This window comes from Carcharodon carcharias, chromosome 23 (genome assembly GCF_017639515.1).
Source record: "Carcharodon carcharias isolate sCarCar2 chromosome 23, sCarCar2.pri, whole genome shotgun sequence".
NCBI classification, from domain to species: domain Eukaryota; kingdom Metazoa; phylum Chordata; class Chondrichthyes; order Lamniformes; family Lamnidae; genus Carcharodon; species Carcharodon carcharias.
The window spans coordinates 35,780,936-35,853,024 of NC_054489.1; positions in this window are offsets into that span (position 1 = coordinate 35,780,936).

The window sequence follows — 72,089 nt, forward strand, 5'->3', positions numbered from 1 at the left end:
TATCTAGCATGCTCAAAACTATATCCTGCACGCACAAAACTATCCAGCACGCTCAAGAGTATCCAGCATACTCAAAACAATCCAGCCCCCTCAAAACTTTAAAGCTTGCTCGAAACTATCCAGCAGCCTCAAAACGGTCCAGCTTGCGCAAAGTTACCCAGCATGCTCGAAACTATATCCAGCACATTCAAAACTATCCAGCAGGCTCAAAACTATATGCAGCTCCTGAAAGCTATCCAGTATGCTCAAAACTATCCAGCAAGCTCAAAACTATCCAAACGCTCAAAACTATCCAGCACGCTCAAAACTATCCAGCACGCTCAAAACTATCCAGCATGCTCAAAGCTATATCCAGCACACTCAAAACTATCCAGCACGCTCAAAACTATCCAGCATGCTCAAAACTATCCAGCATGCTCAAAACTATCCAGCACGCTCAAAACTATATGCAGTTCGCTCAAAACTATCCAGCACGCTCAAAACTATCCAGCATGATCAAAACTATCCAGCACGCTCCAAACTATATGCAGCTCACTCAAAACAATCCAGCACGCTTAACACTATCTAGCACACTCAAAACTATCCAGCATACTCAAAACTATTTGCAGCTCGCTCAAAACAATCCAGCACGCTTAACACTATCTAGCACACTCAAAACTATCCAGCATGCTCAAAACTATCCAGCATGCTCAATACTATCCAGCATGCTCAAGTCTATCCAGCATGCTCAAAGCTATATCCAGCACACTCAAAAATATCCAGCATGCTCAAAGCTATGTGCAGCTCGCTCAAAACTATCAGCACACTCAAAACTATCCAACACGCTCAAAACTATATGCAGCTCGTTCAAAACTATCCAGCACGCTCAAAATTATCCAGCTCGCTCAAAACTATCCAGCATGCTCGAAACTATATCCAGCATGCTCAAAAATATCCAGCACATTCAAAACTATCCAGCACACACAAAGCTATATCCAGCAAGGTCAAAAATTTCAGTTTGCTCATAACTATAGCCAGCATGGTTAAAACTATCCAGAATGCTCAAAGTTATATCCAGCATGCTCAAAATTTTATCCAGCACATTCCAAACTATCCAGCATGCTCAAAATTACATGCAGCTCGTTCAAAAGTATCCAGCACGCTCAAAACTATCCAGCATGCTAAAAACTATCCAGCACGCTCAAAACTATCCAGCATGCTCAAAACTATTTCCAGCATGCTCGGAAATATCCAGCAGGCTAAAACCGATCCAGCTCGCTCAAAACTATATCTCGCGCACTCAAAAGTATCTAGCATGCACAAAACTATCCAGCATGCTCGAAACTAACCCACATGCACAAAACTGTCCAGCATGCTTAAAACTATCCAGCACACTTAAAACTATATACAGCACGCTCAAAACTATCCAACATGCTCAAAATTTTATCCCGCATGCTCAAAACTATCCAGCATGCTAAAAACTATCCAGCACGCTCAAAACTACGTGCAGCTCACTCAAAACTATCCAGCACGCTCAAAACTATCCAGCATGCTCAAAACTATCCAGCACGCTCAAAACTATATGCAGCTCGCTCAAAACTATCCAGCATGCACAAAACTATCCAGCACGCTTAAAACTATCCAGCATGCTCAAATCTAACCAGCATGCTCAAAGCTATATGCAGCTCGCTCAAAACTATCCAGCATGCACAAAACTATCCAGCACACTCAAAACTATCCAGCACGCTCAAAACTATATGCAGCACGCTCAAAACTATCCAGCACGCTCAAAACTAACCAGCATGCTAAAAACTATCCAGCATGCTCAAAGCTATATCCAGCACACTCAAAACTATCTAGCACACGCAAAACTATATCCAGCATGCTCAAAACTGTCCAGCATGCTCAAAACTATCCAACATGCTCGAAACTATATCCAGCCCCCTCAAAACTTGCCAACTTGCTCAAAACTATCCAGCAGGCTCAAAGCTTTCCAGCACACTCAAAACTATTCAGCATGCTCAAACTATACAGCTCGCTCAAAACTATCCAGCCTGCTCGAAACTATATCTAGGTCGCTCAAAACTGTCCAGCATGCTCAAAACTATCCAGCATGCTCAAAATTATATCCTGCACGCACAAAACTATCCAGCACGCTCAAGAGTATCCAGCATACTCAAAACAATCCAGCCCCCTCAAAACTGTCCAGCTTGCTCGAAACTATCCAGCAGGATCAAAACGGTCCAGCTTGCTCAAAGCTACCCAGCATGCTCGAAAATATATCCAGCACATTCAAAACTATCCAGCAGGCTCAAAACTATATGCAGCTCCTCAAACCTATCCAGCATGCTCAAAACTATCCAGCAAGCTCAAATCTATCCAAACTCTCAAAACTGTCCAGCATGCTCAAAACTATATCCAGCGCACTCAAAACTATCCAGCACGCTCAAAACTATCCAGCATGCTCAAAACTATCCAGCATGCTCAAAACTATATGCAGCTTGCACAAAACTTTCCAGCACGCTCAAAACTATCCAGCACACTCAAAACTATCCAGCACGCTCAAAACTATCCAGCACGCTCAAAGTTATATCCAGCACACTCTAAACTATCCAGCACATGCAAAACTATATCCAGCATGCTCAAAACTGTCCAGCATGCTCAAAACTATCCAACATGCTCGAAACTATATCCAGCCCCCTCAAAACTTGCCAGCTTGCTCAAAACTATCCAGCAGGCTCAAAGCTTTCCAGCACACTCAAAACTATTCAGCATGCTCAAACTATACAGCTTGCTGAAAACTATCCAGCCTGCTCGAAACTATATCTAGGACGCTCAAAACTGTCCAGCATGCTCAAAACTATCCAGCATGCTCAAAATTATATCCTGCACGCACAAAACTATCCAGCACGCTCAAGAGTATCCAGCATACTCAAAACAATCCAGCCCCCTCAAAACTTTACAGCTTGCTCGAAACTATCCAGCAGCCTCAAAACGGTCCAGCTTGCGCAAAGTTACCCAGCATGCTCGAAACTATATCCAGCACATTCAAAACTATCCAGCAGGCTCAAAACTATATGCAGCTCCTGAAAGCTATCCAGTATGCTCAAAACTATCCAGCAAGCTCAAAACTATCCAAACGCTCAAAACTATCCAGCACGCTCAAAACTATCCAGCACGCTCAAAACTATCCAGCATGCTCAAAGCTATATCCAGCACACTCAAAACTATCCAGCACGCTCAAAACTATATGCAGTTCGCTCAAAACTATCCAGCACGCTCAAAACTATCCAGCATGATCAAAACTATCCAGCACGCTCCAAACTATATGCAGCTCACTCAAAACAATCCAGCACGCTTAACACTATCTAGCACACTCAAAACTATCCAGCATACTCAAAACTATATGCAGCTCGCTCAAAACAATCCAGCACGCTTAACACTATATAGCACACTCAAAACTATCCAGCATGCTCAAAACTATCCAGCATGCTCAATACTATCCAGCATGCTCAAGTCTATCCAGCATGCTCAAAGCTATATCCAGCACACTCAAAAATATCCAGCACGCTCAAAGCTATGTGCAGCTCGCTCAAAACTATCAGCACACTCAAAACTATCCAGCACGCTCAAAACTATATGCAGCTCGTTCAAAACTATCCAGCACGCTCAAAATTATCCAGCTCGCTCAAAACTATCCAGCATGCTCGAAACTATATCCAGCATGCTCAAAAATATCCAGCACATTCAAAACTATCCAGCACACACAAAGCTATATCCAGCAAGGTCAAAAATTTCAGTTTGCTCAAAACTATAGCCAGCATGGTTAAAACTATCCAGAATGCTCAAAGTTATATCCAGCATGCTCGAAACTTTATCCAGCACATTCCAAACTATCCAGCATGCTCAAAATTACATGCAGCTCGTTCAAAAGTATCCAGCACGCTCAAAACTATCCAGCATGCTAAAAACTATCCAGCACGCTCAAAACTATCCAGCATGCTCAAAACTATTTCCAGCATGCTCGGAAATATCCAGCAGGCTAAAACCGATCCAGCTCGCTCAAAACTATATCTCGCGCACTCAAAAGTATCTAGCATGCACAAAACTATCCAGCATGCTCGAAACTAACCCACCATGCACAAAACTGTCCAGCATGCTTAAAACTATCCAGCACACTTAAAACTAAATACAGCACGCTCAAAACTATCCAACATGCTCAAAATTTTATCCCGCATGCTCAAAACTATCCAGCATGCTAAAAACTATCCAGCACGCTCAAAACTATGTGCAGCTCACTCAAAACTATCCAGCACGCTCAAAACTATCCAGCATGCTCAAAACTATCCAGCACGCTCAAAACTATATGCAGCTCGCTCAAAACTATCCAGCATGCACAAAACTATCCAGCACGCTTAAAACTATCCAGCATGCTCAAATCTAACCAGCATGCTCAAAGCTATATCCAACACACTCAAAACTATCCAGCACGCTCAAAACTATCCAGCACGCTCAAAACTAACCAGCACGCTCAAAACTATCCAGCATGCTCAAAGCTATATCCAGCACACTCAAAACTATCTAGCACACGCAAAACTATATCCAGCATGCTCAAAACTGTCCAGCATGCTCAAAACTATCCAACATGCTCGAAACTATATCCAGCCCCCTCAAAACTTGCCAACTTGCTCAAAACTCTCCAGCAGGCTCAAAGCTTTCCAGCACACTCAAAACTATTCAGCATGCTCAAACTATACAGCTCGCTCAAAACTATCCAGCCTGCTCGAAACTATATCTAGGACGCTCAAAACTGTCCAGCACGCTCAAAACTATCCAACATGCTCGAAACTATATCCAGCCCCCTCAAAACTTGCCAACTTGCTCAAAACTATCCAGCAGGCTCAAAGCTTTCCAGCACACTCAAAACTATTCAGCATGCTCAAACTATACAGCTCGCTCAAAACTATCCAGCCTGCTCGAAACTATATCTAGGACGCTCAAAACTGTCCAGCATGCTCAAAACTATCCAACATGCTCGAAACTATATCCAGCCCCCTCAAAACTTGCCAACTTGCTCAAAACTATCCAGCAGGCTCAAAGCTTTCCAGCACACTCAAAACTATTCAGCATGCTCAAACTATACAGCTCGCTCAAAACTATCCAGCCTGCTCGAAACTATATCTAGGACGCTCAAAACTGTCCAGCACGCTCAAAACTATCCAGCATGCTCAAAACTATATCCTGCACGCACAAAACTATCCAGCACGCTCAAGAGTATCCACCATACTCAAAACAATCCAGCCCCCTCAAAACTTTCCAGCTTGCTCGAAACTATCCAGCAGGCTCAAAACGGTCCAGCTTGCTCAAAGTTACCCAGCATCCTCGAAACTATATCCAGCACATTCAAAACTATCCAGCAGGCTCAAAACTATATGCAGCTCCTCATCCTATCCAGCATGCTCAAAACTATCCAGCAAGCCCAAAACTATCCAAACTCTCAAAACTATCCAGCACGATCAAAACTATCCAGCACGCTCAAAACTATCCAGCATGCTCAAAGCTATATCCAGCATACTCAAAACTATCCAGCACGCTCAAAACTATGTGCAGCTCGCTCAAAACTACCCAGCACACTCAAAACTATCCTGCACGCTCAAAACTATTTGCAGCTTGCTCAAAACTATTCAGCATGCTCAAAACTATGCAGCTCACTCAAAACTACGCAGCATGCTCGAAATTATATCCAGCACGCTCAAAACTGTCCAGCATGCTCAAAAATATCCAACATGCTCGAAACTATATCCAGCTTACTCAAAACAATCCAGCCCCCTCAAAAGTTTCCAGCTTGCTCAAAACTATCCAGAAGGCTCAAACCGATCCAGCTCGCTCAAAACTATATCTCGCACACTCAAAATTATCTAGCATGCTCAAAACTATCGCGCATGCACAAAACTGTCCAGGATGCTTAAAACTATCCAGCACACTCAAAACTATATACAGCACGCTCAAAAATATCCAACATGCTCGAAACTATATCCTGCTTGCTCAAAAATATCCAGCATGCTCAAAACTATCCAGCACGCTCAAAACTATCCAGCATGCTCAAAACTATCCAGCACACTCAAAACTATATGCAGTTCACTCAAAACTATCCAGCACGCTCAAAACTATCCAGCATGATCAAAACTATCCAGCACGCTCCAAACTATATGCAGCTCACTCAAAACAATCCAGCACGCTTAACACTATCTAGCACACTCAAAACTATCCAGCATACTCAAAACTATATGCAGCTCGCTCAAAACAATCCAGCACGCTTAACACTATCTAGCACACTCAAAACTATCCAGCATGCTCAAAACTATCCATCTGCTCAATACTATCCAGCATGCTCAAGTCTATCCAGCATGCTCAAAGCTATATCCAGCACACTCAAAAATATCCAGCACGCTCAAAGCTATGTGCAGCTCACTCAAAACTATCCAGCACACTCAAAACTATCCAGCACGCTCAAAACTATATGCAGCTCGTTCAAAACTATCCAGCACGCTCAAAATTATCCAGCTCGCTCAAAACTATCCAGCATGCTCGAAACTATATCCAGCACGCTCAAAAATATCCAGCACATTCAAAACTATCCAGCACACTCAAAGCTATATCCAGCAAGGTCAAAAATTTCCAGTTTGCTCAAAACTATAGCCAGCATGGTTAAAACTATCCAGAATGCTCAAAGTTATATCCAGCATGCTCAAAACTTTATCCAGCACCTTCAAAACTATCCAGCATGCTCAAAACTACATGCAGCTCGTTCAAAATTATCCAGCACGCTCAAAATTATCCAGCACGCTCAAATCTAACCAGCATGCTCAAAGCTATATCCAGCACACTCAAAACTATCCAGCACGCTCAAAACTATATGCAGCACGCTCAAAACTATCCAGCACACTCAAAACTATCCAGCACGCTCAAAACTATCCAGCAAGCTCAAAGTTATATCCAGCACACTCAAAACTATCCAGCACACACAAAACTATATCCAGCATGCTCAAAACTGTCCAGCATGCTCAAAACTATCCAACATGCTCAAAACTATATCCAGCCCCCTCAAAACTTGCCAGCTTGCTCAAAACTATCCAGCAGGCTCAAAGCTTTCCAGCACACTCAAAACTATTCAGCATGCTCAAACTATACAGCTCGCTCAAAACTATCCAGCCTGCTCGAAACTATATCTAGGACGCTCAAAACTGTCCAGCATGCTCAAAACTATCCAGCATGCTCAAAATTATATCCTGCACGCACAAAACTATCCAGCACGCTCAAGAGTATCCAGCATACTCAAAACAATCCAGCCCCCTCAAAACTTTACAGCTTGCTCGAAACTATCCAGCAGCCTCAAAACGGTCCAGCTTGCGCAAAGTTACCCAGCATGCTCGAAACTATATCCAGCACATTCAAAACTATCCAGCAGGCTCAAAACTATATGCAGCTCCTGAAAGCTATCCATTATGCTCAAAACTATCCAGCAAGCTCAAAACTATACAAACGCTCAAAACTATCCAGCACGCTCAAAACTATCCAGCACGCTCAAAACTATCCAGCATGCTCAAAGCTATATCCAGCACACTCAAAACTATCCAGCACGCTCAAAACTATCCAGCATGCTCAAAACTATCCAGCATGCTCAAAACTATCCAGCACGCTCAAAACTATATGCAGTTCGCTCAAAACTATCCAGCACGCTCAAAACTATCCAGCATGATCAAAACTATCCTGCACGCTCCAAACTATATGCAGCTCACTCAAAACAATCCAGCACGCTTAACACTATCTAGCACACTCAAAACTATCCAGCATACTCAAAACTATATGCAGCTCGCTCAAAACAATCCAGCACGCTTAACACTATCTAGCACACTCAAAACTATCCAGCATGCTCAAAACTATCCAGCATGCTCAATACTATCCAGCATGCTCAAGTCTATCCAGCATGCTCAAAGCTATATCCAGCACACTCAAAAATATCCAGCACGCTCAAAGCTATGTGCAGCTCGCTCAAAACTATCAGCACACTCAAAACTATCCAGCACGCTCAAAACTATATGCAGCTCGTTCAAAACTATCCAGCACGCTCAAAATTATCCAGCTCGCTCAAAACTATCCAGCATGCTCGAAACTATATCCAGCATGCTCAAAAATATCCAGCACATTCAAAACTATCCAGCACACACAAAGCTATATCCAGCAAGGTCAAAAATTTCAGTTTGCTCAAAACTATAGCCAGCATGGTTAAAACTATCCAGAATGCTCAAAGTTATATCCAGCATGCTCGAAACTTTATCCAGCACATTCCAAACTATCCAGCATGCTCAAAATTACATGCAGCTCGTTCAAAAGTATCCAGCACGCTCAAAACTATCCAGCATGCTAAAAACTATCCAGCACGCTCAAAACTATCCAGCATGCTCAAAACTATTTCCAGCATGCTCGGAAATATCCAGCAGGCTAAAACCGATCCAGCTCGCTCAAAACTATATCTCGCGCACTCAAAAGTATCTAGCATGCACAAAACTATCCAGCATGCTCGAAACTAACCCACATGCACAAAACTGTCCAGCATGCTTAAAACTATCCAGCACACTTAAAACTATATACAGCACGTTCAAAACTATCCAACATGCTCAAAATTTTATCCCGCATGCTCAAAACTATCCAGCATGCTAAAAACTATCCAGCACGCTCAAAACTATGTGCAGCTCACTCAAAACTATCCAGCACGCTCAAAACTATCCAGCATGCTCAAAACTATCCAGCACACTCAAAACTATATGCAGTTCATTCAAAACTATCCAGCAAGCTCAAAACTATCCAGCATGATAAAAACTATCCAGCACGCTCCAAACTATATGCAGCTCACTCAAAACAATCCAGCACGCTTAACACTATCTAGCACACTCAAAACTATCCAGCACACACAAAACTATATCCAGCATGCTCAAAACTGTCCAGCATGCTCAAAACTATCCAACATGCTCGAAACTATATCCAGCCCCCTCAAAACTTGCCAGCTTGCTCAAAACTATCCAGCAGGCTCAAAGCTTTCCAGCACACTCAAAACTATTCAGCATGCTCAAACTATACAGCTCGCTCAAAACTATCCAGCCTGCTCGAAACTATATCTAGGACGCTCAAAACTGTCCAGCATGCTCAAAACTATCCAGCATGCTCAAAATTATATCCTGCACGCACAAAACTATCCAGCACGCTCAAGAGTATCCAGCATACTCAAAACAATCCAGCCCCCTCAAAACTTTACAGCTTGCTCGAAACTATCCAGCAGCCTCAAAACGGTCCAGCTTGCGCAAAGTTACCCAGCATGCTCGAAATTATATCCAGCACATTCAAAACTATCCAGCAGGCTCAAAACTATATGCAGCTCCTGAAAGCTATCCAGTATGCTCAAAACTATCCAGCAAGCTCAAAACTATCCAAACGCTCAAAACTATCCAGCACGCTCAAAACTATCCAGCACGCTCAAAACTATCCAGCATGCTCAAAGCTATATCCAGCACACTCAAAACTATCCAGCACGCTCAAAACTATCCAGCATGCTCAAAACTATCCAGCATGCTCAAAACTATCCAGCACGCTCAAAACTTTATGCAGTTCGCTCAAAACTATCCAGCATGCTCAAAACTATCCAGCACGATCAAAACTATCCAGCACGCTCCAAACTATATGCAGCTCACTCAAAACAATCCAGCACGCTTAACACTATCTAGCACACTCAAAACTATCCAGCATACTCAAAACTATATGCAGCTCGCTCAAAACAATCCAGCACGCTTAACACTATCTAGCACACTCAAAACTATCCAGCATGCTCAAAACTATCCAGCATGCTCAATACTATCCAGCATGCTCAAGTCTATCCAGCATGCTCAAAGCTATATCCAGCACACTCAAAAATATCCAGCACGCTCAAAGCTATGTGCAGCTCGCTCAAAACTATCAGCACACTCAAAACTATCCAGCACGCTCAAAACTATATGCAGCTCGTTCAAAACTATCCAGCACGCTCAAAATTATCCAGCTCGCTCAAAACTATCCAGCATGCTCGAAACTATATCCAGCATGCTCAAAAATATCCAGCACATTCAAAACTATCCAGCACACACAAAGCTATATCCAGCAAGGTCAAAAATTTCAGTTTGCTCAAAACTATAGCCAGCATGGTTAAAACTATCCAGAATGCTCAAAGTTATATCCAGCATGCTCGAAACTTTATCCAGCACATTCCAAACTATCCAGCATGCTCAAAATTACATGCAGCTCGTTCAAAAGTATCCAGCACGCTCAAAACTATCCAGCATGCTAAAAACTATCCAGCACGCTCAAAACTATCCAGCATGCTCAAAACTATTTCCAGCATGCTCGGAAATATCCAGCAGGCTAAAACCGATCCAGCTCGCTCAAAACTATATCTCGCGCACTCAAAAGTATCTAGCATGCACAAAACTATCCAGCATGCTCGAAACTAACCCACATGCACAAAACTGTCCAGCATGCTTAAAACTATCCAGCACACTTAAAACTATATACAGCACGCTCAAAACTATCCAACATGCTCAAAATTTTATCCCGCATGCTCAAAATTATCCAGCATGCTAAAAACTATCCAGCACGCTCAAAACTATGTGCAGCTCACTCAAAACTATCCAGCACGCTCAAAACTATCCAGCATGCTCAAAACTATCCAGCACACTCAAAACTATATGCAGTTCATTCAAAACTATCCAGCACGCTCAAAACTATCCAGCATGATAAAAACTATCCAGCACGCTCCAAACTATATGCAGCTCACTCAAAACAATCCAGCACGCTTAACACTATCTAGCACACTCAAAACTATCCAGCATACTCAAAACTATATGCAGCTCGCTCAAAACAATCCAGCACGCTTAACACTATCTAGCACACTCAAAACTATCCAGCATGCTCAAAACTATCCATCTGCTCAATACTATCCAGCATGCTCAAGTCTATCCAGCATGCTCAAAGCTATATCCAGCACACTCAAAAATATCCAGCACGCTCAAAGCTATGTGCAGCTCACTCAAAACTATCCAGCACACTCAAAACTATCCAGCACGCTCAAAACTATATGCAGCTCGTTCAAAACTATCCAGCACGCTCAAAATTTTCCAGCTCGCTCAAAACTATCCAGCATGCTCGAAACTATATCCAGCACGCTCAAAAATATCCAGCACATTCAAAACTATCCAGCACACTCAAAGCTATATCCAGCAAGGTCAAAAATTTCCAGTTTGCCAAAAACTATAGCCAGCATGGTTAAAACTATCCAGAATGCTCAAAGTTATATCCAGCATGCTCAAAACTTTATCCAGCACATTCAAAACTATCCAGCATGCTCAAAACTACATGCAGCTCGTTCAAAATTATCCAGCACGCTCAAAATTATCCAGCACGCTCAAATCTAACCAGCATGCTCAAAGCTATATCCAGCACGCTCAAAACTATATGCAGCACGCTCAAAACTATCCAGCACACTCAAAACTATCCAGCACACTCAAAACTATCCAGCAAGCTCAAAGTTATATCCAGCACACTCAAAACTATCCAGCACACACAAAACTATATCCAGCATGCCTAAAACTGTCCAGCATGCTCAAAACTATCCAACATGCTCGAAACTATATCCAGCCCCCTCAAAACTTGCCAGCTTGCTCAAAACTATCCAGCAGGCTCAAAGCTTTCCAGCACACTCAAAACTATTCAGCATGCTCAAACTATACAGCTCGCTCAAAACTATCCAGCCTGCTCGAAACTATATCTAGGACGCTCAAAACTGTCCAGCATGCTCAAAACTATCCAGCATGCTCAAAATTATATCCTGCACGCACAAAACTATCCAGCACGCTCAAGAGTATCCAGCATACTCAAAACAATACAGCCCCCTCAAAACTTTACAGCTTGCTCGAAACTATCCAGCAGCCTCAAAACGGTCCAGCTTGCGCAAAGTTACCCAGCATGCTTGAAACTATATCCAGCACATTCAAAACTATCCAGCAGGCTCAAAACTATATGCAGCTCCTGAAAGCTATCCATTATGCTCAAAACTATCCAGCAAGCTCAAAACTATCCAAACGCTCAAAACTATCCAGCACGCTCAAAACTATCCAGCACGCTCAAAACTATCCAGCATGATCAAAACTATCCAGCACGCTCCAAACTATATGCAGCTCACTCAAAACAATCCAGCACGCTTAACACTATGTAGCACACTCAAAACTATCCAGCATACTCAAAACTATATGCAGCTCGCTCAAAACAATCCAGCACGCTTAACACTATCTAGCACACTCAAAACTATCCAGCATGCTCAAAACTATCCAGCATGCTCAATACTATCCAGCATGCTCAAGTCTATCCAGCATGCTCAAAGCTATATCCAGCACACTCAAAAATATCCAGCACGCTCAAAGCTATGTGCAGCTCACTCAAAACTATCCAGCACACTCAAAATTATCCAGCACGCTCAAAAGTATATGCAGCTCGTTCAAAACTATCCAGCACGCTCAAAATTATCCAGCTCGCTCAAAACTATCCAGCATGCTCGAAACTATATCCAGCACGCTCAAAAATATCCAGCACATTCAAAACTATCCAGCACACTCAAAGCTATATCCAGCAAGGTCAAAAATTTCCAGTTTGCTCAAAACTATAGCCAGCATGGTTAAAACTATCCAGAATGCTCAAAGTTATATCCAGCATGCTCAAAACTTTATCCAGCACCTTCAAAACTATCCAGCATGCTCAAAACTACATGCAGCTCGTTCAAAATTATCCAGCACGCTCAAAATTATCCAGCACGCTCAAATCTAACCAGCATGCTCAAAGCTATATCCAGCACACTCAAAACTATCCAGCACGCTCAAAACTATATGCAGCACGCTCAAAACTATCCAGCACACTCAAAGCTATCCAGCACGCTCAAAACTATCCAGCAAGCTCAAAGTTATATCCAGCACACTCAAAACTATCCAGCACACACAAAACTATATCCAGCATGCTCAAAACTGTCCAGCATGCTCAAAACTATCCAACATGCTCAAAACTATATCCAGCCCCCTCAAAACTTGCCAACTTTCTCAAAACTATCCAGCAGGCTCAAAGCTTTCCAGCACACTCAAAACTATTCAGCATGCTCAAACTATACAGCTCGCTCAAAACTATCCAGCCTGCTCGAAACTATATCTAGGTCGCTCAAAACTGTCCAGCATGCTCAAAACTATCCAGCATGCTCAAAACTATATCCTGCACGCACAAAACTATCCAGCACGCTCAAGAGTATCCAGCATACTCAAAACAATCCAGCCCCCTCAAAACTTTCCAGCTTGCTCGAAACTATCCAGCAGGCTCAAAACGGTCCAGCTTGCTCAAAGCTACCCAGCATGCTCGAAACTATATCCAGCACATTCAAAACTATCCAGCAGGCTCAAAACTATATGCAGCTCCTCAAACCTATCCAGCATGCTCAAAACTATCCAGCAAGCTCAAAACTATCCAAACTCTCAAAACTGTCCAGCATGCTCAAAATTATATCCAGCGCACTCTAAACTATCAAGCACGCTCAAAACTATCCAGCATGCTCAAAACTATCCAGCATGCTCAAAACTATATGCAGCTTGCACAAAACTATCCAGCACGCTCAAAACTATCCAGCACACTCAAAACTATCCAGCACGCTCAAAACTATCCAGCACGCTCAAAGTTATATCCAGCACACTCTAAACTATCCAGCACACTCAAAACTATATCCAGCATGCTCAAAACTGTCCAGCATGCTCAAAACTATCCAACATGCTCGAAACTATATCCAGCCCCCTCAAAACTTGCCAGCTTGCTCAAAACTATCCAGCAGGCTCAAAGCTTTCCAGCACACTCAAAACTATTCAGCATGCTCAAACTATACAGCTCGCTCAAAACTATCCAGCCTGCTCGAAACTATATCTAGGTCGCTCAAAACTGTCCAGCATGCTCAAAACTATCTAGCATGCTCAAAACTATATCCTGCACGCACAAAACTATCCAGCACGCTCAAGAGTATCCAGCATACTCAAAACAATCCAGCCCCCTCAAAACTTTAAAGCTTGCTCGAAACTATCCAGCAGCCTCAAAACGGTCCAGCTTGCGCAAAGTTACCCAGCATGCTCGAAACTATATCCAGCACATTCAAAACTATCCAGCAGGCTCAAAACTATATGCAGCTCCTGAAAGCTATCCAGTATGCTCAAAACTATCCAGCAAGCTCAAAACTATCCAAACGCTCAAAACTATCCAGCACGCTCAAAACTATCCAGCACGCTCAAAACTATCCAGCATGCTCAAAGCTATATCCAGCACACTCAAAACTATCCAGCACGCTCAAAACTATCCAGCATGCTCAAAACTATCCAGCATGCTCAAAACTATCCAGCACGCTCAAAACTATATGCAGTTCGCTCAAAACTATCCAGCACGCTCAAAACTATCCAGCATGATCAAAACTATCCAGCACGCTCCAAACTATATGCAGCTCACTCAAAACAATCCAGCACGCTTAACACTATCTAGCACACTCAAAACTATCCAGCATACTCAAAACTATATGCAGCTCGCTCAAAACAATCCAGCACGCTTAACACTATCTAGCACACTCAAAACTATCCAGCATACTCAAAACTATATGCAGCTCGCTCAAAACAATCCAGCACGCTTAACACTATCTAGCACACTCAAAACTATCCAGCATGCTCAAAACTATCCAGCATGCTCAATACTATCCAGCATGCTCAAGTCTATCCAGCATGCTCAAAGCTATATCCAGCACACTCAAAAATATCCAGCACGCTCAAAGCTATGTGCAGCTCGCTCAAAACTATCCAGCACACTCAAAACTATCCAGCACGCTCAAAACTATATGCAGCTCGTTCAAAACTATCCAGCACGCTCAAAATTATCCAGCTCGCTCAAAACTATCCAGCATGCTCGAAACTATATCCAGCAGGCTCAAAAATATCCAGCACATTCAAAACTATCCAGCACACACAAAGCTATATCCAGCAAGGTCAAAAATTTCAGTTTGCTCAAAACTATAGCCAGCATGGTTAAAACTATCCAGAATGCTCAAAGTTATATCCAGCATGCTCGAAACTTTATCCAGCACATTCCAAACTATCCAGCATGCTCAAAATTACATGCAGCTCGTTCAAAAGTATCCAGCACGCTCAAAACTATCCAGCATGCTAAAAACTATCCAGCACGCTCAAAACTATCCAGCATGCTCAAAACTATTTCCAGCATGCTCGGAAATATCCAGCAGGCTAAAACCGATCCAGCTCGCTCAAAACTATATCTCGCGCACTCAAAAGTATCTAGCATGCACAAAACTATCCAGCATGCTCGAAACTAACCCACCATGCACAAAACTGTCCAGCATGCTTAAAACTATCCAGCACACTTAAAACTAAATACAGCACGCTCAAAACTATCCAACATGCTCAAAATTTTATCCCGCATGCTCAAAACTATCCAGCATGCTAAAAACTATCCAGCACGCTCAAAACTATGTGCAGCTCACTCAAAACTATCCAGCACGCTCAAAACTATCCAGCATGCTCAAAACTATCCAGCACGCTCAAAACTATATGCAGCTCGCTCAAAACTATCCAGCATGCACAAAACTATCCAGCACGCTTAAAACTATCCAGCATGCTCAAATCTAACCAGCATGCTCAAAGCTATATCCAACACACTCAAAACTATCCAGCACGCTCAAAACTATCCAGCACGCTCAAAACTAACCAGCACGCTCAAAACTATCCAGCATGCTCAAAGCTATATCCAGCACACTCAAAACTATCTAGCACACGCAAAACTATATCCAGCATGCTCAAAACTGTCCAGCATGCTCAAAACTATCCAACATGCTCGAAACTATATCCAGCCCCCTCAAAACTTGCCAACTTGCTCAAAACTCTCCAGCAGGCTCAAAGCTTTCCAGCACACTCAAAACTATTCAGCATGCTCAAACTATACAGCTCGCTCAAAACTATCCAGCATGCTCGAAACTATATCTAGGACGCTCAAAACTGTCCAGCACGCTCAAAACTATCCAACATGCTCGAAACTATATCCAGCCCCCTCAAAACTTGCCAACTTGCTCAAAACTATCCAGCAGGCTCAAAGCTTTCCAGCACACTCAAAACTATTCAGCATGCTCAAACTATACAGCTCGCTCAAAACTATCCAGCCTGCTCGAAACTATATCTAGGACGCTCAAAACTGTCCAGCATGCTCAAAACTATCCAACATGCTCGAAACTATATCCAGCCCCCTCAAAACCTGCCAACTTGCTCAAAACTATCCAGCAGGCTCAAAGCTTTCCAGCACACTCAAAACTATTCAGCATGCTCGAAACTATATCTAGGACGCTCAAAACTGTCCAGCACGCTCAAAACTATCCAGCATGCTCAAAACTATATCCTGCACGCACAAAACTATCCAGCACGCTCAAGAGTATCCACCATACTCAAAACAATCCAGCCCCCTCAAAACTTTCCAGCTTGCTCGAAACTATCCAGCAGGCTCAAAACGGTCCAGCTTGCTCAAAGTTACCCAGCATCCTCGAAACTATATCCAGCACATTCAAAACTATCCAGCAGGCTCAAAACTATATGCAGCTCCTCATCCTATCCAGCATGCTCAAAACTATCCAGCAAGCCCAAAACTATCCAAACTCTCAAAACTATCCAGCACGATCAAAACTATCCAGCACGCTCAAAACTATTTGCAGCTTGCTCAAAACTATTCAGCATGCTCAAAACTATGCAGCTCACTCAAAACTACGCAGCATGCTCGAAATTATATCCAGCACGCTCAAAACTGTCCAGCATGCTCAAAACTATCCAACATGCTCGAAACTATATCCAGCTTACTCAAAACAATCCAGCCCCCTCAAAAGTTTCCAGCTTGCTCAAAACTATCCAGAAGGCTCAAACCGATCCAGCTCGCTCAAAACTATATCTCGCACACTCAAAATTATCTAGCATGCTCAAAAAAATCGCGCATGCACAAAACTGTCCAGGATGCTTAAAACTATCCAGCACACTCAAAACTATATACAGCACGCTCAAAAATATCCAACATGCTCGAAACTATATCCTGCTTGCTCAAAAATATCCAGCATGCTTAAAACTATCCAGCGCGCTCAAAACTATATGCAGCTCGCTCAAAACTATCCAGCACGCTCAAAACTATCCAGCATGCTCAAAACTATCCAGCACACTCAAAACTATATGCAGTTCACTCAAAACTATCCAGCACGCTCAAAACTATCCAGCATGATCAAAACTATCCAGCACGCTCCAAACTATATGCAGCTCACTCAAAACAATCCAGCACGCTTAACACTATCTAGCACACTCAAAACTATCCAGCATACTCAAAACTATATGCAGCTCGCTCAAAACAATCCAGCACGCTTAACACTATCTAGCACACTCAAAACTATCCAGCATGCTCAAAACTATCCATCTGCTCAATACTATCCAGCATGCTCAAGTCTATCCAGCATGCTCAAAGCTATATCCAGCACACTCAAAAATATCCAGCACGCTCAAAGCTATGTGCAGCTCACTCAAAACTATCCAGCACACTCAAAACTATCCAGCACGATCAAAACTATCCAGCACGCTCAAAACTATATGCAGCTCGTTCAAAACTATCCAGCACGCTCAAAATTATCCAGCTCGCTCAAAACTATCCAGCATGCTCAAAACTATATGCAGCTCGTTCAAAACTATCCAGCACGCTCAAAATTATCCAGCTCGCTCAAAACTATCCAGCATGCTCAAAACTATGTGCAGCTCGCTCAAAACTATCCAGCACACTCAAAACTATCCAGCACGCTCAAAACTATATGCAGCTCGTTCAAAACTATCCAGCACGCTCAAAATTATCCAGCTCGCTCAAAACTATCCAGCATGCTCGAAACTATATCCAGCATGCTCAAAAATATCCAGCACATTCAAAACTATCCAGCACACTCAAAGCTATATCCAGCAAGGTCAAAAATTTCCAGTTTGCTCAAAACTATAGCCAGCATGGTTAAAACTATCCAGAATGCTCAAAGTTATATCCAGCATGCTCAAAACTTTATCCAGCACATTCAAAACTATCCAGCATGCTCAAAACTACATTTAGCTCGTTCAAAATTATCCAGCACGCTCAAAATTATCCAGCACGCTCAAATCTAACCAGCATGCTCAAAGCTATATCCAGCACACTCAAAACTATCCAGCACGCTCAAAACTATATGCAGCACGCTCAAAACTATCCAGCACACTCAAAACCATCCAGCACGCTCAAAACTATCCAGCAAGCTCAAAGTTATATCCAGCACACTCAAAACTATCCAGCACACACAAAACTATATCCAGCATGCTCAAAACTGTCCAGCATGCTCAAAACTATCCAACATGCTCAAACTATACAGCTCGCTCAAAACTATCCAGCCTGCTCGAAACTATATCTAGGACGCTCAAAACTGTCCAGCATGCTCAAAACTATCCAGCATGCTCAAAATTATATCCTGCACGCACAAAACTATCCAGCACGCTCAAGAGTATCCAGCATACTCAAAACAATCCAGCCCCCTCAAAACTTTACAGCTTGCTCGAAACTATCCAGCAGCCTCAAAACGGTCCAGCTTGCGCAAAGTTACCCAGCATGCTCGAAACTATATCCAGCACATTCAAAACTATCCAGCAGGCTCAAAACTATATGCAGCTCCTGAAAGCTATCCAGTATGCTCAAAACTATCCAGCAAGCTCAAAACTATCCAAACGCTCAAAACTATCCAGCACGCTCAAAACTATCCAGCACGCTCAAAACTATCCAGCATGCTCAAAGCTATATCCAGCACACTCAAAACTATCCAGCACGCTCAAAACTATCCAGCATGCTCAAAACTATCCAGCATGCTCAAAACTATCCAGCACGCTCAAAACTATATGCAGTTCGCTCAAAACTATCCAGCACGCTCAAAACTATCCAGCATGATCAAAACTATCCAGCACGCTCCAAACTATATGCAGCTCACTCAAAACAATCCAGCACGCTTAACACTATCTAGCACACTCAAAATTATCCAGCATACTCAAAACTATATGCAGCTCGCTCAAAACAATCCAGCACGCTTAACACTATCTAGCACACTCAAAACTATCCAGCATGCTCAAAACTATCCAGCATGCTCAATACTATCCAGCATGCTCAAGTCTATCCAGCATGCTCAAAGCTATATCCAGCACACTCAAAAATATCCAGCACGCTCAAAGCTATGTGCAGCTCGCTCAAAACTATCAGCACACTCAAAACTATCCAGCACGCTCAAAACTATATGCAGCTCGTTCAAAACTATCCAGCACGCTCAAAATTATCCAGCTCGCTCAAAACTATCCAGCATGCTCGAAACTATATCCAGCATGCTCAAAAATATCCAGCACATTCAAAACTATCCAGCACACACAAAGCTATATCCAGCAAGGTCAAAAATTTCAGTTTGCTCAAAACTATAGCCAGCATGGTTAAAACTATCCAGAATGCTCAAAGTTATATCCAGCATGCTCGAAACTTTATCCAGCACATTCCAAACTATCCAGCATGCTCAAAATTACATGCAGCTCGTTCAAAAGTATCCAGCACGCTCAAAACTATCCAGCATGCTAAAAACTATCCAGCACGCTCAAAACTATCCAGCATGCTCAAAACTATTTCCAGCATGCTCGGAAATATCCAGCAGGCTAAAACCGATCCAGCTCGCTCAAAACTATATCTCGCGCACTCAAAAGTATCTAGCATGCACAAAACTATCCAGCATGCTCGAAACTAACCCACATGCACAAAACTGTCCAGCATGCTTAAAACTATCCAGCACACTTAAAACTATATACAGCACGCTCAAAACTATCCAACATGCTCAAAATTTTATCCCGCATGCTCAAAACTATCCAGCATGCTAAAAACTATCCAGCACGCTCAAAACTATGTGCAGCTCACTCAAAACTATCCAGCACGCTCAAAACTATCCAGCATGCTCAAAACTATCCAGCACACTCAAAACTATATGCAGTTCATTCAAAACTATCCAGCACGCTCAAAACTATCCAGCATGATAAAAACTATCCAGCACGCTCCAAACTATATGCAGCTCACTCAAAACAATCCAGCACGCTTAACACTATCTAGCACACTCAAAACTATCCAGCATACTCAAAACTATATGCAGCTCGCTCAAAACAATCCAGCACGCTTAACACTATCTAGCACACTCAAAACTATCCAGCATGCTCAAAACTATCCATCTGCTCAATACTATCCAGCATGCTCAAGTCTATCCAGCATGCTCAAAGCTATATCCAGCACACTCAAAAATATCCAGCACGCTCAAAGCTATGTGCAGCTCACTCAAAACTATCCAGCACACTCAAAACTATCCAGCACGCTCAAAACTATATGCAGCTCGTTCAAAACTATCCAGCACGCTCAAAATTTTCCAGCTCGCTCAAAACTATCCAGCATGCTCGAAACTATATCCAGCACGCTCAAAAATATCCAGCACATTCAAAACTATCCAGCACACTCAAAGCTATATCCAGCAAGGTCAAAAATTTCCAGTTTGCCAAAAACTATAGCCAGCATGGTTAAAACTATCCAGAATGCTCAAAGTTATATCCAGCATGCTCAAAACTTTATCCAGCACATTCAAAACTATCCAGCATGCTCAAAACTACATGCAGCTCGTTCAAAATTATCCAGCACGCTCAAAATTATCCAGCACGCTCAAATCTAACCAGCATGCTCAAAGCTATATCCAGCACGCTCAAAACTATATGCAGCACGCTCAAAACTATCCAGCACACTCAAAACTATCCAGCACGCTCAAAACTATCCAGCAAGCTCAAAGTTATATCCAGCACACTCAAAACTATCCAGCACACACAAAACTATATCCAGCATGCTCAAAACTGTCCAGCATGCTCAAAACTATCCAACATGCTCAAAACTATATCCAGCCCCCTCAAAACTTGCCAGCTTGCTCAAAACTATCCAGCAGGCTCAAAGCTTTCCAGCACACTCAAAACTATTCAGCATGCTCAAACTATACAGCTCGCTCAAAACTATCCAGCCTGCTCGAAACTATATCTAGGACGCTCAAAACTGTCCAGCATGCTCAAAACTATCCAGCATGCTCAAAATTATATCCTGCACGCACAAAACTATCCAGCACGCTCAAGAGTATCCAGCATACTCAAAACAATCCAGCCCCCTCAAAACTTTACAGCTTGCTCGAAACTATCCAGCAGCCTCAAAACGGTCCAGCTTGCGCAAAGTTACCCAGCATGCTTGAAACTATATCCAGCACATTCAAAACTATCCAGCAGGCTCAAAACTATATGCAGCTCCTGAAAGCTATCCATTATGCTCAAAACTATCCAGCAAGCTCAAAACTATCCAAACGCTCAAAACTATCCAGCACGCTCAAAACTATCCAGCACGCTCAAAACTATATGCAGTTCACTCAAAACTATCCAGCACGCTCAAAACTATCCAGCATGATCAAAACTATCCAGCACGCTCCAAACTATATGCAGCTCACTCAAAACAATCCAGCACGCTTAACACTATGTAGCACACTCAAAACTATCCAGCATACTCAAAACTATATGCAGCTCGCTCAAAACAATCCAGCACGCTTAACACTATCTAGCACACTCAAAACTATCCAGCATGCTCAAAACTATCCAGCATGCTCAATACTATCCAGCATGCTCAAGTCTATCCAGCATGCTCAAAGCTATATCCAGCACACTCAAAAATATCCAGCACGCTCAAAGCTATGTGCAGCTCACTCAAAACTATCCAGCACACTCAAAATTATCCAGCACGCTCAAAACTATATGCAGCTCGTTCAAAACTATCCAGCACGCTCAAAATTATCCAGCTCGCTCAAAACTATCCAGCATGCTCGAAACTATATCCAGCACGCTCAAAAATATCCAGCACATTCAAAACTATCCAGCACACTCAAAGCTATATCCAGCAAGGTCAAAAATTTCCAGTTTGCTCAAAACTATAGCCAGCATGGTTAAAACTATCCAGAATGCTCAAAGTTATATCCAGCATGCTCAAAACTTTATCCAGCACATTCAAAACTATCCAGCATGCTCAAAACTACATGCAGCTCGTTCAAAATTATCCAGCACGCTCAAAATTATCCAGCACGCTCAAATCTAACCAGCATGCTCAAAGCTATATCCAGCACACTCAAAACTATCCAGCACGCTCAAAACTATATGCAGCACGCTCAAAACTATCCAGCACACTCAAAACTATCCAGCACGCTCAAAACTATCCAGCAAGCTCAAAGTTATATCCAGCACACTCAAAACTATCCAGCACACACAAAACTATATCCAGCATGCTCAAAACTGTCCAGCATGCTCAAAACTATCCAACATGCTCGAAACTATATCCAGCCCCCTCAAAACTTGCCAACTTGCTCAAAACTATCCAGCAGGCTCAAAGCTTTCCAGCACACTCAAAACTATTCAGCATGCTCAAACTATACAGCGCGCTCAAAACTATCCAGCCTGCTCGAAACTATATCTAGGTCGCTCAAAACTGTCCAGCATGCTCAAAACTATCCAGCATGCTCAAAACTATATCCTGCACGCACAAAACTATCCAGCACGCTCAAGAGTATCCAGCATACTCAAAACAATCCAGCCCCCTCAAAACTTTCCAGCTTGCTCGAAACTATCCAGCAGGCTCAAAACGGTCCAGCTTGCTCAAAGCTACCCAGCATGCTCGAAACTATATCCAGCACATTCAAAACTATCCAGCAGGCTCAAAACTATATGCAGCTCCTCAAACCTATCCAGCATGCTCAAAACTATCCAGCAAGCTCAAAACTATCCAAACTCTCAAAACTGTCCAGCATGCTCAAAACTATATCCAGCGCACTCAAAACTATCAAGCACACTCAAAACTATCCAGCATGCTCAAAACTATCCAGCATGCTCAAAACTATATGCAGCTTGCACAAAACTATCCAGCACGCTCAAAACTATCCAGCACACTCAAAACTATCCAGCACGCTCAAAACTATCCAGCACGCTCAAAGTTATATCCAGCACACTCTAAACTATCCAGCACACGCAAAACTATATCCAGCATGCTCAAAACTGTCCAGCATGCTCAAAACTATCCAACATGCTCGAAACTATATCCAGCCCCCTCAAAACTTGCCAGCTTGCTCAAAACTATCCAGCAGGCTCAAAGCTTTCCAGCACACTCAAAACTATTCAGCATGCTCAAACTATACAGCTCGCTCAAAACTATCCAGCCTGCTCGAAACTATATCTAGGTCGCTCAAAACTGTCCAGCATGCTCAAAACTATCTAGCATGCTCAAAACTATATCCTGCACGCACAAAACTATCCAGCACGCTCAGGAGTATCCAGCATACTCAAAACAATCCAGCCCCCTCAAAACTTTAAAGCTTGCTCGAAACTATCCAGCAGCCTCAAAACGGTCCAGCTTGCGCAAAGTTACCCAGCATGCTCGAAACTATATCCAGCACATTCAAAACTATCCAGCAGGCTCAAAACTATATGCAGCTCCTGAAAGCTATCCAGTATGCTCAAAACTATCCAGCAAGCTCAAAACTATCCAAACGCTCAAAACTATCCAGCACGCTCAAAACTATCCAGCACGCTCAAAACTATCCAGCATGCTCAAAGCTATATCCAGCACACTCAAAACTATCCAGCACGCTCAAAACTATCCAGCATGCTCAAAACTATCCAGCATGCTCAAAACTATCCAGCACGCTCAAAACTATATGTAGTTCGCTCAAAACTATCCAGCCCGCTCAAAACTATCCAGCATGATCAAAACTATCCAGCACGCTCCAAACTATATGCAGCTCACTCAAAACAATCCAGCACGCTTAACACTATCTAGCACACTCAAAACTATCCAGCATACTCAAAACTATATGCAGCTCGCTCAAAACAATCCAGCACGCTTAACACTATCTAGCACACTCAAAACTATCCAGCATGCTCAAAACTATCCAGCATGCTCAATACTATCCAGCATGCTCAAGTCTATCCAGCATGCTCAAAGCTATATCCAGCACACTCAAAAATATCCAGCATGCTCAAAGCTATGTGCAGCTCGCTCAAAACTATCAGCACACTCAAAACTATCCAACACGCTCAAAACTATATGCAGCTCGTTCAAAACTATCCAGCACGCTCAAAATTATCCAGCTCGCTCAAAACTATCCAGCATGCTCGAAACTATATCCAGCATGCTCAAAAATATCCAGCACATTCAAAACTATCCAGCACACACAAAGCTATATCCAGCAAGGTCAAAAATTTCAGTTTGCTCAAAACTATAGCCAGCATGGTTAAAACTATCCAGAATGCTCAAAGTTATATCCAGCATGCTCGAAACTTTATCCAGCACATTCCAAACTATCCAGCATGCTCAAAATTACATGCAGCTCGTTCAAAAGTATCCAGCACGCTCAAAACTATCCAGCATGCTAAAAACTATCCAGCACGCTCAAAACTATCCAGCATGCTCAAAACTATTTCCAGCATGCTCGGAAATATCCAGCAGGCTAAAACCGATCCAGCTCGCTCAAAACTATATCTCGCGCACTCAAAAGTATCTAGCATGCACAAAACTATCCAGCATGCTCGAAACTAACCCACATGCACAAAACTGTCCAGCATGCTTAAAACTATCCAGCACACTAAAAACTATATACAGCACGCTCAAAACTATCCAACATGCTCAAAATTTTATCCCGCATGCTCAAAACTATCCAGCATGCTAAAAACTATCCAGCACGCTCAAAACTATGTGCAGCTCACTCAAAACTATCCAGCACGCTCAAAACTATCCAGCATGCTCAAAACTATCCAGCACGCTCAAAACTATATGCAGCTCGCTCAAAACTATCCAGCATGCACAAAACTATCCAGCACGCTTAAAACTATCCAGCATGCTCAAATCTAACCAGCATGCTCAAAGCTATATCCAGCACACTCAAAACTATCCAGCACGCTCAAAACTAGATGCAGCACACTCAAAACTATCCAGCACGCTCAAAACTAACCAGCATGCTCAAAACTATCCAGCATGCTCAAAGCTATATCCAGCACACTCAAAACCATCTAGCACACGCAAAACTATATCCAGCATGCTCAAAACTGTCCAGCATGCTCAAAACTATCCAACATGCTCGAAACTATATCCAGCCCCCTCAAAACTTGCCAACTTGCTCAAAACTATCCAGCAGGCTCAAAGCTTTCCAGCACACTCAAAACTATTCAGCATGCTCAAACTATACAGCTCGCTCAAAACTATCCAGCCTGCTCGAAACTATATCTAGGACGCTCAAAACTGTCCAGCACGCTCAAAACTATCCAGCATGCTCAAAACTATATCCTGCACGCACAAAACTATCCAGCACGCTCAAGAGTATCCACCATACTCAAAACAATCCAGCCCCCTCAAAACTTTCCAGCTTGCTCGAAACTATCCAGCAGGCTCAAAACGGTCCAGCTTGCTCAAAGTTACCCAGCGTGCTCGAAACTATATCCAGCACATTCAAAACTATCCAGCAGGCTCAAAACTATATGCAGCTCCTCATCCTATCCAGCATGCTCAAAACTATCCAGCAAGCCCAAAACTATCCAAACTCTCAAAACTATCCAGCACGATCAAAACTATCCAGCACGCTCAAAACTATCCAGCATGCTCAAAGCTATATCCAGCATACTCAAAACTATCCAGCACGCTCAAAACTATGTGCAGCTCGCTCAAAACTACCCAGCACACTCAAAACTATCCTGCACGCTCAAAACTATTTGCAGCTTGCTCAAAACTATTCAGCATGCTCAAAACTATGCATCTCACTCAAAACTACGCAGCACGCTCGAAATTATATCCAGCATGCTCAAAACTGTCCAGCATGCTCAAAACTATCCAACATGCTCGAAACTATATCCAGCTTACTCAAAACAATCCAGCCCCCTCAAAAGTTTCCAGCTTGCTCAAAACTATCCAGAAGGCTCAAACCGATCCAGCTCGCTCAAAACTATATCTCGCACACTCAAAATTATCTAGCATGCTCAAAACTATCGCGCATGCACAAAACTGTCCAGGATGCTTAAAACTATCCAGCACACTCAAAACTATATACAGCACGCTCAAAACTATCCAACATGCTCGAAACTATATCCTGCTTGCTCAAAAATATCCAGCATGCTTAAAACTATCCAGCGCGCTCAAAACTATATGCAGCTCGCTCAAAACTATCCAGCACACTCAAAACTATCCAGCATGCTCAAAACTATCCAGCACACTCAAAACTATATGCAGTTCACTCAAAACTATCCAGCACGCTCAAAACTATCCAGCATGATCAAAACTATCCAGCACGCTCCAAACTATATGCAGCTCACTCAAAACAATCCAGCACGCTTAACACTATCTAGCACACTCAAAACTATCCAGCATACTCAAAACTATATGCAGCTCGCTCAAAACAATCCAGCACGCTTAACACTATCTAGCACACTCAAAACTATCCAGCATGCTCAAAACTATCCATCTGCTCAATACTATCCAGCATGCTCAAGTCTATCCAGCATGCTCAAAGCTATATCCAGCACACTCAAAAATATCCAGCACGCTCAAAGCTATGTGCAGCTCACTCAAAACTATCCAGCACACTCAAAACTATCCAGCACGCTCAAAACTATATGCAGCTCGTTCAAAACTATCCAGCACGCTCAAAATTTTCCAGCTCGCTCAAAACTATCCAGCATGCTCGAAACTATATCCAGCACGCTCAAAAATATCCAGCACATTCAAAACTATCCAGCACACTCAAAGCTATATCCAGCAAGGTCAAAAATTTCCAGTTTGCTCAAAACTATAGCCAGCATGGTTAAAACTATCCAGAATGCTCAAAGTTATATCCAGCATGCTCAAAACTTTATCCAGCACATTCAAAACTATCCAGCATGCTCAAAACTACATGCAGCTCGTTCAAAATTATCCAGCACGCTCAAAATTATCCAGCACGCTCAAATCTAACCAGCATGCTCAAAGCTATATCCAGCACACTCAAAACTATCCAGCACGCTCAAAACTATATGCAGCCCGCTCAAAACTATCCAGCACGCTCAAAACTATCCAGCACGCTCAAAACTATCCAGCAAGCTCAAAGTTATATCCAGCACACTCAAAACTATCCAGCACACACAAAACTATATCCAGCATGCTCAAAACTGTCCAGCATGCTCAAAACTATCCAACATGCTCGAAACTATATCCAGCCCCCTCAAAACTTGCCAGCTTGCTCAAAACTATCCAGCAGGCTCAAAGCTTTCCAGCACACTCAAAACTATTCAGCATGCTCAAACTATACAGCTCGCTCAAAACTATCCAGCCTGCTCGAAACTATATCCAGGACGCTCAAAACTGTCCAGCATGCTCAAAACTATCCAGCATGCTCAAAATTATATCCTGCACGCACAAAACTATCCAGCACGCTCAAGAGTATCCAGCATTCTCAAAACAATCCAGCCCCCTCAAAACTTTACAGCTTGCTCGAAACTATCCAGCAGCCTCAAAACGGTCCAGCTTGCGCAAAGTTACCCAGCATGCTCGAAACTATATCCAGCACATTCAAAACTATCCAGCAGGCTCAAAACTATATGCAGCTCCTGAAAGCTATCCAGTATGCTCAAAACTATCCAGCAAGCTCAAAACTATCCAAACGCTCAAAACTATCCAGCACGCTCAAAACTATCCAGCACGCTCAAAACTATCCAGCATGCTCAAAGCTATATCCAGCACACTCAAAACTATCCAGCACGCTCAAAACTATCCAGCATGCTCAAAACTATCCAGCATGCTCAAAACTATCCAGCACGCTCAAAACTATATGCAGTTCGCTCAAAACTATCCAGCACACTCAAAACTATCCAGCATGATCAAAACTATCCAGCACGCTCCAAACTATATGCAGCTCACTCAAAACAATCCAGCACGCTTAACACTATCTAGCACACTCAAAACTATCCAGCATACTCAAAACTATATGCAGCTCGCTCAAAACAATCCAGCACGCTTAATACTATCTAGCACACTCAAAACTATCCAGCATGCTCAAAACTATCCAGCATGCTCAATACTATCCAGCATGCTCAAGTCTATCCAGCATGCTCAAAGCTATATCCAGCACACTCAAAAATATCCAGCACGCTCAAAGCTATGTGCAGCTCGCTCAAAACTATCAGCACACTCAAAACTATCCAGCACGCTCAAAACTATATGCAGCTCGTTCAAAACTATCCAGCACGCTCAAAATTATCCAGCTCGCTCAAAACTATCCAGCATGCTCGAAACTATATCCAGCATGCTCAAAAATATCCAGCACATTCAAAACTATCCAGCACACACAAAGCTATATCCAGCAAGGTCAAAAATTTCAGTTTGCTCAAAACTATAGCCAGCATGGTTAAAACTATCCAGAATGCTCAAAGTTATATCCAGCATGCTCGAAACTTTATCCAGCACATTCCAAACTATCCAGCATGCTCAAAATTACATGCAGCTCGTTCAAAAGTATCCAGCACGCTCAAAACTATCCAGCATGCTAAAAACTATCCAGCACGCTCAAAACTTTCCAGCATGCTCAAAACTATTTCCAGCATGCTCGGAAATATCCAGCAGGCTAAAACCGATCCAGCTCGCTCAAAACTATATCTCGCACACTCAAAAGTATCTAGCATGCACAAAACTATCCAGCATGCTCGAAACTAACCCACATGCACAAAACTGTCCAGCATGCTTAAAACTATCCAGCACACTTAAAACTAAATACAGCACGCTCAAAACTATCCAACATGCTCAAAATTTTATCCCGCATGCTCAAAACTATCCAGCATGCTAAAAACTATCCAGCACGCTCAAAACTATGTGCAGCTCACTCAAAACTATCCAGCACGCTCAAAACTATCCAGCATGATCAAAACTATCCAGCACGCTCCAAACTATATGCAGCTCACTCAAAACAATCCAGCACGCTTAACACTATCTAGCACACTCAAAACTATCCAGCATACTCAAAACTATATGCAGCTCGCTCAAAACAATCCAGCACGCTTAACACTATCTAGCACACTCAAAACTATCCAGCATGCTCAAAACTATCCATCTGCTCAATACTATCCAGCATGCTCAAGTCTATCCAGCATGCTCAAAGCTATATCCAGCACACTCAAAAATAGCCAGCACGCTCAAAGCTATGTGCAGCTCACTCAAAACTATCCAGCACACTCAAAACTATCCAGCACGCTCAAAACTATATGCAGCTCGTTTAAAACTATCCAGCACGCTCAAAATTTTCCAGCTCGCTCAAAACTATCCAGCATGCTCGAAACTATATCCAGCACGCTCAAAAATATCCAGCACATTCAAAACTATCCAGCACACTCAAAGCTATATCCAGCAAGGTCAAAAATTTCCAGTTTGCTAAAAACTATGGCCAGCATGGTTAAAACTATCCAGAATGCTCAAAGTTATATCCAGCATGCTCAAAACTTTATCCAGCACATTCAAAACTATCCAGCATGCTCAAAACTACATGCAGCTCGTTCAAAATTATCCAGCACGCTCAAAATTATCCAGCACGCTCAAATCTAACCAGCATGCTCAAAGCTATATCCAGCACGCTCAAAACTATATGCAGCACGCTCAAAACTATCCAGCACACTCAAAACTATCCAGCACGCTCAAAACTATCCAGCAAGCTCAAAGTTATATCCAGCACACTCAAAACTATCCAGCACACACAAAACTATATCCAGCATGCTCAAAACTGTCCAGCATGCTCAAAACTATCCAACATGCTCGAAACTATATCCAGCCCCCTCAAAACTTGCCAGCTTGCTCAAAACTATCCAGCAGGCTCAAAGCTTTCCAGCACACTCAAAACTATTCAGCATGCTCAAACTATACAGCTCGCTCAAAACTATCCAGCCTGCTCGAAACTATATCTAGGACGCTCAAAACTGTCCAGCATGCTCAAAACTATCCAGCATGCTCAAAATTATATCCTGCACGCACAAAACTATCCAGCACGCTCAAGAGTATCCAGCATACTCAAAACAATCCAGCCCCCTCAAAACTTTCCAGCTTTCTCGAAACTATCCAGCAGGCTCAAAACGGTCCAGCTTGCTCAAAGCTACCCAGCATGCTCGAAACTATATCCAGCACATTCAAAACTATCCAGCAGGCTCAAAACTATATGCAGCTCCTGAAAGCTATCCATTATGCTCAAAACTATCCAGCAAGCTCAAAACTATCCAAATGCTCAAAACTATCCAGCACGCTCAAAACTATCCAGCACGCTCAAAACTATCCAGCATGCTCAAAGCTATATCCAGCACACTCAAAACTATCCAGCACGCTCAAAACTATCCAGCATGCTCAAAACTATCCAGCATGCTCAAAACTATCCAGCACGCTCAAAACTATATGCAGTTCGCTCAAAACTATCCAGCACGCTCGAAACTATCCAGCATGATCAAAACTATCCAGCACGCTCCAAACTATATGCAGCTCACTCAAAACAATCCAGCACGCTTAACACTATCTAGCACACTCAAAACTATCCAGCATACTCAAAACTATATGCAGCTCGCTCAAAACAATCCAGCACGCTTAACACTATCTAGCACACTCAAAACTATCCAGCATGCTCAAAACTATCCAGCATGCTCAATACTATCCAGCATGCTCAAGTCTATCCAGCATGCTCAAAGCTATATCCAGCACACTCAAAAATATCCAGCACGCTCAAAGCTATGTGCAGCTCGCTCAAAACTATCAGCACACTCAAAACTATCCAGCACGCTCAAAACTATATGCAGCTCGTTCAAAACTATCCAGCACGCTCAAAATTATCCAGCTCGCTCAAAACTATCCAGCATGCTCGAAACTATATCCAGCATGCTCAAAAATATCCAGCACATTCAAAACTATCCAGCACACACAAAGCTATATCCAGCAAGGTCAAAAATTTCAGTTTGCTCAAAACTATAGCCAGCATGGTTAAAACTATCCAGAATGCTCAAAGTTATATCCAGCATGCTCGAAACTTTATCCAGCACATTCCAAACTATCCAGCATGCTCAAAATTACATGCAGCTCGTTCAAAAGTATCCAGCACGCTCAAAACTATCCAGCATGCTAAAAACTATCCAGCACGCTCAAAACTATCCAGCATGCTCAAAACTATTTCCAGCATGCTCGGAAATATCCAGCAGGCTAAAACCGATCCAGCTCGCTCAAAACTATATCTCGCGCACTCAAAAGTATCTAGCATGCACAAAACTATCCAGCATGCTCGAAACTAACCCACATGCACAAAACTGTCCAGCATGCTTAAAACTATCCAGCACACTTAAAACTATATACAGCACGCTCAAAACTATCCAACATGCTCAAAATTTTATCCCGCATGCTCAAAACTATCCAGCATGCTAAAAACTATCCAGCACGCTCAAAACTATGTGCAGCTCACTCAAAACTATCCAGCACGCTCAAAACTATCCAGCATGCTCAAAACTATCCAGCACGCTCAAAACTATATGCAGCTCGCTCAAAACTATCCAGCATGCACAAAACTATCCAGCACGCTTAAAACTATCCAGCATGCTCAAATCTAACCAGCATGCTCAAAGCTATATCCAGCACACTCAAAACTATCCAGCACGCTCAAAACTATATGCAGCACGCTCAAAACTATCCAGCACGCTCAAAACTAACCAGCACGCTCAAAACTATCCAGCATGCTCAAAGCTATATCCAGCACACTCAAAACTATCTAGCACACGCAAACCTATATCCAGCATGCTTAAAACTGTCCAGCATGCTGAAAACTATCCAACATGCTCGAAACTATATCCAGCCCCCTCAAAACTTGCCAGCTTGCTCAAAACTATCCAGCAGGCTCAAAGCTTTCCAGCACACTCAAAACTATTCAGCATGCTCAAACTATACAGCTCGCTCAAAACTATCCAGCCTGCTCGAAACTATATCTAGGACGCTCAAAACTGTCCAGCATGCTCAAAACTATCCAGCATGCTCAAAACTATATCCTGCACGCACAAAACTATCCAGCACGCTCAAGAGTATCCAGCATACTCAAAACAATCCAGCCCCCTCAAAACTTTCCAGCTTGCTCGAAACTATCCAGCAGGCTCAAAACAGTCCAGCTTGCTCAAAGTTACCCAGCATGCTCGAAACTATATCCAGCACATTCAAAACTATCCAGCAGGCTCAAAACTATATGCAGCTCCTCATCCTATCCAACATGCTCAAAACTATCCAGCAAGCTCAAAACTATCCAAACGCTCAAAACTATCCAGCAGCTCAAAACTATCCAGCACGCTCAAAACTATCCAGCATGCTCAAAGCTATATCCAGCACACTCAAAACTATCCAGCACGCTCAAAACTATGTGCAGCTCGCTCAACACTACCCAGCACACTCAAAACTATCCTGCACACTCAAAACTATTTGCAGCTTGCTCAAAACTATTCAGCATGCTCAAAACTATGCAGCTCACTTAAAACTATGCAGCACGCTCGAAATTATATCCAGCACGCTCAAAACTGTCCAGCATGCTCAAAACTATCCAACATGCTCGAAACTATATCCAGCACGCTCAAAACTATCCAGCATGCACAGAAGTATCCAGCTTACTCAAAACAATCCAGCCCCCTCAAAAGTTTCCAGCTTGCTCAAAACTATCCAGAAGGCTCAAACCGATCCAGCTCGCTCAAAACTATATCTCGCACACTCAAAATTATCTAGCATGCTCAAAACTATCGCGCATGCACAAAACTGTCCAGGATGCTTAAAACTATCCAGCACACTCAAAACTATATACAGCACGCTCAAAACTATCCAACATGCTCGAAACTATATCCTGCATGCTCAAAAATATCCAGCATGCTTAAAACTATCCAGTGTGCTCAAAACTATATGCAGCTCGCTAAAAACTATCCAGCACGCTCAAAACTATCCAGCATGCTCAAAACTATCCAGCACAATCAAAACTATATGCAGTTCACTCAAAACTATCCAGCACGCTCAAAACTATCCAGCATGATCAAAACTATCCAGCACGCTCCAAACTATATGCAGCTCACTCAAAACAATCCAGCACGCTTAACACTATCTAGCACACTCAAAACTATCCAGCATACTCAAAACTATATGCAGCTCGCTCAAAACAATCCAGCACGCTTAACACTATCTAGCACACTCAAAACTATCCAGCATGCTCAAAACTATCCAGCATGCTCAATACTATCCAGCACGCTCAAAACTATATGCAGCTCGCTCAAAACTATCCAGCCCGCTCAAAACTATCCAGCATGATCAAAACTATTTCCAGCATGCTCGGAAATATCCAGCAGGCTAAAACCAATCCAGCTCGCTCAAAACTATATCTCGCGCACTCAAAAGTATCTAGCATGCACAAAACTATCCAGCATGCTCGAAACTAACCCACATGCACAAAACTGTCCAGCATGCTTAAAACTATCCAGCACACTTAAAACTATATACAGCACGCTCAAAACTATCCAACATGCTCAAAATTTTATCCCGCATGCTCAAAACTATCCAGCATGCTAAAAACTATCCAGCACGCTCAAAACTATGTGCAGCTCACTCAAAACTATCCACCACGCTCAAAACTATCCAGCATGCTCAAAACTATCCAGCACCCTCAAAACTATATGCAGCTCGCTCAAAACTATCCAGCATGCACAAAACTATCCAGCACGCTTAAAACTATCCAGCATGCTCAAATCTAACCAGCATGCTCAAAGCTATATCCAGCACACTCAAAACTATCCAGCACGCTCAAAACTATATGCAGCACGCTCAAAACTATCCAGCACGCTCAAAACTAACCAGCACGCTCAAAACTATCCAGCATGCTCAAAGCTATATCCAGCACACTCAAAACTATCTAGCACACGCAAACCTATATCCAGCATGCTCAAAACTGTCCAGCATGCTCAAAACTATCCAACATGCTCGAAACTATATCCAGCCCCCTCAAAACTTGCCAGCTTGCTCAAAACTATCCAGCAGGCTCAAAGCTTTCCAGCACACTCAAAACTATTCAGCATGCTCAAACTATACAGCTCGCTCAAAACTATCCAGCCTGCTCGAAACTATATCTAGGACGCTCAAAACTGTCCAGCATGCTCAAAACTATCCAGCATGCTCAAAATTATATCCTGCACGCACAAAACTATCCAGCACGCTCAAGAGTATCCAGCATACTCAAAACAATCCAGCCCCCTCAAAACTTTCCAGCTTGCTCGAAACTATCCAGCAGGCTCAAAACGGTCCAGCTTGCTCAAAGTTACCCAGCATGCTCGAAACTATATCCAGCACATTCAAAACTATCCAGCAGGCTCAAAACTATATGCAGCTCCTCATCCTATCCAGCATGCTCAAAACTATCCAGCAAGCCCAAAACTATCCAAACGCTCAAAACTATCCAGCAGCTCAAAACTATCCAGCACGCTCAAAACTATCCAGCATGCTCAAAGCTATATCGAGCACACTCAAAACTATCCAGCACGCTCAAAACTATGTGCAGCTCGCTCAAAACTACCCAGCACACTCAAAACTATCCTGCACACTCAAAACTATTTGCAGCTTGCTCAAAACTATTCAGCATGCTCAAAACTATGCAGCTCACTTAAAACTATGCAGCACGCTCGAAATTATATCCAGCACGCTCAAAACTGTCCAGCATGCTCAAAACTATCCAACATGCTCGAAACTATATCCAGCATGCTCAAAACTATCCAGCATGCACAGAAGTATCCAGCTTACTCAAAACAATCCAGCCCCCTCAAAAGTTTCCAGCTTGCTCAAAACTATCCAGAAGGCTCAAACCGATCCAGCTCGCTCAAAACTATATCTCGCACACTCAAAATTATCTAGCATGCTCAAAACTATCGCGCATGCACAAAACTGTCCAGGATGCTTAAAACTTTCCAGCACACTCAAAACTATATACAGCACGCTCAAAACTATCCAGCATGCTCAAAACTATCCAGCACACTCAAAACTATATGCAGTTCACTCAAAACTATCCAGCACGCTCAAAACTATCCAGCATGATCAAAACTATCCAGCACGCTCCAAACTATATGCAGCTCACTCAAAACAATCCAGCACGCTTAACACTATCTAGCACACTCAAAACTATCCAGCATACTCAAAACTATATGCAGCTCGCTCAAAACAATCCAGCACGCTTAACACTATCTAGCACACTCAAAACTATCCAGCATGCTCAAAACTATCCAGCATGCTCAATACTATCCAGCATGCTCAAGTCTATCCAGCATGCTCAAAGCTATATCCAGCACACTCTAAACTATCCAGCACGCTCAAAACTATGTGCAGCTCGCTCAAAACTACCCAGCACACTCAAAACTATCCTGCACACTCAAAACTATTTGCAGCTTGCTCAAGACTATTCAGCATGCTCAAAACTATGCAGCTCACTTAAAACTATGCAGCACGCTCGAAATTATATCCAGCACGCTCAAAACTGTCCAGCATGCTCAAAACTATCCAACATGCTCGAAACTATATCCAGCATGCTCAAAACTATACAGCATGCACAGAAGTATCCAGCTTACTCAAAACAATCCAGCCCCCTCAAAAGTTTCCAGCTTGCTCAAAACTATCCAGAAGGCTCAAACCGATCCAGCTCGCTCAAAACTATATCTCGCACACTCAAAATTATCTAGCATGCTCAAAACTATCGCGCATGCACAAAACTGTCCAGGATGCTTAAAACTATCCAGCACACTCAAAACTATATACAGCACGCTCAAAACTATCCAGCATGCTCAAAACTATCCAGCACACTCAAAACTATATGCAGTTCACTCAAAACTATCCAGCACGCTCAAAACTATCCAGCATGATCAAAACTATCCAGCACGCTCCAAACTATATGCAGCTCACTCAAAACAATCCAGCACGCTTAACACTATCTAGCACACTCAAAACTATCCAGCATACTCAAAACTATATGCAGCTCGCTCAAAACAATCCAGCACGCTTAACACTATCTAGCACACTCAAAACTATCCAGCATGCTCAAAACTATCCAGCATGCTCAATACTATCCAGCATGCTCAAGTCTATCCAGCATGCTCAAAGCTATATCCAGCACACTCAAAAATATCCAGCACGCTCAAAGCTATGTGCAGCTCACTCAAAACTATCCAGCACACTCAAAACTATCCAGCATGATCAAAACTATCCAGCACGCTCCAAACTATATGCAGCTCACTCAAAACAATCCAGCACGCTTAACACTATCTAGCACACTCAAAACTATCCAGCATACTCAAAACTATATGCAGCTCGCTCAAAACAATCCAGCACGCTTAACACTATCTAGCACACTCAAAACTATCCAGCATGCTCAAAACTATCCAGCATGCTCAATACTATCCAGCATGCTCAAGTCTATCCAGCATGCTCAAAGCTATATCCAGCACACTCAAAAATATCCAGCACGCTCAAAGCTATGTGCAGCTCACTCAAAACTATCCAGCACACTCAAAATTATGCAGCACGCTCAAAACTATATGCAGCTCGTTCAAAACTATCCAGCACGCTCAAAATTATCCAGCTCGCTCAAAACTATCCAGCATGCTCGAAACTATATCCAGCACGCTCAAAAATATCCAGCACATTCAAAACTATCCAGCACACTCAAAGCTATATCCAGCAAGGTCAAAAATTTCCAGTTTGCTCAAAACTATAGCCAGCATGGTTAAAACTATCCAGAATGCTCAAAGTTATATCCAGCATGCTCAAAACTTTATCCAGCACATTCAAAACTATCCAGCATGCTCAAAACTACATGCAGCTCGTTCAAAATTATCCAGCATGCTCAAAATTATCCAGCACGCTCAAATCTAACCAGCATGCTCAAAGCTATATCCAGCACACTCAAAACTATCCAGCACGCTCAAAACTATATGCAGCACGCTCAAAACTATCCAGCACACTCAAAACTATCCAGCACGCTCAAAACTATCCAGCAAGCTCAAAGTTATATCCAGCACACTCAAAACTATCCAGCACACACAAAACTATATCCAGCATGCTCAAAACTGTCCAGCATGCTCAAAACTATCCAACATGCTTGAAACTATATCCAGCCCCCTCAAAACTTGCCAGCTTGCTCAAAACTATCCAGCAGGCTCAAAGCTTTCCAGCACACTCAAAACTATTCAGCATGCTCAAACTTTACAGCTCGCTCAAAACTATCCAGCCTGCTCGAAACTATATCTAGGACGCTCAAAACTGTCCAGCATGCTCAAAACTATCCAGCATGCTCAAAATTATATCCTGCACGCACAAAACTATCCAGCACGCTCAAGAGTATCCAGCATACTCAAAACAATCCAGCCCCCTCAAAACTTTTCAGCTTGCTCGAAACTATCCAGCAGGCTCAAAACAGTCCAGCTTGCTCAAAGCTACCCAGCATGCTCGAAACTATATCCAGCATATTCAAAACTATCCAGCAGGCTCAAAACTATATGCAGCTCCTCAAACCTATCCAGCATGCTCAGAACTATCCAGCATGCTCAAAACTATCCAAACTCTCAAAACTGTCCAGCATGCTCAAAAGTATATCCAGCACACTCAAAACTATCCAGCACGCTCAAAACTATCCAGCATGCTCAAAACTATCCAGCATGCTCAAAACTATATGCAGCTTGCTCAAAACTATCCAGCACGCTCAAATCTATCCAGCACGCTCAAAACTATCCAGCATGCTCAAAACTATCCAGCATGCTCAAAGCTATATCCAGCACAATCAAAACTATCCAGCACGCTCAAAACTATATGCAGTTCGCTCAAAACTATCCAGCCCGCTCAAAACTAGCCAGCATGATCAAAACTATCCAGAACGCTCAAAACTATATGCAGCTCGTTCAAAACTATTCAGCACGCTCACAATTATCCAGCTCGCTCAAAGCTATCCAGCACATTCAAAACTATCCAGCACACTCAAAGCTATATCCAGCAAGGTCAAAAATTTCCAGTTTGCTCAAAACTGTAGCCAGCATGGTTAAAACTATCCAGAATGCTCAAAGTTATATCCAGCATGCTCAAAACTTTATCCAGCACATTCAAAACTATCCAGCATGCTCAAAACTACATGCAGCTCGTTCAAAATTATCCAGCACGCTCAAAATTATCCAGCACGCTCAAATCTAACCAGCATGCGCAAAGCTATATGCAGCACACTCAAAAATATCCAGCACGCTCAAAACTATATGCAGCACGCTCAAAACTATCCAGCACACTCAAAACTATCCAGCATGCTCAAAACTATCCAGCAAGCTCAAAGTTATATCCAGCACACTCAAAACTATCCAGCACACTCAAAACTATATCCAGCATGCTCAAAACTGTCCAGCATGCTCAAAACTATCCAACATGCTCGAAACTATATCCAGCCCCCTCAAAACTTGCCAGCTTGCTCAAAACTATCCAGCAGGCTCAAAGCTTTCCAGCACACTCAAAACTATTCAGCATGCTCAAACTATACAGCTCGCTCAAAACTATCCAGACTGCTCGAAAATATATCTAGGACGCTCAAAACTGTCCAGCATGCTCAAAACTATCCAGCATGCTCAAAATTATATCCTGCACGCACAAAACTATCCAGCACGCTCAAGAGTATCCAGCATACTCAAAACAATCCAGCCCCCTCAAAACTTTACAGCTTGCTCGAAACTATCCAGCAGGCTCAAAACGGTCCAGCTTGCTCAAAGCTACCCAGCATGCTCGAAACTATATCCAGCACATTCAAAACTATCCAGCAGGCTCAAAACTATATGCAGCTCCTCAAACCTATCCAGCATGCTCAAAACTATCCAGCAAGCTCAAAACTATCCAAACTCTCAAAACTGTCCAGCATGCTCAAAACTATATCCAGCACACTCAAAACTATCCAGCACGCTCAAAACTATCCAGCATGCTCAAAACTATCCAGCATGCTCAAAACTATATGCAGCTTGCTCAAAACTATCCAGCGCGCTCAAAACTATCCAGCACGCTCAAAACTATCCAGCACGCTCAAAACTATCCAGCATGCTCAAAGCTATATCCAGCACACTCAAAACTATCCAGCACGCTCAAAACTATGTGCAGCTCGCTCAAAACTACCCAGCACACTCAAAACTATCCAGCACGCTCAAAACTATTTGCAGCTCGCACAAAACTATCCAGCACGCGCAAAATTATCCAGCTCGCTCAAAACTATCCAGCATGCTCGAAACTATATCCAGCACGCTCAAAAATATCCAGCACATTCAAAACTATCCAGCACACTCAAAGCTATATCCAGCAAGGTCAAAAATTTCCAGTTTGCTCAAAACTATAGCCAGCATGGTTAAAACTATCCAGAATGCTCAAAGTTATATCCAGCATGCTCAAAACTTTATCCAGCACCTTCAAAACTATCCAGCATGCTCAAAACTACATGCAGCTCGTTCAAAACTATCCAGCACGCTCAAAACTATCCAGCATGCTCAAAACTATCCAGCACGCTCAAAACTATATGCAGCTCGCTCAAAACTATCCAGCCCGCTCAAAACTATCCAGCATGATCAAAACTATCCAGCACGCTCCAAACTTTATGCAGCTCACTCAAAACAATCCAGCACGCTTAACACTATCTAGCACACTCAAAACTATCCAGCATGCTCAAAACTATCCATCTGCTCAATACTATCCAGCATGCTCAAGTCTATCCAGCATGCTCAAAGCTATAACCAGCACACTCAAAAATATCCAGCACGCTCAAAGCTATGTGCAGCTCGCTCAAAACTATCCAGCACACTCAAAACTATCCAGCAAGCTCAAAACTATATGCAGCTCGATCAAAACTATCCAGCACGCTCAAAATTTTCCAGCTCGCTCAAAACTATCCAGCATGCTCGAAACTATATCCAGCATGCTCAAAAATATCCAGCACATTCAAAACTTTGCAGCACACTCAAAGCTATATCCAGCAAGGTCAAAAATTTGCAGTTTGCTCAAAACTATAGCCAGCATGGTTAAAACTATCCAGAATGCTCAAAGTTATATCCAGCATGCTCGAAACTTTATCCAGCACATTCAAAACTATCCAGCATGCTCAAAACTACATGCAGCTCGTTCAAAACTATCCAGCACACTCAAAATTATCCAGCAAGCTCAAAATTATCCAGCACGATCAAATCTAACCAGCATGCTCAAAGCTATATCCAGCACGCTCAAAACTATATGCAGCACGCTCAAAACTATCCAGCACACTCAAAACTATCCAGCACGCTCAAAACTATCCAGCAAGCTCAAAACTACATGCAGCTCGTTCAAAATTATCCAGCATGCTCAAAATTATCCAGCACGCTCAAATCTAACCAGCATGCTCAAAGCTATATCCAGCACACTCAAAACTATCCAGCACGCTCAAAACTATATGCAGCACGCTCAAAACTATCCAGCACACTCAAAACTATCCAGCACGCTCAAAACTATCCAGCAAGCTCAAAGTTATATCCAGCACACTCAAAACTATCCAGCACACACAAAACTATATCCAGCATGCTCAAAACTGTCCAGCATGCTCAAAACTATCCAACATGCTTGAAACTATATCCAGCCCCCTCAAAACTTGCCAGCTTGCTCAAAACTATCCAGCAGGCTCAAAGCTTTCCAGCACACTCAAAACTATTCAGCATGCTCAAACTTTACAGCTCGCTCAAAACTATCCAGCCTGCTCGAAACTATATCTAGGACGCTCAAAACTGTCCAGCATGCTCAAAACTATCCAGCATGCTCAAAATTATATCCTGCACGCACAAAACTATCCAGCACGCTCAAGAGTATCCAGCATACTCAAAACAATCCAGCCCCCTCAAAACTTTTCAGCTTGCTCGAAACTATCCAGCAGGCTCAAAACTATCCAAACTCTCAAAACTGTCCAGCATGCTCAAAAGTATATCCAGCACACTCAAAACTATCCAGCACGCTCAAAACTATCCAGCATGCTCAAAACTATCCAGCATGCTCAAAACTATATGCAGCTTGCTCAAAACTATCCAGCACGCTCAAATCTATCCAGCACGCTCAAAACTATCCAGCATGCTCAAAACTATCCAGCATGCTCAAAGCTATATCCAGCACAATCAAAACTATCCAGCACGCTCAAAACTATATGCAGTTCGCTCAAAACTATCCAGCCCGCTCAAAACTAGCCAGCATGATCAAAACTATCCAGAACGCTCAAAACTATATGCAGCTCGTTCAAAACTATCCAGCATGCTCGAAACTATATCCAGCACGCTCAAAAATATCCAGCACATTCAAAACTATCCAGCACACTCAAAGCTATATCCAGCAAGGTCAAAAATTTCCAGTTTGCTCAAAACTATAACCAGCATGGTTAAAACTATCCAGAATGCTCAAAGTTATATCCAGCATGCTCAAAACTTTATCCAGCACCTTCAAAACTATCCAGCATGCTCAAAAGTACATGCAGCTCGTTCAAAACTATCCAGCACGCTCAAAACTATCCAGCATGCTCAAAACTATCCAGCACGCTCAAAACTATATGCAGCTCGCTCAAAACTATCCAGCCCGCTCAAAACTATCCAGCATGATCAAAACTATCCAGCACGCTCCAAACTTTATGCAGCTCACTCAAAACAATCCAGCACGCTTAACACTATTAGCACACTCAAAACTATCCAGCATGCTCAAAACTATCCATCTGCTCAATACTATCCAGCATGCTCAAGTCTATCCAGCATGCTCAAAGCTATATCCAGCACACTCAAAAATATCCAGCACGCTCAAAGCTATGTGCAGCTCGCTCAAAACTATCCAGCACACTCAAAACTATCCAGCAAGCTCAAAACTACATGCAGCTCATTCAAAACTATCCAGCACACTCAAAATTATCCAGCAAGCTCAAAATTATCCAGCACGCTCAAATCTAACCAGCAAGCTCAAAGCTATATCCAGCACGCTCAAAACTATATGCAGCACGCTCAAAACTATCCAGCACACTCAAAACTATCCAGCACGCTCAAAACTATCCAGCAAGCTCAAAACTACATGCAGCTCGTTCAAAATTATCCAGCATGCTCAAAATTATCCAGCACGCTCAAATCTAACCAGCATGCTCAAAGCTATATCCAGCACACTCAAAACTATCCAGCACGCTCAAAACTATATGCAGCACGCTCAAAACTATCCAGCACACTCAAAACTATCCAGCACGCTCAAAACTATCCAGCAAGCTCAAAGTTACATCCAGCACACTCAAAACTATCCAGCACACACAAAACTATATCCAGCATGCTCAAAACTGTCCAGCATGCTCAAAACTATCCAACATGCTCGAAACTATATCCAGCCCCCTCAAAACTTGCCAGCTTGCTCAAAACTATCCAGCAGGCTCAAAGCTTTCCAGCACACTCAAAACTATTCAGCATGCTCAAACTATACAGCTCGCTCAAAACTATCCAGACTGCTCGAAACTATATCTAGGACGCTCAAAACTGTCCAGCATGCTCAAAACTATCCAGCATGCTCAAAATTATATCCTGCACGCACAAAACTATCCAGCACGCTCAAGAGTATCCAGCATACTCAAAACAATCCAGCCCCCTCAAAACTTTACAGCTTGCTCGAAACTATCCAGCAGGCTCAAAACGGTCCAGCTTGCTCAAAGCTACCCAGCATGCTCGAAACTATATCCAGCACATTCAAAAATATCCAGCAGGCTCAAAACTATATGCAGCTCCTCAAACCTATCCAGCATGCTCAAAACTATCCAGCAAGCTCAAAACTATCCAAACTCTCAAAACTGTCCAGCATGCTCAAAACTATATCCAGCACACTCAAAACTATCCAGCACGCTCAAAACTATCCAGCATGCTCAAAACTATCCAGCATGCTCAAAACTATATGCAGCTTGCTCAAAACTATCCAGCGCGCTCAAAACTATCCAGCACGCTCAAAACTATCCAGCACGCTCAAAACTATCCAGCATGCTCAAAGCTATATCCAGCACACTCAAAACTATCCAGCACGCTCAAAACTATGTGCAGCTCGCTCAAAACTACCCAGCACACTCAAAACTATCCAGCACGCTCAAAACTATTTGCAGCTCGCACAAAACTATCCAGCACGCGCAAAATTATCCAGCTCGCTCAAAACTATCCAGCATGCTCGAAACTATATCCAGCACGCTCAAAAATATCCAGCACATTCAAAACTATCCAGCACACTCAAAGCTATATCCAGCAAGGTCAAAAATTTCCAGTTTGCTCAAAACTATAGCCAGCATGGTTAAAACTATCCAGAATGCTCAAAGTTATATCCAGCATGCTCAAAACTTTATCCAGCACCTTCAAAACTATCCAGCATGCTCAAAACTACATGCAGCTCGTTCAAAACTATCCAGCACGCTCAAAACTATCCAGCATGCTCAAAACTATCCATCACGCTCAAAACTATATGCAGCTCGCTCAAAACTATCCAGCCCGCTCAAAACTATCCAGCATGATCAAAACTATCCAGCACGCTCCAAACTTTATGCAGCTCACTCAAAACAATCCAGCACGCTTAACACTATCTAGCACACTCAAAACTATCCAGCATGCTCAAAACTATCCATCTGCTCAATACTATCCAGCATGCTCAAGTCTATCCAGCATGCTCAAAGCTATAACCAGCACACTCAAAAATATCCAGCACGCTCAAAGCTATGTGCAGCTCGCTCAAAACTATCCAGCACACTCAAAACTATCCAGCAAGCTCAAAACTATATGCAGCTCGATCAAAACTATCCAGCACACTCAAAATTATCCAGCTCGCTCAAAACTATCCAGCATGCTCGAAACTATATCCAGCATGCTCAAAAATATCCAGCACATTCAAAACTTTGCAGCACACTCAAAGCTATATCCAGCAAGGTCAAAAATTTCCAGTTTGCTCAAAACTATAGCCAGCATGGTTAAAACTATCCAGAATGCTCAAAGTTATATCCAGCATGCTCGAAACTTTATCCAGCACATTCAAAACTATCCAGCATGCTCAAAACTACATGCAGCTCGTTCAAAACTATCCAGCACACTCAAAATTATCCAGCAAGCTCAAAATTATCCAGCACGCTCAAATCTAACCAGCATGCTCAAAGCTATATCCAGCACGCTCAAAACTATATGCAGCACGCTCAAAACTATCCAGCACACTCAAAACTATCCAGCACGCTCAAAACTATCCAGCAAGCTCAAAACTACATGCAGCTCGTTCAAAATTATCCAGCATGCTCAAAATTATCCAGCACGCTCAAATCTAACCAGCATGCTCAAAGCTATATCCAGCACACTCAAAACTATCCAGCACGCTCAAAACTATATGCAGCACGCTCAAAACTATCCAGCACACTCAAAACTATCCAGCACGCTCAAAACTATCCAGCAAGCTCAAAGTTATATCCAGCACACTCAAAACTATCCAGCACACACAAAACTATATCCAGCATGCTCAAAACTGTCCAGCATGCTCAAAACTATCCAACATGCTCGAAACTATATCCAGCCCCCTCAAAACTTGCCAGCTTGCTCAAAACTATCCAGCAGGCTCAAAGCTTTCCAGCACACTCAAAACTATTCAGCATGCTCAAACTTTACAGCTCGCTCAAAACTATCCAGCCTGCTCGAAACTATATCTAGGACGCTCAAAACTGTCCAGCATGCTCAAAACTATCCAGCATGCTCAAAATTATATCCTGCACGCACAAAACTATCCAGCACGCTCAAGAGTATCCAGCATACTCAAAACAATCCAGCCCCCTCAAAACTTTTCAGCTTGCTCGAAACTATCCAGCAGGCTCAAAACAGTCCAGCTTGCTCAAAGCTACCCAGCATGCTCGAAACTATATCCAGCATATTCAAAACTATCCAGCAGGCTCAAAACTATATGCAGCTCCTCAAACCTATCCAGCATGCTCAAAACTATCCAGCAAGCTCAAAACTATCCAAACTCTCAAAACTGTCCAGCATGCTCAAAAGTATATCCAGCACACTCAAAACTATCCAGCACGCTCAAAACTATCCAGCATGCTCAAAACTATCCAGCATGCTCAAAACTATATGCAGCTTGCTCAAAACTATCCAGCACGCTCAAATCTATCCAGCACGCTCAAAACTATCCAGCATGCTCAAAACTATCCAGCATGCTCAAAGCTATATCCAGCACAATCAAAACTATCCAGCACGCTCAAAACTATATGCAGTTCGCTCAAAACTATCCAGCCCGCTCAAAACTAGCCAGCATGATCAAAACTATCCAGAACGCTCAAAACTATATGCAGCTCGTTCAAAACTATCCAGCACGCTCACAATTATCCAGCTCGCTCAAAGCTATCCAGCACATTCAAAACTATCCAGCACACTCAAAGCTATATCCAGCAAGGTCAAAAATTTCCAGTTTGCTCAAAACTGTAGCCAGCATGGTTAAAACTATCCAGAATGCTCAAAGTTATATCCAGCATGCTCAAAACTTTATCCAGCACATTCAAAACTATCCAGCATGCTCAAAACTACATGCAGCTCGTTCAAAATTATCCAGCACGCTCAAAATTATCCAGCACGCTCAAAATAACCAGCATGCTCAAAGCTATATGCAGCACACTCAAAAATATCCAGCACGCTCAAAACTATATGCAGCACGCTCAAAACTATCCAGCACACTCAAAACTATCCAGCATGCTCAAAACTATCCAGCAAGCTCAAAGTTATATCCAGCACACTCAAAACTATCCACCACACTCAAAACTATATCCAGCATGCTCAAAACTGTCCAGCATGCTCAAAACTATCCAACATGCTCGAAACTATATCCAGCCCCCTCAAAACTTGCCAGCTTGCTCAAAACTATCCAGCAGGCTCAAAGCTTTCCAGCACACTCAAAACTATTCAGCATGCTCAAACTATACAGCTCGCTCAAAACTATCCAGACTGCTCGAAACTATATCTAGGACGCTCAAAACTGTCCAGCATGCTCAAAACTATCCAGCATGCTCAAAATTATATCCTGCACGCACAAAACTATCCAGCACGCTCAAGAGTATCCAGCATACTCAAAACAATCCAGCCCCCTCAAAACTTTACAGCTTGCTCGAAACTATCCAGCAGGCTCAAAACGGTCCAGCTTGCTCAAAGCTACCCAGCATGCTTGAAACTATATCCAGCACATTCAAAACTATCCAGCAGGCTCAAAACTATATGCAGCTCCTCAAACCTATCCAGCATGCTCAAAACTATCCAGCAAGCTCAAAACTATCCAAACTCTCAAAACTGTCCAGCATGCTCAAAACTATATCCAGCACACTCAAAACTATCCAGCACGCTCAAAACTATCCAGCATGCTCAAAACTATCCAGCATGCTCAAAACTATATGCAGCTTGCTCAAAACTATCCAGCGCGCTCAAAACTATCCAGCACGCTCAAAACTATCCAGCATGCTCAAAGCTATATCCAGCACACTCAAAACTATCCAGCACGCTCAAAACTATGTGCAGCTCGCTCAAAACTACCCAGCACACTCAAAACTATCCAGCACGCTCAAAACTATTTGCAGCTCGCACAAAACTATCCAGCACGCGCAAAATTATCCAGCTCGCTCAAAACTATCCAGCATGCTCGAAACTATATCCAGCACGCTCAAAAATATCCAGCACATTCAAAACTATCCAGCACACTCAAAGCTATATCCAGCAAGGTCAAAAATTTCCAGTTTGCTCAAAACTATAGCCAGCATGGTTAAAACTATCCAGAATGCTCAAAGTTATATCCAGCATGCTCAAAACTTTATCCAGCACCTTCAAAACTATCCAGCATGCTCAAAAGTACATGCAGCTCGTTCAAAACTATCCAGCACGCTCAAAACTATCCAGCATGCTCAAAACTATCCAGCACGCTCAAAACTATATGCAGCTCGCTCAAAACTATCCAGCCCGCTCAAAACTATCCAGCATGATCAAAACTATCCAGCACGCTCCAATATTTATGCAGCTCACTCAAAACAATCCAGCACGCTTAACACTATTAGCACACTCAAAACTATCCAGCATGCTCAAAACTATCCATCTGCTCAATACTATCCAGCATGCTCAAGTCTATCCAGCATGCTCAAAGCTATATCCAGCACACTCAAAAATATCCAGCACGCTCAAAGCTATGTGCAGCTCGCTCAAAACTATCCAGCACACTCAAAACTATCCAGCAAGCTCAAAACTACATGCAGCTCATTCAAAACTATCCAGCACACTCAAAATTATCCAGCAAGCTCAAAATTATCCAGCACGCTCAAATCTAACCAGCATGCTCAAAGCTATATCCAGCACGCTCAAAACTATATGCAGCACGCTCAAAACTATCCAGCACACTCAAAACTATCCAGCACGCTCAAAACTATCCAGCAAGCTCAAAACTACATGCAGCTCCTTCAAAATTATCCAGCATGCTCAAAATTATCCAGCACGCTCAAATCTAACCAGCATGCTCAAAGCTATATCCAGCACACTCAAAACTATCCAGCACGCTCAAAACTATATGCAGCACGCTCAAAACTATCCAGCACACTCAAAACTATCCAGCACGCTCAAAACTATCCAGCAAGCTCAAAGTTATATCCAGCACACTCAAAACTATCCAGCACACACAAAACTATATCCAGCATGCTCAAAACTGTCCAGCATGCTCAAAACTATCCAACATGCTCGAAACTATATCCAGCCCCCTCAAAACTTGCCAGCTTGCTCAAAACTATCCAGCAGGCTCAAAGCTTTCCAGCACACTCAAAACTATTCAGCATGCTCAAACTATACAGCTCGCTCAAAACTATCCAGCACGCTCAAAACTATATGCAGCACGCTCAAAACTATCCAGCACACTCAAAACTATCCAGCACGCTCAAAACTATCCAGCAAGCTCAAAGTTATATCCAGCACACTCAAAACTATCCAGCACACACAAAACTATATCCAGCATGCTCAAAACTGTCCAGCATGCTCAAAACTATCCAACATGCTCGAAACTATATCCAGCCCCCTCAAAACTTGCCAGCTTGCTCAAAACTATCCAGCAGGCTCAAAGCTTTCCAGCACACTCAAAACTATTCAGCATGCTCAAACTTTACAGCTCGCTCAAAACTATCCAGCCTGCTCGAAACTATATCTAGGACGCTCAAAACTGTCCAGCATGCTCAAAACTATCCAGCATGCTCAAAATTATATCCTGCACGCACAAAACTATCCAGCACGCTCAAGAGTATCCAGCATACTCAAAACAATCCAGCCCCCTCAAAACTTTTCAGCTTTCTAGAAACTATCCAGCAGGCTCAAAACAGTCCAGCTTGCTCAAAGCTACCCAGCATGCTCGAAACTATATCCAGCATATTCAAAACTATCCAGCAGGCTCAAAACTATATGCAGCTCCTCAAACCTATCCAGCATGCTCAAAACTATCCAGCAAGCTCAAAACTATCCAAACTCTCAAAACTGTCCAGCATGCTCAAAAGTATATCCAGCACACTCAAAACTATCCAGCACGCTCAAAACTATCCAGCATGCTCAAAACTATCCAGCATGCTCAAAACTATATGCAGCTTGCTCAAAACTATCCAGCACGCTCAAATCTATCCAGCACGCTCAAAACTATCCAGCATGCTCAAAACTATCCAGCATGCTCAAAGCTATATCCAGCACAATCAAAACTATCCAGCACGCTCAAAACTATATGCAGTTCGCTCAAAACTATCCAGCCCACTCAAAACTAGCCAGCATGATCAAAACTATCCAGAACGCTCAAAACTATATGCAGCTCGTTCAAAACTATCCAGCACGCTCACAATTATCCAGCTCGCTCAAAACGATCCAGCACATTCAAAACTATCCAGCACACTCAAAGCTATATCCAGCAAGGTCAAAAATTTCCAGTTTGCTCAAAACTGTAGCCAGCATGGTTAAAACTATCCAGAATGCTCAAAGTTATATCCAGCATGCTCAAAACTTTATCCAGCACATTCAAAACTATCCAGCATGCTCAAAACTACATGCAGCTCGTTCAAAATTATCCAGCACGCTCAAAATTATCCAGCACGCTCAAAATAACCAGCATGCTCAAAGCTATATCCAGCACACTCAAAAATATCCAGCACGCTCAAAACTATATGCAGCACGCTCAAAACTATCCAGCACACTCAAAACTATCCAGCACGCTCAAAACTATCCAGCAAGCTCAAAGTTATATCCAGCACACTCAAAACTATCCACCACACTCAAAACTATATCCAGCATGCTCAAAACTGTCCAGCATGCTCAAAACTATCCAACATGCTCGAAACTATATCCAGCCCCCTCAAAACTTGCCAGCTTGCTCAAAACTATCCAGCAGGCTCAAAGCTTTCCAGCACACTCAAAACTATTCAGCATGCTCAAACTATACAGCTCGCTCAAAACTATCCAGACTGCTCGAAACTATATCTAGGACGCTCAAAACTGTCCAGCATGCTCAAAACTATTCAGCATGCTCAAAATTATATCCTGCACGCACAAAACTATCCAGCACGCTCAAGAGTATCCAGCATACTCAAAACAATCCAGCCCCCTCAAAACTTTACAGCTTGCTCGAAACTATCCAGCAGGCTCAAAACGGTCCAGCTTGCTCAAAGCTACCCAGCATGCTCGAAACTATATCCAGCACATTCAAAACTATCCAGCAGGCTCAAAACTATATGCAGCTCCTCAAACCTATCCAGCATGCTCAAAACTATCCAGCAAGCTCAAAACTATCCAAACTCTCAAAACTGTCCAGCATGCTCAAAACTATATCCAGCACACTCAAAACTATCCAGCACGCTCAAAACTATCCAGCATGCTCAAAACTATCCAGCATGCTCAAAACTATATGCAGCTTGCTCAAAACTATCCAGCGCGCTCAAAACTATCCAGCACGCTCAAAACTATCCAGCATGCTCAAAGCTATATCCAGCACTCTCAAAACTATCCAGCACGCTCAAAACTATGTGCAGCTCGCTCAAAACTACCCAGCACACTCAAAACTATCCAGCACGCTCAAAACTATTTGCAGCTCGCACAAAACTATCCAGCACGCGCAAAATTATCCAGCTCGCTCAAAACTATCCAGCATGCTCGAAACTATATCCAGCACGCTCAAAAATATCCAGCACATTCAAAACTATCCAGCACACTCAAAGCTATATCCAGCAAGGTCAAAAATTTCCAGTTTGCTCAAAACTATAGCCAGCATGGTTAAAACTATCCAGAATGCTCAAAGTTATATCCAGCATGCTCAAAACTTTATCCAGCACCTTCAAAACTATCCAGCATGCTCAAAACTACATGCAGCTCGTTCAAAACTATCCAGCACGCTCAAAACTATCCAGCATGCTCAAAACTATCCAGCACACTCAAAACTATATGCAGCTCGCTCAAAACTATCCAGCCCGCTCAAAACTATCCAGCATGATCAAAACTATCCAGCACGCTCCAAACTTTATGCAGCTCACTCAAAACAATCCAGCACGCTTAACACTATTAGCACACTCAAAACTATCCAGCATGCTCAAAACTATCCATCTGCTCAATACTATCCAGCATGCTCAAGTCTATCCAGCATGCTCAAAGCTATAACCAGCACACTCAAAAATATCCAGCACGCTCAAAGCTATGTGCAGCTCGCTCAAAACTATCCAGCACACTCAAAACTATCCAGCAAGCTCAAAACTATATGCAGCTCGATCAAAACTATCCAGCATGCTCAAAATTATCCAGCTCGCTCAAAACTATCCAGCATGCTCGAAACTATATCCAGCATGCTCAAAAATATCCAGCACATTCAAAACTTTGCAGCACACTCAAAGCTATATCCAGCAAGGTCAAAAATTTCCAGTTTGCTCAAAACTATAGCCAGCATGGTTAAAACTATCCAGAATGCTCAAAGTTATATCCAGCATGCTCGAAACTTTATCCAGCACATTCAAAACTATCCAGCATGCTCAAAACTACATGCAGCTCGTTCAAAACTATCCAGCACACTCAAAATTATCCAGCAAGCTCAAAATTATCCAGCACGCTCAAATCTAACCAGCATGCTCAAAGCTATATCCAGCACGCTCAAAACTATATGCAGCACGCTCAAAACTATCCAGCACACTCAAAACTATCCAGCACGCTCAAAACTATCCAGCAAGCTCAAAACTACATGCAGCTCGTTCAAAATTATCCAGCATGCTCAAAATTATCCAGCACGCTCAAATCTAACCAGCATGCTCAAAGCTATATCCAGCACACTCAAAACTATCCAGCACGCTCAAAACTATATGCAGCACGCTCAAAACTATCCAGCACACTCAAAACTATCCAGCACGCTCAAAACTATCCAGCAAGCTCAGAGTTATATCCAGCACACTCAAAACTATCCAGCACACACAAAACTATATCCAGCATGCTCAAAACTGTCCAGCATGCTCAAAACTATCCAACATGCTCGAAACTATATCCAGCCCCCTCAAAACTTGCCAGCTTGCTCAAAACTATCCAGCAGGCTCAAAGCTTTCCAGCACACTCAAAACTATTCAGCATGCTCAAACTTTACAGCTCGCTCAAAACTATCCAGCCTGCTCGAAACTATATCTAGGACGCTCAAAACTGTCCAGCATGCTCAAAACTATCCAGCATGCTCAAAATTATATCCTGCACGCACAAAACTATCCAGCACGCTCAAGAGTATCCAGCATACTCAAAACAATCCAGCCCCCTCAAAACTTTTCAGCTTGCTCGAAACTATCCAGCAGGCTCAAAACAGTCCAGCTTGCTCAAAGCTACCCAGCATGCTCGAAACTATATCCAGCATATTCAAAACTATCCAGCAGGCTCAAAACTATATGCAGCTCCTCAAACCTATCCAGCATGCTCAAAACTATCCAGCAAGCTCAAAACTATCCAAACTCTCAAAACTGTCCAGCATGCTCAAAAGTATATCCAGCACACTCAAAACTATCCAGCACGCTCAAAACTATCCAGCATGCTCAAAACTATCCAGCATGCTCAAAACTATATGCAGCTTGCTCAAAACTATCCAGCACGCTCAAATCTATCCAGCACGCTCAAAACTATCCAGCATGCTCAAAACTATCCAGCATGCTCAAAGCTATATCCAGCACAATCAAAACTATCCAGCACGCTCAAAACTATATGCAGTTCGCTCAAAACTATCCAGCCCGCTCAAAACTAGCCAGCATGATCAAAACTATCCAGAACGCTCAAAACTATATGCAGCTCGTTCAAAACTATCCAGCACGCTCACAATTATCCAGCTCGCTCAAAACTATCCAGCACATTCAAAACTATCCAGCACACTCAAAGCTATATCCAGCAAGGTCAAAAATTTCCAGTTTGCTCAAAACTGTAGCCAGCATGGTTAAAACTATCCAGAATGCTCAAAGTTATATCCAGCATGCTCGAAACTTTATCCAGCACATTCAAAACTATCCAGCATGCTCAAAACTACATGCAGCTCGTTCAAAATTATCCAGCACACTCAAATCTAACCAGCATGCTCAAAGCTATATCCAGCACACTCAAAAATATCCAGCACGCTCAAAACTATATGCAGCACGCTCAAAACTATCCAGCACACTCAAAACTATCCAGCAAGCTCAAAGTTATATCCAGCACACTCAAAACTATCCAGCACACTCAAAACTATATCCAGCATGCTCAAAACTGTCCAGCATGCTCAAAACTATCCAACATGCTCGAAACTATATCCAGCCCCCTCAAAACTTGCCAGCTTGCTCAAAACTATCCAGCAGGCTCAAAGCTTTCCAGCACACTCAAAACTATTCAGCATGCTCAAACTATACAGCTCGCTCAAAACTATCCAGACTGCTCGAAAATATATCTAGGACGCTCAAAACTGTCCAGCATGCTCAAAACTATCCAGCATGCTCAAAATTATATCCTGCACGCACAAAACTATCCAGCACGCTCAAGAGTATCCAGCATACTCAAAACAATCCAGCCCCCTCAAAACTTTACAGCTTGCTCGAAACTATCCAGCAGGCTCAAAACGGTCCAGCTTGCTCAAAGCTACCCAGCATGCTCGAAACTATATCCAGCACAATCAAAACTATCCAGCAGGCTCAAAACTATATGCAGCTCCTCAAACCTATCCAGCATGCTCAAAACTATCCAGCAAGCTCAAAACTATCCAAACTCTCAAAACTGTCCAGCATGCTTAAAACTATATCCAGCACACTCAAAACTATCCAGCACGCTCAAAACTATCCAGCATGCTCAAAACTATCCAGCATGCTCAAAACTATATGCAGCTTGCTCAAAACTATCCAGCGCGCTCAAAACTATCCAGCACGCTCAAAACTATCCAGCACGCTCAAAACTATCCAGCATGCTCAAAGCTATATCCAGCACACTCAAAACTATCCAGCACGCTCAAAACTATGTGCAGCTCGCTCAAAACTACCCAGCACACTCAAAACTATCCAGCACGCTCAAAACTATTTGCAGCTCGCACAAAACTATCCAGCACGCTCAAAACTATCCAGCATGCTCAAAACTATCCAGCACGCTCAAAACTATATGCAGTTCGGTCAAATCTATCCAGCCCGCTCAAAACTATCCAGCATGATCAAAACTATCCAGCACGCTCCAAACTATATGCAGCTCACTCAAAACAATCCAGCACGCTTAACACTATCTAGCACACTCAAAACTATCCAGCATACTCAAAACTATATGCAGCTCGCTCAAAACTATCCGGCACGCTTAACACTATCTAGCACACTCAAAACTATCCAGCATGCTCAAAACTATCCAGCATGCTCAATACTATCCAGCATGCTCAAGTCTATCCAGCATGCTCAAAGCTATATCCAGCACACTCAAAAATATCCAGCACGCTCAAAGCTATGTGCAGCTCGCTCAAAACTATCCAGAACACTCAAAACTATCCATCACGCTCAAAACTATATGCAGCTCGTTCAAAACTATCCAGCACGCGCAAAATTATCCAGCTCGCTCAAAACTATCCAGCATGCTCGAAACTATATCCAGCACGCTCAAAAATATCCAGCACATTCAAAACTATCCAGCACACTCAAAGCTATATCCAGCAAGGTCAAAAATTTCCAGTTTGCTCAAAACTATAGCCAGCATGGTTAAAACTATCCAGAATGCTCAAAGTTATATCCAGCATGCTCAAAACTTTATCCAGCACCTTCAAAACTATCCAGCATGCTCAAAACTACATGCAGCTCGTTCAAAACTATCCAGCACGCTCAAAACTATCCAGCATGCTCAAAACTATCCAGCACGCTCAAAACTATATGCAGCTCGCTCAAAACTATCCAGCCCGCTCAAAACTATCCAGCATGATCAAAACTATCCAGCACGCTCCAAACTTTATGCAGCTCACTCAAAACAATCCAGCACGCTTAACACTATCTAGCACACTCAAAACTATCCAGCATGCTCAAAACTATCCATCTGCTCAATACTATCCAGCATGCTCAAGTCTATCCAGCATGCTCAAAGCTATAACCAGCACACTCAAAAATATCCAGCACGCTCAAAGCTATGTGCAGCTCGCTCAAAACTATCCAGCACACTCAAAACTATCCAGCAAGCTCAAAACTATATGCAGCTCGATCAAAACTATCCAGCACGCTCAAAATTATCCAGCTCGCTCAAAACTATCCAGCATGCTCGAAACTATATCCAGCATGCTCAAAAATATCCAGCACATTCAAAACTTTCCAGCACACTCAAAGCTATATCCAGCAAGGTCAAAAATTTCCAGTTTGCTCAAAACTATAGCCAGCATGGTTAAAACTATCCAGAATGCTCAAAGTTATATCCAGCATGCTCGAAACTTTATCCAGCACATTCAAAACTATCCAGCATGCTCAAAACTACATGCAGCTCGTTCAAAACTATCCAGCACACTCAAAATTATCCAGCAAGCTCAAAATTATCCAGCACGCTCAAATCTAACCAGCATGCTCAAAGCTATATCCAGCACGCTCAAAACTATATGCAGCACGCTCAAAACTATCCAGCACACTCAAAACTATCCAGCACGCTCAAAACTATCCAGCAAGCTCAAAGTTATATCCAGCACACTCAAAACTATCCAGCACACACAAAACTATATCCAGCATGCTCAAAACTGTCCAGCATGCTCAAAACTATCCAACATGCTCGAAACTATATCCAGCCCCCTCAAAACTTGCCAGCTTGCTCAAAACTATCCAGCAGGCTCAAAGCTTTCCAGCACACTCAAAACTATTCAGCATGCTCAAACTATACAGCTCGCTCAAAACTATCCAGCCTGCTTGAAACTATATCTAGGACGCTCAAAACTGTCCAGCATGCTCAAAACTATCCAGCATGCTCAAAATTATATCCTGCACGCACAAAACTATCCAGCTCGCTCAAAACTATCCAGCACACTCAAAACTATCCAGCAAGCTCAAAACTATATGCAGCTCGATCAAAACTATCCAGCACGCTCAAAATTATCCAGCTCGCTCAAAACTATCCAGCATGCTCAAAACTATATCCAGCATGCTCAAAAATATCCAGCACATTCAAAACTTTCCAGCACACTCAAAGCTATATCCAGCAAGGTCAAAAATTTCCAGTTTGCTCAAAACTATAGCCAGCATGGTTAAAACTATCCAGAATGCTCAAAGTTATATCCAGCATGCTCGAAACTTTATCCAGCACATTCAAAAGTATCCAGCATGCTCAAAACTACATGCAGCTCGTTCAAAACTATCCAGCACATTCAAAATTATCCAGCAAGCTCAAAATTATCCAGCACGCTCAAATCTAACCAGCATGCTCAAAGCTATATCCGGCACGCTCAAAACTATATGCAGCACGCTCAAAACTATCCAGCACACTCAAAACTATCCAGCACGCTCAAAACTATCCAGCAAGCTCAAAGTTATATCCAGCACACTCAAAACTATCCAGCACACACAAAACTATATCCAGCATGCTCAAAACTGTCCAGCATGCTCAAAACTATCCAACATGCTCGAAACTATATCCAGCCCCCTCAAAACTTGCCAGCTTGCTCAAAACTATCCAGCAGGCTCAAAGCTTTCCAGCACACTCAAAACTATTCAGCATGCTCAAACTATACAGCTCGCTCAAAACTATCCAGCCTGCTTGAAACTATATCTAGGACTCTCAAAACTATCCAGCATGCTCAAAGCTATATCCAGCACACTCAAAACTATCCAGCACGCTCAAAACTATCCAGCATGCTCAAAACTATCCAGCATGCTCAAAACTATCCAGCACGCTCAAAACTATATGCAGTTCGCTCAAAACTATCCAGCACGCTCAAAACTATCCAGCATGATCAAAACTATCCAGCACGCTCCAAACTATATGCAGCTCACTCAAAACAATCCAGCACGCTTAACACTATGTAGCACACTCAAAACTATCCAGCATGCTCAAAACTATATGCAGCTTGCTCAAAACTATCCAGCGCGCTCAAAACTATCCAGCACGCTCAAAACTATCCAGCACGCTCAAAACTATCCAGCATGCTCAAAGCTATATCCAGCACACTCAAAACTATCCAGCACGCTCAAAACTATGTGCAGCTCGCTCAAAACTACCCAGCACACTCAAAACTATCCAGCACGCTCAAAACTATTTGCAGCTCGCACAAAACTATCCAGCACGCTCAAAACTATCCAGCATGCTCAAAACTATCCAGCACGCTCAAAACTATATGCAGTTCGGTCAAATCTATCCAGCCCGCTCAAAACTATCCAGCATGATCAAAACTATCCAGCACGCTCCAAACTATATGCAGCTCACTCAAAACAATCCAGCACGCTTAACACTATCTAGCACACTCAAAACTATCCAGCATACTCAAAACTATATGCAGCTCGCTCAAAACTATCCAGCACGCTTAACACTATCTAGCACACTCAAAACTATCCAGCATGCTCAAAACTATCCAGCATGCTCAATACTATCCAGCATGCTCAAGTCTATCCAGCATGCTCAAAGCTATAACCAGCACACTCAAAAATATCCAGCACGCTCAAAGCTTTGTGCAGCTCGCTCAAAACTATCCAGAACACTCAAAACTATCCATCACGCTCAAAACTATATGCAGCTCGTTCAAAACTATCCAGCACGCGCAAAATTATCCAGCTCGCTCAAAACTATCCAGCATGCTCGAAACTATATCCAGCACGCTCAAAAATATCCAGCACATTCAAAACTATCCAGCACACTCAAAGCTATATCCAGCAAGGTCAAAAATTTCCAGTTTGCTCAAAACTATAGCCAGCATGGTTAAAACTATCCAGAATGCTCAAAGTTATATCCAGCATGCTCAAAACTTTATCCAGCACCTTCAAAACTATCCAGCATGCTCAAAACTACATGCAGCTCGTTCAAAACTATCCAGCACGCTCAAAACTATCCAGCATGCTCAAAACTATCCAGCACGCTCAAAACTATATGCAGCTCGCTCAAAACTATCCAGCACGCTCAAAACTATCCAGCATGCTCAAAACTATCCAGCACGCTCCAAACTTTATGCAGCTCACTCAAAACAATCCAGCACGCTTAACACTATCTAGCACACTCAAAACTATCCAGCATGCTCAAAACTATCCATCTGCTCAATACTATCCAGCATGCTCAAGTCTATCCAGCATGCTCAAAGCTATAACCAGCACACTCAAAAATATCCAGCACGCTCAAAGCTATGTGCAGCTCGCTCAAAACTATCCAGCACACTCAAAACTATCCAGCAAGCTCAAAACTATATGCAGCTCGATCAAAACTATCCAGCACGCTCAAAATTATCCAGCTCGCTCAAAACTATCCAGCATGCTCGAAACTATATCCAGCATGCTCAAAAATATCCAGCACATTCAAAACTTTCCAGCACACTCAAAGCTATATCCAGCAAGGTCAAAAATTTCCAGTTTGCTCAAAACTATAGCCAGCATGGTTAAAACTATCCAGAATGCTCAAAGTTATATCCAGCATGCTCGAAACTTTATCCAGCACATTCAAAACTATCCAGCATGCTCAAAACTACATGCAGCTCGTTCAAAACTATCCAGCACACTCAAAATTATCCAGCAAGCTCAAAATTATCCAGCACGCTCAAATCTAACCAGCATGCTCAAAGCTATATCCAGCACGCTCAAAACTATATGCAGCACGCTCAAAACTATCCAGCACACTCAAAACTATCCAGCACGCTCAAAACTATCCAGCAAGCTCAAAGTTATATCCAGCACACTCAAAACTATCCAGCACACACAAAACTATATCCAGCATGCTCAAAACTGTCCAGCATGCTCAAAACTATCCAACATGCTCGAAACTATATCCAGCCCCCTCAAAACTTGCCAGCTTGCTCAAAACTATCCAGCAGGCTCAAAGCTTTCCAGCACACTCAAAACTATTCAGCATGCTCAAACTATACAGCTCGCTCAAAACTATCCAGCCTGCTTGAAACTATATCTAGGACGCTCAAAACTATCCAGCATGCTCAAAGCTATATCCAGCACACTCAAAACTATCCAGCACGCTCAAAACTATCCAGCATGCTCAAAACTATCCAGCCTGCTCAAAACTATCCAGCACGCTCAAAACTATATGCAGTTCGCTCAAAACTATCCAGCACGCTCAAAACTATCCAGCATGATCAAAACTATCCAGCACGCTCCAAACTATATGCAGCTCACTCAAAACAATCCAGCACGCTTAACACTATCTAGCACACTCAAAACTATCCAGCATACTCAAAACTATATGCAGCTCGCTCAAAACAATCCAGCACGCTTAACACTATCTAGCACACTCAAAACTATCCAGCATGCTCAAAACTATCCAGCATGCTCAAAACTATATGCAGCTCGCTCAAAACTATCCAGCATGCACAAAACTATCCAGCACGCTTAAAACTATCCAGCATGCTCAAATCTAACCAGCATGCTCAAAGCTATATCCAGCACACTCAAAACTATCCAGCACGCTCAAAACTATATGCAGCACGCTCAAAACTATCCAGCACGCTCAAAACTAACCAGCACGCTCAAAACTATCCAGCATGCTCAAAGCTATATCCAGCACACTCAAAACTATCTAGCACACGCAAACCTATATCCAGCCCCCTCAAAACTTGCCAGCTTGCTCAAAACTATCCAGCAGGCTCAAAGCTTTCCAGCACACTCAAAACTATTCAGCATGCTCAAACTATACAGCTCGCTCAAAACTATCCAGACTGCTCGAAACTATATCTAGGACGCTCAAAACTGTCCAGCATGCTCAAAACTATCCAGCATGCTCAAAACTATATCCTGCACGCACAAAACTATCCAGCACGCTCAAGAGTATCCAGCATACTCAAAACAATCCAGCCCCCTCAAAACTTTCCAGCTTGCTCGAAACTATCCAGCAGGCTCAAAACTATATGCAGCTCGCTCAAAACTATCCAGCCCGCTCAAAACTATCCAGCATGATCAAAACTATCCAGCACGCTCCAAACTTTATGCAGCTCACTCAAAACAATCCAGCACGCTTAACACTATCTAGCACACTCAAAACTATCCAGCATGCTCAAAACTATCCAGCATGCTCAATACTATCCAGCATGCTCAAGTCTATCCAGCATGCTCAAAGCTATAACCAGCACACTCAAAAATATCCAGCACGCTCAAAGCTATGTGCAGCTCGCTCAAAACTATCCAGCACACTCAAAACTATCCAGCAAGCTCAAAACTATATGCAGCTCGATCAAAACTATCCAGCACGCTCAAAATTATCCAGCTCGCTCAAAACTATCCAGCATGCTCGAAACTATATCCAGCATGCTCAAAAATCTCCAGCACATTCAAAACTTTCCAGCACACTCAAAGCTATATCCAGCAAGGTCAAAAATTTCCAGTTTGCTCAAAACTATAGCCAGCATGGTTAAAACTATCCAGAATGCTCAAAGTTATATCCAGCATGCTCGAAACTTTATCCAGCACATTCAAAAGTATCCAGCATGCTCAAAACTACATGCAGCTCGTTCAAAACTATCCAGCACACTCAAAATTATCCAGCAAGCTCAAAATTATCCAGCACGCTCAAATCTAACCAGCATGCTCAAAGCTATATCCAGCATGCTCAAAACTATATGCAGCACGCTCAAAACTATCCAGCACACTCAAAACTATCCAGCACGCTCAAAACTATCCAGCAAGCTCAAAGTTATATCCAGCACACTCAAAACTATCCAGCACACACAAAACTATATCCAGCATGCTCAAAACTGTCCAGCATGCTTAAAACTATCCAACATGCTCGAAACTATATCCAGCCCCCTCAAAACTTGCCAGCTTGCTCAAAACTATCCAGCAGGCTCAAAGCTTTCCAGCACACTCAAAACTATTCAGCATGCTCAAACTATACAGCTCGCTCAAAACTATCCAGCCTGCTTGAAACTATATCTAGGACGCTCAAAACTGTCCAGCATGCTCAAAACTATCCAGCATGCTCAAAATTATATCCTGCACGCACAAAACTATCCAGCTCGCTCAAAACTATCCAGCACACTCAAAACTATCCAGCAAGCTCAAAACTATATGCAGCTCGATCAAAACTATCCAGCACGCTCAAAATTATCCAGCTCGCTCAAAACTATCCAGCATGCTCGAAACTATATCCAGCATGCTCAAAAATATCCAGCACATTCAAAACTTTCCAGCACACTCAAAGCTATATCCAGCAAGGTCAAAAATTTCCAGTTTGCTCAAAACTATAGCCAGCATGGTTAAAACTATCCAGAATGCTCAAAGTTATATCCAGCATGCTCGAAACTTTATCCAGCACATTCAAAACTATCCAGCATGCTCAAAACTACATGCAGCTCGTTCAAAACTATCCAGCACACTCAAAATTATCCAGCAAGCTCAAAATTATCCAGCACGCTCAAATCTAACCAGCATGCTCAAAGCTATATCCAGCACGCTCAAAACTATATGCAGCACGCTCAAAACTATCCAGAACACTCAAAACTATCCAGCACGCTCAAAACTATCCAGCAAGCTCAAAGTTATATCCAGCACACTCAAAACTATCCAGCACACACAAAACTATATCCAGCATGCTCAAAACTGTCCAGCATGCTCAAAACAATCCAACATGCTCGAAACTATATCCAGCCCCCTCAAAACTTGCCAGCTTGCTCAAAACTATCCAGCAGGCTCAAAGCTTTCCAGCACACTCAAAACTATTCAGCATGCTCAAACTATACAGCTCGCTCAAAACTATCCAGCCTGCTTGAAACTATATCTAGGACGCTCAAAACTGTCCAGCATGCTCAAAACTATCCAGCATGCTCAAAATTATATCCTGCACGCACAAAACTATCCAGCTCGCTCAAAACTATCCAGCACACTCAAAACTATCCAGCAAGCTCAAAACTATATGCAGCTCGATCAAAACTATCCAGCACGCTCAAAATTATCCAGCTCGCTCAAAACTATCCAGCATGCTCGAAACTATATCCAGCATGCTCAAAAATATCCAGCACATTCAAAACTTTCCAGCACACTCAAAGCTATATCCAGCAAGGTCAAAAATTTCCAGTTTGCTCAAAACTATAGCCAGCATGGTTAAAACTATCCAGAATGCTCAAAGTTATATCCAGCATGCTCGAAACTTTATCCAGCACATTCAAAACTATCCAGCAGGCTCAAAACTATATGCAGCTCCTGAAAGCTATCCATTATGCTCAAAACTATCCAGCAAGCTCAAAACTATCCAAATGCTCAAAACTATCCAGCACGCTCAAAACTATCCAGCACGCTCAAAACTATCCAGCATGCTCAAAGCTATATCCAGCACACTCAAAACTATCCAGCACGCTCAAAACTATCCAGCATGCTCAAAACTATCCAGCATGCTCAAAACTATCCAGCACGCTCAAAACTATCCAGCATGATCAAAACTATCCAGCACGCTCCAAACTATATGCAGCTCACTCAAAACAATCCAGCACGCTTAACACTATCTAGCACACTCAAAACTATCCAGCATACTCAAAACTATATGCAGCTCGCTCAAAACAATCCAGCACGCTTAACACTATCTAGCACACTCAAAACTATCCAGCATGCTCAAAACTATCCAGCATGCTCAATACTATCCAGCATGCTCAAGTCTATCCAGCATGCTCAAAGCTATATCCAGCACACTCAAAAATATCCAGCACGCTCAAAGCTATGTGCAGCTCACTCAAAACTATCCAGCACACTAAAAATTATCCAGCACGCTCAAAACTATATGCAGCTCGTTCAAAACTATCCAGCACGCTCAAAATTATCCAGCTCGCTCAAAACTATCCAGCATGCTCGAAACTATATCCAGCACGCTCAAAAATATCCAGCACATTCAAAACTATCCAGCACACTCAAAGCTATATCCAGCAAGGTCAAAAATTTCCAGTTTACTCAAAACTATAGCCAGCATGGTTAAAACTATCCAGAATGCTCAAAGTTATATCCAGCATGCTCAAAACGTTATCCAGCACATTCAAAACTATCCAGCATGCTCAAAACTACATGCAGCTCGTTCAAAATTATCCAGCATGCTCAAAATTATCCAGCACGCTCAAATCTAACCAGCATGCTCAAAGCTATATCCAGCACACTCAAAACTATCCAGCACGCTCAAAACTATATGCAGCACGCTCAAAACTATCCAGCACACTCAAAACTATCCAGCACGCTCAAAACTATCCAGCAAGCTCAAAGTTGTATCCAGCACACTCAAAACTATCCAGCACACACAAAACTATATCCAGCATGCTCAAAACTGTCCAGCATTCTCAAAACTATCCAACATGCTCGAAACTATATCCAGCCCCCTCAAAACTTGCCAGCTTGCTCAAAACTATCCAGCAGGCTCAAAGCTTTCCAGCACACTCAAAACTATTCAGCATGCTCAAACTTTACAGCTCGCTCAAAACTATCCAGCCTGCTCGAAACTATATCTAGGACGCTTAAAACTGTCCAGCATGCTCAAAACTATCCAGCATGCTCAAAATTATATCCTGCACGCACAAAACTATCCAGCATGCTCAAGAGTATCCAGCATACTCAAAACAATCCAGCCCCCTTAAAACTTTCCAGCTTTCTCAAAACTATCCAGCAGGCTCAAAACGGTCCAGCTTGCTCAAAGCTACCCAGCATGCTCGAAACTATATCCAGCACATTCAAAACTATCCAGCAGGCTCAAAACTATATGCAGCTCCTGAAAGCTATCCATTATGCTCAAAACTATCCAGCAAGCTCAAAACTATCCAAATGCTCAAAACTATCCAGCACGCTCAAAACTATCCAGCACGCTCAAAACTATCCAGCACGCTCAAAACTATCCAGCACGCTCAAAACTATCCAGCATGCTCAAAACTATCCAGAAAGCTCCAAACTATCCAGCACGCTCAAAACTATATGCAGTTCGCTCAAAACTATCCAGCACGCTCAAAACTATCCAGCATGATCAAAACTATCCAGCACGCTCCAAACTATATGCAGCTCACTCAAAACAATCCAGCACGCTTAACACTATGTAGCACACTCAAAACTATCCAGCATACTCAAAACTATATGCAGCTCGCTCAAAACTAACCAGCACGCTCAAAACTATCCAGCATGCTCAAAGCTATATCCAGCACACTCAAAACCATCTAGCACACGCAAAACTATATCCAGCATGCTCAAAACTATCCAGCAAGCCCAAATCTATCCAAACGCTCAAAACTATCCAGCAGCTCAAAACTATCCAGCACGCTCAAAACTATCCAGCATGCTCAAAGCTATATCCAGCACACTCAAAACTATCCAGCACGCTCAAAACTATGTGCAGCTCGCTCAAAACTACCCAGCACACTCAAAACTATCCTGCACACTCAAAACTATTTGCAGCTTGCTCAAAACTATTCAGCATGCTCAAAACTATGCAGCTCACTCAAAACTATGCAGCACACACAAAACTATATCCAGCATGCTCAAAACTGTCCAGCATGCTCAAAACCATCCAACATGCTCGAAACTATATCCAGCCCCCTCAAAACTTGCCAGCTTGCTCAAAACTATCCAGCAGGCTCAAAGCTTTCCAGCACACTCAAAACTATTCAGCATGCTCAAACTATACAGCTCGCTCAAAACTATCCAGCCTGCTTGAAACTATATCTAGGACGCTCAAAACTGTCCAGCATGCTCAAAACTATCCAGCATGCTCAAAATTATATCCTGCACGCACAAAACTATCCAGCTCGCTCAAAACTATCCAGCACACTCAAAACTATCCAGCAAGCTCAAAACTATATGCAGCTCGATCAAAACTATCCAGCACGCTCAAAATTATCCAGCTCGCTCAAAACTATCCAGCATGCTCGAAACTATATCCAGCATGCTCAAAAATATCCAGCACATTCAAAACTTTCCAGCACACTCAAAGCTATATCCAGCAAGGTCAAAAATTTCCAGTTTGCTCAAAACTATAGCCAGCATGGTTAAAACTATCCAGAATGCTCAAAGTTATATCCAGCATGCTCGAAACTTTATCCAGCACATTCAAAAGTATCCAGCATGCTCAAAACTACATGCAGCTCGTTCAAAACTATCCAGCACACTCAAAATTATCCAGCAAGCTCAAAATTATCCAGCACGCTCAAATCTAACCAGCATGCTCAAAGCTATATCCAGCACGCTCAAAACTATATGCAGCACGCTCAAAACTATCCAGCACACTCAAAACTATCCAGCACGCTCAAAACTATCCAGCAAGCTCAAAGTTATATCCAGCACACTCAAAACTATCCAGCACACACAAAACTATATCCAGCATGCTCAAAACTGTCCAGCATGCTCAAAACTATCCAACATGCTCGAAACTATATCCAGCCCCCTCAAAACTTGCCAGCTTGCTCAAAACTATCCAGCAGGCTCAAAGCTTTCCAGCACACTCAAAACTATTCAGCATGCTCAAACTATACAGCTCGCTCAAAACTATCCAGCCTGCTTGAAACTATATCTAGGACGCTCAAAACTATCCAGCATGCTCAAAGCTATATCCAGCACACTCAAAACTATCCAGCACGCTCAAAACTATCCAGCATGCTCAAAACTATCCAGCATGCTCAAAACTATCCAGCACGCTCAAAACTATATGCAGTTCGCTCAAAACTATCCAGCACGCTCAAAACTATCCAGCATGATCAAAACTATCCAGCACACTCCAAACTATATGCAGCTCACTCAAAACAATCCAGCACGCTTAACACTATCTAGCACACTCAAAACTATCCAGCATACTCAAAACTATATGCAGCTCGCTCAAAACAATCCAGCACGCTTAACACTATCTAGCACACTCAAAACTATCCAGCATGCTCAAAACTATCCAGCATGCTCAAAACTATATGCAGCTCGCTCAAAACTATCCAGCATGCACAAAACTATCCAGCACGCTTAAAACTATCCAGCATGCTCAAATCTAACCAGCATGCTCAAAGCTATATCCAGCACACTCAAAACTATCCAGCACGCTCAAAACTATATGCAGCACGCTCAAAACTATCCAGCACGCTCAAAACTAACCAGCACGCTCAAAACTATCCAGCATGCTCAAAGCTATATCCAGCACACTCAAAACTATCTAGCACACGCAAACCTATATCCAGCCCCCTCAAAACTTGCCAGCTTGCTCAAAACTATCCAGCAGGCTCAAAGCTTTCCAGCACACTCAAAACTATTCAGCATGCTCAAACTATACAGCTCGCTCAAAACTATCCAGACTGCTCGAAACTATATCTAGGACGCTCAAAACTGTCCAGCATGCTCAAAACTATCCAGCATGCTCAAAACTATATCCTGCACGCACAAAACTATCCAGCACGCTCAAGAGTATCCAGCATACTCAAAACAATCCAGCCCCCTCAAAACTTTCCAGCTTGCTCGAAACTATCCAGCAGGCTCAAAACTATATGCAGCTCGCTCAAAACTATCCAGCCCGCTCAAAACTATCCAGCATGATCAAAACTATCCAGCACGCTCCAAACTTTATGCAGCTCACTCAAAACAATCCAGCACGCTTAACACTATCTAGCACACTCAAAACTATCCAGCATGCTCAAAACTATCCAGCATGCTCAATACTATCCAGCATGCTCAAGTCTATCCAGCATGCTCAAAGCTATAACCAGCACACTCAAAAATATCCAGCACGCTCAAAGCTATGTGCAGCTCGCTCAAAACTATCCAGCACACTCAAAACTATCCAGCAAGCTCAAAACTATATGCAGCTCGATCAAAACTATCCAGCACGCTCAAAATTATCCAGCTCGCTCAAAACTATCCAGCATGCTCGAAACTATATCCAGCATGCTCAAAAATCTCCAGCACATTCAAAACTTTCCAGCACACTCAAAGCTATATCCAGCAAGGTCAAAAATTTCCAGTTTGCTCAAAACTATAGCCAGCATGGTTAAAACTATCCAGAATGCTCAAAGTTATATCCAGCATGCTCGAAACTTTATCCAGCACATTCAAAAGTATCCAGCATGCTCAAAACTACATGCAGCTCGTTCAAAACTATCCAGCACACTCAAAATTATCCAGCAAGCTCAAAATTATCCAGCACGCTCAAATCTAACCAGCATGCTCAAAGCTATATCCAGCACGCTCAAAACTATATGCAGCACGCTCAAAACTATCCAGCACACTCAAAACTATCCAGCACGCTCAAAACTATCCAGCAAGCTCAAAGTTATATCCAGCACACTCAAAACTATCCAGCACACACAAAACTATATCCAGCATGCTCAAAACTGTCCAGCATGCTCAAAACTATCCAACATGCTCGAAACTATATCCAGCCCCCTCAAAACTTGCCAGCTTGCTCAAAACTATCCAGCAGGCTCAAAGCTTTCCAGCACACTCAAAACTATTCAGCATGCTCAAACTATACAGCTCGCTCAAAACTATCCAGCCTGCTTGAAACTATATCTAGGACGCTCAAAACTGTCCAGCATGCTCAAAACTATCCAGCATGCTCAAAATTATATCCTGCACGCACAAAACTATCCAGCTCGCTCAAAACTATCCAGCACACTCAAAACTATCCAGCAAGCTCAAAACTATATGCAGCTCGATCAAAACTATCCAGCACGCTCAAAATTATCCAGCTCGCTCAAAACTATCCAGCATGCTCGAAACTATATCCAGCATGCTCAAAAATATCCAGCACATTCAAAACTTTCCAGCACACTCAAAGCTATATCCAGCAAGGTCAAAAATTTCCAGTTTGCTCAAAACTATAGCCAGCATGGTTAAAACTATCCAGAATGCTCAAAGTTATATCCAGCATGCTCGAAACTTTATCCAGCACATTCAAAACTATCCAGCATGCTCAAAACTACATGCAGCTCGTTCAAAACTATCCAGCACACTCAAAATTATCCAGCAAGCTCAAAATTATCCAGCACGCTCAAATCTAACCAGCATGCTCAAAGCTATATCCAGCACGCTCAAAACTATATGCAGCACGCTCAAAACTATCCAGAACACTCAAAACTATCCAGCACGCTCAAAACTATCCAGCAAGCTCAAAGTTATATCCAGCACACTCAAAACTATCCAGCACACACAAAACTATATCCAGCATGCTCAAAACTGTCCAGCATGCTCAAAACTATCCAACATGCTCGAAACTATATCCAGCCCCCTCAAAACTTGCCAGCTTACTCAAAACTATCCAGCAGGCTCAAAGCTTTCCAGCACACTCAAAACTATTCAGCATGCTCAAACTATACAGCTCGCTCAAAACTATCCAGCCTGCTTGAAACTATATCTAGGACGCTCAAAACTGTCCAGCATGCTCAAAACTATCCAGCATGCTCAAAATTATATCCTGCACGCACAAAACTATCCAGCTCGCTCAAAACTATCCAGCACACTCAAAACTATCCAGCAAGCTCAAAACTATATGCAGCTCGATCAAAACTATCCAGCACGCTCAAAATTATCCAGCTCGCTCAAAACTATCCAGCATGCTCGAAACTATATCCAGCATGCTCAAAAATATCCAGCTCATTCAAAACTTTCCAGCACACTCAAAGCTATATCCAGCAAGGTCAAAAATTTCCAGTTTGCTCAAAACTATAGCCAGCATGGTTAAAACTATCCAGAATGCTCAAAGTTATATCCAGCATGCTCGAAACTTTATCCAGCACATTCAAAAGTATCCAGCATGCTCAAAACTACATGCAGCTCGTTCAAAACTATCCAGCACACTCAAAGTTATCCAGCAAGCTCAAAATTATCCAGCACGCTCAAATCTAACCAGCATGCTCAAAGCTATATCCAGCACGCTCAAAACTATATGCAGCACGCTCAAAACTATCCAGCACACTCAAAACTATCCAGCACGCTCAAAACTATCCAGCAAGCTCAAAGTTATATCCAGCACACTCAAAACTATCCAGCACACACAAAACTATATCCAGCATGCTCAAAACTGTCCAGCATGCTCAAAACTATCCAACATGCTCGAAACTATATCCAGCCCCCTCAAAACTTGCCAGCTTGCTCAAAACTATCCAGCAGGCTCAAAGCTTTCCAGCACACTCAAAACTATTCAGCATGCTCAAACTATACAGCTCGCTCAAAACTATCCAGCCTGCTTGAAACTATATCTAGGACGCTCAAAACTATCCAGCATGCTCAAAGCTATATCCAGCACACTCAAAACTATCCAGCACGCTCAAAACTATCCAGCATGCTCAAAACTATCCAGCATGCTCAAAACTATCCAGCACGCTCAAAACTATATGCAGTTCGCTCAAAACTATCCAGCACGCTCAAAACTATCCAGCATGATCAAAACTATCCAGCACGCTCCAAACTATATGCAGCTCACTCAAAACAATCCAGCACGCTTAACACTATCTAGCACACTCAAAACTATCCAGCATACTCAAAACTATATGCAGCTCGCTCAAAACAATCCAGCACGCTTAACACTATCTAGCACACTCAAAACTATCCAGCATGCTCAAAACTATCCAGCATGCTCAAAACTATATGCAGCTCGCTCAAAACTATCCAGCATGCACAAAACTATCCAGCACGCTTAAAACTATCCAGCATGCTCAAATCTAACCAGCATGCTCAAAGCTATATCCAGCACACTCAAAACTATCCAGCACGCTCAAAACTATATGCAGCACGCTCAAAACTATCCAGCACGCTCAAAACTAACCAGCACGCTCAAAACTATCCAGCATGCTCAAAGCTATATCCAGCACACTCAAAACTATCTAGCACACGCAAACCTATATCCAGCCCCCTCAAAACTTGCCAGCTTGCTCAAAACTATCCAGCAGGCTCAAAGCTTTCCAGCACACTCAAAACTATTCAGCATGCTCAAACTATACAGCTCGCTCAAAACTATCCAGACTGCTCGAAACTATATCTAGGACGCTCAAAACTGTCCAGCATGCTCAAAACTATCCAGCATGCTCAAAACTATATCCTGCACGCACAAAACTATCCAGCACGCTCAAGAGTATCCAGCATACTCAAAACAATCCAGCCCCCTCAAAACTTTCCAGCTTGCTCGAAACTATCCAGCAGGCTCAAAACTATATGCAGCTCGCTCAAAACTATCCAGCCCGCTCAAAACTATCCAGCATGATCAAAACTATCCAGCACGCTCCAAACTTTATGCAGCTCACTCAAAACAATCCAGCACGCTTAACACTATCTAGCACACTCAAAACTATCCAGCATGCTCAAAACTATCCAGCATGCTCAATACTATCCAGCATGCTCAAGTCTATCCAGCATGCTCAAAGCTATAACCAGCACACTCAAAAATATCCAGCACGCTCAAAGCTATGTGCAGCTCGCTCAAAACTATCCAGCACACTCAAAACTATCCAGCAAGCTCAAAACTATATGCAGCTCGATCAAAACTATCCAGCACGCTCAAAATTATCCAGCTCGCTCAAAACTATCCAGCATGCTCGAAACTATATCCAGCATGCTCAAAAATCTCCAGCACATTCAAAACTTTCCAGCACACTCAAAGCTATATCCAGCAAGGTCAAAAATTTCCAGTTTGCTCAAAACTATAGCCAGCATGGTTAAAACTATCCAGAATGCTCAAAGTTATATCCAGCATGCTCGAAACTTTATCCAGCACATTCAAAAGTATCCAGCATGCTCAAAACTACATGCAGCTCGTTCAAAACTATCCAGCACACTCAAAATTATCCAGCAAGCTCAAAATTATCCAGCACGCTCAAATCTAACCAGCATGCTCAAAGCTATATCCAGCACGCTCAAAACTATATGCAGCACGCTCAAAACTATCCAGCACACTCAAAACTATCCAGCACGCTCAAAACTATCCAGCAAGCTCAAAGTTATATCCAGCACACTCAAAACTATCCAGCACACACAAAACTATATCCAGCATGCTCAAAACTGTCCAGCATGCTCAAAACTATCCAACATGCTCGAAACTATATCCAGCCCCCTCAAAACTTGCCAGCTTGCTCAAAACTATCCAGCAGGCTCAAAGCTTTCCAGCACACTCAAAACTATTCAGCATGCTCAAACTATACAGCTCGCTCAAAACTATCCAGCCTGCTTGAAACTATATCTAGGACGCTCAAAACTGTCCAGCATGCTCAAAACTATCCAGCATGCTCAAAATTATATCCTGCACGCACAAAACTATCCAGCTCGCTCAAAACTATCCAGCACACTCAAAACTATCCAGCAAGCTCAAAACTATATGCAGCTCGATCAAAACTATCCAGCACGCTCAAAATTATCCAGCTCGCTCAAAACTATCCAGCATGCTCGAAACTATATCCAGCATGCTCAAAAATATCCAGCACATTCAAAACTTTCCAGCACACTCAAAGCTATATCCAGCAAGGTCAAAAATTTCCAGTTTGCTCAAAACTATAGCCAGCATGGTTAAAACTATCCAGAATGCTCAAAGTTATATCCAGCATGCTCGAAACTTTATCCAGCACATTCAAAACTATCCAGCATGCTCAAAATTACATGCAGCTCGTTCAAAACTATCCAGCACACTCAAAATTATCCAGCAAGCTCAAAATTATCCAGCACGCTCAAATCTAACCAGCATGCTCAAAGCTATATCCAGCACGCTCAAAACTATATGCAGCACGCTCAAAACTATCCAGAACACTCAAAACTATCCAGCACGCTCAAAACTATCCAGCAAGCTCAAAGTTATATCCAGCACACTCAAAACTATCCAGCACACACAAAACTATATCCAGCATGCTCAAAACTGTCCAGCATGCTCAAAACTATCCAACATGCTCGAAACTATATCCAGCCCCCTCAAAACTTGCCAGCTTGCTCAAAACTATCCAGCAGGCTCAAAGCTTTCCAGCACACTCAAAACTATTCAGCATGCTCAAACTATACAGCTCGCTCAAAACTATCCAGCCTGCTTGAAACTATATCTAGGACGCTCAAAACTGTCCAGCATGCTCAAAACTATCCAGCATGCTCAAAATTATATCCTGCACGCACAAAACTATCCAGCTCGCTCAAAACTATCCAGCACACTCAAAACTATCCAGCAAGCTCAAAACTATAT